General features: G+C 43.8%; 1 protein-coding gene across 1 annotated transcript; it reads right to left on the reverse strand.

The window, feature by feature from the left end:
• Positions 1-23,563: 23,563 nt before the first annotated feature.
• On the reverse strand, positions 23,564-48,167 carry LOC132824631 (nuclear transcription factor Y subunit beta-like). Its single transcript, XM_060839245.1, has 7 exons — positions 48,014-48,167; positions 37,423-37,516; positions 34,664-34,797; positions 29,705-29,902; positions 28,841-28,925; positions 26,346-26,425; positions 23,564-24,104 (listed from the first exon to the last, which is right to left on the reverse strand). The coding sequence occupies exons 2-7, from the start codon at positions 37,514-37,516 to the stop codon at positions 24,072-24,074; spliced, it is 624 nt and encodes a 207-aa protein (XP_060695228.1). The 5' UTR covers positions 48,014-48,167; the 3' UTR covers positions 23,564-24,071.
• Positions 48,168-60,948: the final 12,781 nt, after the last annotated feature.

Here is a 60,948-nt window from a genome sequence, read left to right on the forward strand (position 1 = left end):
CACAATACTAATGTTTCAATGTTTTACACAATTCCTGATATGATCAGTTTATTAGATTTAGAATGAAACGATCCATCAACCAAGGGTTTCTTCAGTATTCACCGCTGATTAAAGAAAAATAATCTCGTGAAGATTAATTTTGTCAGAAAAAAAATGACATTTTGGCCCATAGTAGTTAGTTCCTAAAGGAAAAAGAAGATGAAATATGGGATGTTCAAGATGGCCTTCAGTCGTCATCCTGATACGGATCGTCACTAAACTCAGACATTTGTCTCTGGCATCTTCAAATGCAGTTCATTTAATTGAGCTTAATTCCTTCAGTTGACTTTCAAGAGAACAGTTGACTCAGTGTTTCAGTTATCCCACTGGATACAACCAAGGGTTCATACAGAAAGGTAGAGGATGAGCTCAGTAGTCTTTGTCTCCCTTTGCAGGCTGTAGCTGAAAATGTGTTGCTGGAAAAGTGCAGCAGGTCAGGCAGCATCCAAAGAGCAGGAGAATCGACGTTTCAGGCATGAGCCCTTTGATTCTCCTGCTCTTTGGATGCTGCCTGACCTGCTGCGCTTTTCCAGCAACACATTTTCTGCTCTGATCTCCAGCATCTGCAGACCTCACTTTCTCTTTTGCAGGCTGTACCCTAACGGAACTCCGAACAATATCTAAAACAGCTATAGACCCAGACATGTGCTTTCCAGTAAACAAGGCTGAGGAATTAGCTTAAACCATGTGATTTTCAAGAAGTGTCCTTTTTATATAAAGTCCAAAAATCTTTTTTTTTTTGAAAAACAGGTTTGTGTATCCAAATGCACCACGGTCCACACTTTTTTTTAAGATTAATTCTCAGAAATTTTACGAATGAAGAACTTCATAACATTAGCTACTTTCAAAATGTAGCTGGGGAGACGTAAAGATCATAACGTATAACCACTGATCCTTGCATTTATATGGAACTTTTATTCTCCGTATTCTTTCATGGGATGGTGGGGGGGGGGTATTGCCCATCCTTAATTGCCCTTGAACTGAAGGCTTGCAAGAGAATTTCAGAGGGCAGTAAAGAATCGACCACATTGCTGTGGGTCTGTAGTCACTTGGAGGCCAAATTGGGTAAGGACGACAAATTTCCTAAAGGACATTAGTAAACCAGATGCTTTTTTAAATTCATGGTTACCATTTCTGAGACTAGCTTTGTAATTTTAGATTTATGAATTAAATTGAGCTGCTGAGGTGAGATTTGAACTGCTGTCCCAAGAGCCACCTGCTTTGGCTCCTAGATCCCCCAGTTTTAAAACACTCAAAATCATGTTCAAATCACACCATACCCTTGTTACTGCCATTCTCAGAACCTTATCCAGCCGTACCATTTTCCAAGGGTTCTACATTTCTCTGAATGTGGGCATCCTTCCATTCCGTTTACCCCGTCAATGGGGGGCTGGGTGGGGGTGTCCTTTCAACTGTATGGTTCCCAAGCTCTGAAGTTTCCTCCGCTAACCTCTCTTCCTCAATCTGCTTGTCTTTAAAGTTTATCTCTTTGACCCAGCTTTTAGCCACTTAGCTTTATTTTTATTATTCAACCACGGCATGAGAGTATCGCTGCCTCTCACTCATTCCAGAAGGTTCCTAAGGGCTAACCACATTGACCTGGGGTCTGGAGTCACATGTAGGCCAGACCAGGTAAGGATGGCAGTTTCCTTCTCTGAAGGACATGAGTGGATCAGATGGGTTTTTCCAACAGTCAACAATGGATTTATGGTCATCATTAGACTCTTAATTCGAGATTTTTCATTGAATTCAAATTCGAACCCAGTCCTCAAAACATTACAGTGTGGTGCTGGAAAAGCACAGCCGGTCAGGCAGCAGCTGAGGAGCACGAGAGTCGACATTTCACACATAAGCTCTTTATTAGGAATGTTGGGGAAGGGAGAGCCCAAGGGGGCTGAGAGATAAATGGGAGGGGGTGAGGCTGTGGGGGAGGTAGCTGGGAATGCAATAAGTGGATAAAGGTGGACACCACCCTCTTTATCTATCCTATCTGTCCATCTTCCTTCCCACCTATCCGCTCCACCCTCCGCTCTGACCTACCACCATCACCCCCAACCTTCATCTACCTATCACATTCCAAGCTACCTTTCCCCCAGCCCCCTCCCATTTATGTCTCAACCCTCTTTGCCCCACCCCTCCACCTCCACATTCCTGATGTATGGCTTATACGCAAAGCATTGATTCTCCTGCTCCTCAGATGTTGCCTGACCTGCTGTGCGTTTCCAGTGCCAAACGTTCTGACTCTGATCTCCAGTATCTGGAGTCCTCACTTTCTCTTCGGATTAACAGTCCAGCGATAATGCCGCCAAGCCATCCCCAATGGCCCCCAATGGCTCAGTATCAACTTACATCTGATTGGGCCTCTCTCAGTTGATTGGGAGGGGGAAGATGGAAGGGCACTCTTTCATGTCAATGCCATTCAGTAAAGACAAGTTATCGTTGTGATGCCTCTGCAAAATCTGCTAACCCTAAAATTTGCTGCTCATAGGCACACCTCTTGCAACTAGAGAAAGGAGGTAGTATTGAAGATACTTGTTAGACTCTACCTGGAGGATTGTGTACAGTTGTGGGCACCACATGATTGGAAAGATGTGAACGCATTGGAGAAGGGGCAGGAGTGATTTACAAGAATCTTTCTGGGAATGAGAAACTTTAGCGAGGAGGTCAGATTGAAGAAGTTGGGACTGTCGAGAATAAGGCTGAGTGGAGATCTGGATGAGGTTGTCAAAATCATGAGCAGGCTGCTCAGAGTAGAAAGGGAGAAGTTGTTTCTGCTTGTAAAAGAATGAAGAACAAGAGGGCAGAATTTCAAAATGATGTGAAAATGAAGCAAGATTGATGTAAGAAAAACACTTCTAAACAGTGAGTCATTCGGGTATGGTATGTGCTGCTTGGAAATGTAGTGAAGGCAGTTTCAGTTGAGGATTCAAGAGGGAATTAGATGATGTTCTGGATAGTAATGGTGGTTCAGGATACAGGAAGAAGGTAGGAAATTTGTACTAGGTAACAGAGCTGGACTGGATGATGATAATGATAATAATAATGGGACAGACAAAGTACGCTGAATGGCCCCTATCTGCACTGTAATAACGCAATGATTCTGTGAACTGTATTTCTCTCTCTTTCTGTAGTTGACAGCAGTGGCTGAGTCACAGGTTATTGGAAACTACCTCCGAAAACCAACACCAACAACCAGTTCCACCTTGCTACAAATCCCCACCTCCCCTAAAGCCAACGTCTTCTGCTATAATCCTTGCCACCTCCCCCAGATAACTTCCTGTTCTCGTGGAGACATGATGCTTGAGGTGTTATATTTTCAGTGGCACATTCAGTGGAAGGATATTGTTACTATCGAGAGCTTGAGGCAGCAGCACCAAGTGCATTCTCGAAGGCTGCTTGATTCACTGTTGAACAGCTATCTGTGCAGCTCAGTGTTTGAGCTCTTTAACTGCATTAAAATATGCATACATTCCAGTGATCCTGCTGTAGACACCATGCTATTCTGAAGCCTACATCTGAATGTTTCTTCCCCATGGTGAGGACATTTACATAAATGATTTGGATGGAAGCAGTTAGTAAGTCTGCAGATGACACCAAAATTAGAGGTGTACTGGACAGTGAAGAGGGTTACCTCGGATTACAATGGGATCTGGACCAGATCGGCCAATGGGCTAAGGAGTGGCAGGTGGAGTTTAATTCAGATAAATGTGAGGTGCTGCATTTTGGGAAAGCAAATCTTAGCAGGACTTATACACTTAATGGTAAGGTCCTTAGGAGTATTGCTGAACAAAGAGACCTTGGAGTGCAGGTTCAGCTCCTTGAAAGTGGAGTCGCAGGTAGATTCGATTATTTACAGTGTAGAAACAGGCCCTTCGGCCCAACAAGTCCACACCAACCCCCCGAAGCGCAACCCACCCATACCCCTACATTTACCCCTTTACCTAACACTATAGGCAATTTAGCATGGCCAATTCACCTGACCCGCACATCTTTGTGACTGTGGGAGGAAACCGGAGCACCCGGAGGAAACCCACACAGACACGGGGAGAATGTGCAAACTCCACACAGAGAGTCACCCGAGTCGGGAATTGAACCCAGGTCTCTGGCGCTGTGAGGCAGCAGTGCTAACCACTGTGCCACCGTGCCGCCCATAAATAGGTAGATAGGATAGTGAAGAAGGCGTTTGGTATGCTTTTCTTTATTGGTCAGAGTATTGAGTACAGGAGTTGGGAGGTCATGTTGGGGCTGTACAGGACATTGGTTAGGCCACTGTTGGAATATTGGGTGCAATTCTGGTCTCCTTCCTCATAAAAATTATGAGGGGCATAGATAGGATAAATAGACAAAGTCTTTTCCCTGGGATGGGGGAGTCCAGAACTAGAGGGCATAGGTTTAGGGTGAGAGGGGAAAGATATAAAAGAGATCGAAGGGGCAACTTTTTCACGCAGAGGGTGGTACGTGTATGGAATGAGCTGCCAGAGGATGTGGTGGAGGCTGGTACAATTGCAACATTTAAGAGGCATTTGGATGGGTATATGAATAGGAAGGGTTTGGAGGGATATGGGCCGGGTGCTGCCAGGTGGGACTAGATTGGGTTGGGATATCTGGTCAGCGTGGGTGGGTTGGATTGAAGGGGCTGTTTCCATGCTGTACATCTCTATGACAGGAAAATTCCCTTCACAAATCTCTCTTTCCCTCTTTAAAACCCGGCACTTCACCTGATCCAATTTTTATTAATTCATTCCTAGAAACATAGACATGAGGAGCAGGAGTAGGCCCTTTGAACCAGCTCTTCCATTTAATATGATCATGATGGTCATCCAACTCAGTCCCCTGTTCCTGCTTTCTCCCCATATCCTTTGGGCTCTTTAGCCCTAAGAACTATTATCTATCTCTTTCTGGGAAACACTCAATGTTTTGGCCTCAACTGCTTTCAGATGTGGGCGTTGTGACAATTCCAGTCTTTATTACCCTTCCCTAATTTTGCTTGAGTGCGTATTGCTGTCGGTCTGCAGTCACGTGTAGGCCAGGCCAAGTAATGAGGGCAAGATGTCCTCCCCTGAAGGATATTTGTGAATCAGATGGTTTTTTACAGCAATCAGTGATCGTTTCGTGATGACCGTGACCAACACTACATTTCACTTCCAGACTTCATTCATTGAACGTTAATTAATTGCTGTGGTGGAATTTGAACCTGCCCCCCCCCCCCCACCAGAAAGCGTTAATCTGAGCCTTACCAGAACCAATAACATTACCACTAATCCACAGTAAATAATTCCCTAACTGGCTGGGCACCAGTCTTCTTTAAAGATCAACCTCATGGGGATTACCAGTGACCAGAAACTCACCACATTAACAGTGGCTATGAAAGCAGGTCAGAGGCTGGGGATATTGTGGCGAGTAACTCACCTCCTGACTCCCCAGAGCCTATCCACCATCCACAAGGCACAGGTCACGAGTGTGATGGAATATTCCTCACTTGCCTGATGAGTGCAGTACCAACAACACTCAAGGAGGAAGTTGGCCTTCCTTCCATGGCAAAGCAGCCCAGTTGATTGGCATCACACCCACAAATATCCACTCCCTCCACCTTCAGCGTTCAGTAGCAGCACTGCAGAAATGTCCCAAACATCTTAAGACAGCACCTTCCAGACCCATGATCACTTCCATCTCGAAAAACAAGGGCAGCAGATACACGGGAACACCTCCTGCCAGTTCCCCTTCAAGGCACCTGATCTGGAAATATATCACGGTTCCTTAACTGTCGCTGGGTCAAAATCCGGGAATTCTCTCACTAGGGGCATTGTGGGTCTACCTACAGCATATGGACTGCAGCAGTTCAAGAAGGCAGCTCATCACCATCTTCTCAAGAGGAAACTAGGGACGGGCAATAAACGCTACCCAGTCAATGACGCCCATGTGCCACCGTGCCTCACAGTGCCAGAGACCCGGGTTCAATCCCCACCTCAGGTCCCAACACCAGGCAACTGACTGTGTGGAGTTTGCTCATTCTCCCTGTGTCTGCATGGATTTCCCCCGGGTGCTCAGGTTTCCTCCCACAGTCCAAAAATGTGCAGGTTAGGTGAATTGGCCATGCTAAATTGCCCATAGTGTTAGGTGAAGGGGTAAACGTAGGGGAATGGGTGTGGGTGGGTGCGCTTTGGTGGGTCGGTGTGGACTTGTTGGGCCAAAGGGCCTGTTTCCACACTGTACGTAATCTAATCTAATCTAAGTGAATGTAAAAAAAAGCCCTGTAATGTACCCTGAGATGTTCTCATTACTGCTGGGCGACCCTCCAGTTCTCACCCTGCAAGCCTGTGGTCTGTGTCCTCAACCATCCCATTCACCCATCACGCTGAGCTCACTCACTCACAGACTCCCATTCAAGCAAAGCATTCATATTCAAATTCTCAACCTCACTTATAAATGCCTTCATGGCCTTGCCCCTCCTGTATCTCCATAATGTTCTCCAACCCCCACAAAACTCTCCAAGTTATCTGCACTCACCCAATCCTGGGAATGTAACTATCCTCTATTTTAGTCACTCCATTATTGGAAACCATGCCTTTAACTGCACTTTTGCTGGATTCCTTAACTCAGAATTCTCTCCCGAAGTCTATCCAGCTCTCCTTTTTCCTTTAAAACCTCTTTGGCCAAGCTTTTGGCAGCACAGTGGCTCAGTGGTTAGCACTGCTGCCTTCACAGCGATAGGGACCCGGGTTCGATTCCAGCCTCGGGTGACTGTATGTGTGGAGTGTGTACATTCTCCCCGTGTCTGCGTGGGTTTCCTCCGGGTGCTCCCGTTTCCACCCACAGTCCAAAGATGTGCAGGGCAGGTGGATTGCCCTTGGGAAATTGCCCATTGTGTGCAGGGTAGGTGGATTAGCCATGGGAAAGGCAGGGTTAGAGGGAACCGATAGTGGGGTGGGTCTAGGTGCAATGTTCTTCGGAGGGTCAGTGCGGACTCAATGGGCCAAATGGCCTGCTTCCACACTGTGGGGATTCTATGATGCTTTTGTTGTTGACTTTCCCTATCCACTCATATATTCATGGCAAATCTTGTTTGTCAACTCTCCTGTGAACAGCTTTGAGATGGAAAGAGAGGGGGGGAGGGGAAGGAAGAAGCTAAGGGAATTTAAAGGCGTTGTGAATACAAGCTGATATTCAATATACAGCAAGTACACAATAGCATCAAAACCCAGGCAGGTTTTCTATTGTAGGCACTAATCTTTTGATAGATGACTTGCCAGCTTGCAAGCAACTGCTGAGAGTACACAGTCTCTTCCCTTTCTCAATATTGAGTGCATCCAAAGTTCAAATGTATTACACGCTACACCCTGGAGGTTTAGCCTGACTGCCAGACTCACGATGACAATGCAAAAAGCTACAACCATGTTCCAGCAAGCTAACACCATCAGTTCTGTGTAAGGGAGCACCGATACTATTCTGCTCTGAATCAACCCTGACGTTACAGCAGAAAATTTCACTCAGGCAGATGTCGGTCGTGGCTGAATTGGTTGAAGCCTTGACTCTTGAGTCTTAAGGTTCAGGACTTATGTCTTGCTCCAGGGCTTAAGTATATCATCAAGTCTGATACTCCAGTGTGGTATACAGACAATGCGACACTGTCAGAATTTAATGGGTGAGATCTCAATGGGGGTCCCAGCTGCCTTCGTGGGTGGAATACTCAGGGGCAGAATTTTGAAGAGGGGTTATTCATGGTGTTCTGGCCAACATCAATCCCTCAACCAACATCACATCAACAAATTATCTGGGAACTGCCTCATTGCTTGTGGGATCTTGCTGTGCGCAAAGCTGGCTACTGCTTTGCAACAGTAACCATACGCTGTGGCTGTAACATCCAGTGGCTATCAAAAGTGCAATATAAATGCAAGTTCTTTTTTTCTTTCAGCCCCACAATCAAATATTAGATTAGATTCCGTACAGGATGGAAACCGGCTCTGTGGCCCAGTTGTGGGATATAGGTAAAGTAGTGTTACTTCTGCAGTCATAATTACTTATGCAAGGTAAATTAGATTAGATTACTTACAGTGTGGAAACAGGCCCTTCGGTTCAACAAGTCCACACCGAAGCGCAACCCACCCAGACCCATTGCCCTACATTTACCCCTTCACCTAACACTACGAGCAATTTAGCATGGCCAAGTCACCTGACCTGCACATCTTTGGTATGTGGGAGGAAACCAGAGCACCCAGAGGAAACCCACACAGATACGGGGAGAATGTGCAAACTCCACACAGAGAGTTGCCTGAGGCTGGAATTGAACCCAGGCCTCTGGCACTGTGAGGCAGCAGTGCTAACCACAGTGCTACTGAACTCACATCAGTGCATAATTGTTTCAACCAAGAACTGAGTCAACAAGAATGAAAACTATGTGAAGGAAATATATAATTGTTTTTGTATTAGCTAAAATGTGCATACAAGAATGAAACGTGCCTGCAAACAATGGTAGATGTTACAGACAAATAGATAAGGTGCTGTGAGGGGAGGGGTTGTAGGTGAAGCTAGAAGCCAGGGTGGCACGGTGGCACAGTGGTTAGCACTGCTGCCTCACAGCGCCAGGGACCTGGGTTCAATTCCCGCCTCAGGCGACTGACTGTGTGGAGTTTGCACGTTCTCCCCGTGTCTGCGTGGGTTTCCTCCGGGTGCTCCGGTTTCCTCCCACAATCCAAAGATGTGCGGGTCAGGTGAATTGGCCATGCTAAATTGCCCGTAGTGTTAGGTTAGGGGTATATGTAGGGGTATGGGTGGGTTGCGCTTTGGCGGGTCGGTGTGGACTTGTTGGGCCGAAGGGCCTGTTTCCACACTGTAAGTAATCTAATCTAATCTAATATGCCTGTACAAACAGTAGTTATAAATATCTGTTTCCTGCTTCTGCAAAAACAAAAACAAACCATAATTAAAAGGGCATAAGGCTTAGTATGGATGAAGAATGGGAGGAAATGTTACCAGCAAGGGAAACAGATAGTGGTGAAGGAGGATATACCTAACAATGGACCACAGCAAGATGTGGTGAAATGGCCAAGTAAAACTTATACTTTATGATGCACAAGGCCAGATAAGGCAAGAGATAAACAATAGTAATGGGCGCCGGGTTTAGAGTAGTGGGAGGAGGGAAAGAGAAACAAATCCTATATAAGATATGTACTTGCTAAACTCTGCGTGTCTATTTTAGGCACCACGCTTGCAAGCGTATAATAAACGATGCTGTCGCTTCAGATCTTGTCTCAGACTGAAATTATTGAAGTGAGTGGGTTCTATTTCCCACACCTACTCTCCGATGAGTAACCCACCCAGATCAATTCCCCTACATTTACCCTTGACTAACGCACCTAACAACACAAGCACTTTAGCATGGCCAATTCACCTAACCTGCACATCTTTGGATTGTGAGGGGAAACAGGAGCACCCGGAGGAAACCCACACAGACATGGGGAGAATGTGCAAACTCCACACAGACAGTCACCCAAGGTTGGAATCAAACCTGGGTCCCTGGGGCTGTGAGGCAGCAGTGCTAACCACTGAGCCACCCAAGGAAGAGCTCAGTGGGCTGAAAGGTCACTGAGAGGTCTTGTTGGCTCCTGACTGCTCCATGCACAAGGAAACTTTGCCACCTATGGGCAGCTCTGTGGTTAGCAGTGCTGCCTCACAACACGGGGATCTGTGTTCAACTCCAGCCTCGGGTGACTGTCTGTGTGGAGTTTGCACATTCCCCCCATGTCTGTGTGGGTTTCCTCCCACAGTCCAAAGATTTATCTTTCAGCTCCCTTGGGCCTCCCCCACAATCCTGATGAAGAGCTTATGCTCAAAACATTGTCTCTCCTGCTCCTTGGATGCTGCCTGACCTGCTGTGCTTTTCCAGCACTACACTTTTTGACTCCAATCTCCAGCATCTGCTGTCCCCACAGTCTCCTCCACAGTCCAAAGATGTACAGGTGAGGTGGCATGACCATGGGTAATTGCCCATAGTGTCCAGGGACGTGTAGGTTAAGTGGATCAGCTGGGGGGAAAGACAGGGTAACAGGGATAGGGTGTTTCTGGGTGGGATGCTCTTCAGAGGGTTGGTGGAGATTCAATGGGCTGAATGGCCTTTTTCCATGCTGTCGGGATTCTATACTTGCTCTGGTTCAGGTTGTTTCCAGGACCTCAGATAAAGCCTTGGTAAGGTCTGGATGCCCATCTCTTGATGTGCATGCCACATACCACTGGTACACCCTATCCAAGCTAGAAGCAGAAACAGAAATTTCCTGGCAAAATCCTCAAGGAGGAGATTCTTACAAAAACTGTGGAGCTCTGAAGTAAACAGCCAGCAGCATTTATAAGGCAGCTTCTGTTAGGCAGGGGAATCAAAGAACACTGGGGGAGAGGAAGGCATGTGAAATTTGGAACACAAATCAAAACAAAAATTCACTACTAAATCACATAAGGATACCGTAGCTGCCCAAAAAGATAGATTTTATGGAACATTTTATGTGAAAGAAAGAAGTGGGGACGCAAAGAGGTTTGTAGAGGGAGCTGCAGACCAAGACAACTGAAGGTATAACCTCCCAAAGCAAAGGCAATTAGGGGTGTACATGAGGCCAGGATAAAAGTGTGGACATTTCAGAGGGTCTGAATGAGGTTACAGAAATAAGGATTGATAAAGGTGGAGGGTGAGGATCTGGGAACATCTGAAGAAATGTTAAATCCCAGTGTTGCTATGCTGGGAGTCAAACAATAAGTGGGCTTCCCCCTATCACATCTCATTGGGCCTTCTGCTTTGGTTAGAATACACATTGAATTGCAATCTATTTTGCACATCACCATCAGGAAATGCATCTGGAGCATCTGTTCCAAATCGATCTCGTTTGTGAAGTGTTTAATTGATGCCAGCAAACAAATGCTTTTCCATTTGTATATGTTCAGGATGTCTTAACAAAAAAACACTTGGTGGCCAAAGAGGTGCTACATGAGGTGTGGTCACTGCCCGAAACGTGGGCGAGCAATGGGAGCCGATTTGTACATAGCAAGATCCCACAAAGAACGGTTACGTCAATGTCCAGAGATCCTGCTCCAAGGTTCTGCGCAGTGTGACAGCGGTACAGTTGCTCAATGGTGTGCACTGCTGTCTCACAGCGCCAGGGATCCGGGTACAATTCCAGCCCTGTGTCTGCATGGGTTTCCTCTGGGTGCTCCGGTTTCCTCTCACAGTCCAAGGATGTACAGGTCGGGTGAATTGGCTATGCTAAACTGCTGATAGTGTCCAGGGATGTGTAAGCTAGGTGCATTAATCAGGAGTAATAGGGTAGGGGAATGAATTTGGGTGGCTTACTCTTCAGACGGTTGGTGAAGACTTGTTGGGCTAAAGGTCCTGTTTCCACACTGTAGGGATGCTATGACTGGCATCAGCAATCCAATCAAGGTATGAACTTCCAGTTCCAGAAGTCGCAGTCAGAAAGGAATCTAGAGGGGATGCTGGTCACAGTACAGAAACTAAATTCACTCCAAATTGCCAAAAGCGATTGCAAATACAAATGGAATCTGTTGGACAAAGGAGCTTAATATAAACCGAAAAACACTGTGCACGCTGTAAATCAGAAACAAAAACAGATATTGCTGGAAAAGCTCAGCAGGTCTGGCAGCATCAGTGGAGAGAAATTGGATAGGCACAGTGGCACAGTGGTTCGCACTGTTGCCTCACAGTGCCAGAGACCCGGGTTCAATTCCCACCTCAGGCAACTGTCTGTGTGGAGTTTTCACATTCTCCCTGTGTCTGCATGGGTTTCCTCCAGGTGTTCCGGTTTCCTCCCACAGCCCAAAAATAATGTACAGATCAGGTGAATTGGCCATGTTAAATTGCCCGTAGTGTTAGGTGTAGAGGGAATGGGTCTGGGTGGGTTGCTCTTTGTAGGGTTGGTGTGGACTTATTGGGCTGAAGGGCCTGTTTCCACACTGTAAGTAATCTAAAAAATCAGAGTCAACGTCTCAGGTCTGGGGATCCTCCTTCTGAGTAAGGGTCACTTGACCCGAAACCTTAACTCTGGTCTCTCTCCACAGATGCTGGATGAAGGAGCTTTTATTTTGGTTTTCTAAATTCTTACCCAGCTCAAAAAAGGCCACGGCCCTTGACTGGAATGGACGCTATGACCATGAACAGCCTTCTCAGTGTGTTAACCATGTATCTGTTCCTCATGATCCTGTTACCACAGGACTGAGGAACGGTACAGTTGAACCTGCTCATTTTAGCTGGATCGGCCAGACAGCCTCTTGCCTTTCAACTGGACCCACTTGATCTGTACCTCAACCCATCGTTGTTCCATATTCCCTACAATCTTCACTGTCGCTGGATCGGAATCCTGAAACGCCCTCCCTCCCATCACTGTGGGTGTACCTGCACTCCCAAGGGCTGCAGTAGTTTGGGAAGGCCACCCCCACCACTTCAACTGTAGCAGTTAGGGATGGCCAATAAGCAATGACCAAGGCAGTAACACCCACATCCCATGGACAAATGAAAAAAAAAGTATCAGTCTCAAATCTCCAGTTGCTCTGTGACATCCATCATCCTTTAGTGTGAGAGCTTCAGATTCCCACTCCACTTTAATGTGGAAAAACTCCTTCTTGCTCAAACATGGCCTGGGTTTAACTTTAAGCTTATGCCTCGAGGAAACAGTTCCTTCACCTCGATTCTCTCAAATCTCTTAATTATTTTGCATTTAGTGCTTTGCACGTATGCTATTCTAACAGGGATCGCAAGATGTAACTGCAAAGTGATAATTCTGATTAAGTTTCCTGTTCATAAACCAGAGACAGAAAGTAATTATTATCTATCCCATGACCTTCAGGTTGACCTGGTCCAATGTAAACACTGTGTCCTTCCAGATCTAAGTTGGCACTAGATATGTCACTGCTGGAGAGGTCAGAGGTTAAAGTTAGCTTTCCAGCTGACGTGTACCTGCACAAAAATGACTAAATCACAGATTTCCAGACGTGACAACATTTTCAGTGCAAGGGCACTATTCACTTACAGAAAAGTAACTGAACTGTATCGAAAGACACTCTGAAATCTACCAACTTGGTCCAGCTCTAAAGGAATAGAGAGAATGTGGAACAACTCCTTGATCGACATCAGGCTGAAAGGAGTGTTCCTGCAAAGCTTTCAGCAGATTTGGAAAGCTTACGAGTTTAACCACAAATGTAATGTGACGTCAGTGTACTCTGGTGCTAATATGTAATAAGGATATCAATCGTCAGAAGGACACCTAAAGGAGGCTTATTCACTTCAAATTGATTCAACTTGTGTGAGAATAATGTACACACCTCTTGTATATTTTGTGAATTAAAATGTAAAGCAAGCATTAAGTCACATCCATTGTGCCTCCTGCATGCAACTTGCCAATTTTTCTTCCAATGTGCTCCTCACACAAAGAAGACAACTTCCTGAGAACAAACATAAGGCAAAAAGGGGAGAAAATGAGTTAATGTGGGGTAGGGGGTGTGGTGGGAAACGTTTTATAGAAAAATAGAGACAGGAGAAAAGTCATGAGGTGGGGGCTTTCATCGGCGAAGAATAATTGATGTTGGAAGTTATAGATCATGGAATCCCTACAGTGGACACAATTCATAATTTTAAAATTAAATTGAATGGGCACCTGAGGGGCAAAAATGCAAGGCAGCTAGGATAGAGACAGGAATTGGTTTGACAGAATGGTTCCATGTCTCAAAGGGCTGAATGGCCTCCTTCTTTGTCATAAATGAGCCATGAGATGGATTAAGTGGACTTTGCCTTAAATTCTCTGTTTTCCCTTTATTACAAAAGGACTACTATTCTGAACTGAAAAAAAAGTTTTTCTAATTTATGACTATGATTTTGTACTTTTGAAAGTGTGTAATGCAGGATTTTTTATTTCGTTATGTTCTAATTTTTCTTTTCCCCCAAGAATTTGTACTCAAAAATCTGTAGATAGGTAGCTTTGCACTGAAGGTGGCGCCAAAAGTGATGACTTGTAAACTTTTCACCGTACTCATTTGAGTACACATGACAATAAACTAATTCAATTCATATCTCCCGGAACCTGATTATCAGGGAGAGTTTCTTTGGTTTCCATTGTACTCCTAAATGAGCTTTCTTTAGCCTCCTGTTGAAGATTTTGAAGAAGGATTGACAAATCCTCAGGATTTACCTGGAGTTTACAGCAATTAAAGATTAATCAGGAGGATACTGATGCAATCAAATCTAAAAGAGAAATCAAAACATTGAAAATTTTGTGTATTTTAAAAACTTGTCTTTGAATAATTCTGCTTGTAGTTCTAGCTGATGGTAATACAGGACAGGTCAGATCCCTGAGTCAAACTTGGCTTGATAGATCCTAAGTTCTAATTCACGCAGTTTGGTTTCCATGCTGAGCAGTCTCTGAGCACAGGACAAAGTGAGGACTGCAGACACTGGAGATCAGAGTCAAATAGTGGGGTGCTGGAAAAGCACAGCAGCATCCGAGGAACAGGAGACTCGACGTTTTGGGCATAAGCCCTTTATCAGGAATAATGAGCTTATGCTTGAAACATCAACTCTTCCGTTCCTCGGATGCTGCCTGACTGGCTGTGCTTTTAGTCTCTGAGCATATTCACATGAGACTTCCTATGTACTCTTTATCAAAGGGCACATGTTAATTACAGAACAGACAAAGAAATAACAAAGCTTTACATATATTTGGCAATTTGGAAAGAACTTATCATAAATAGCACAAAGAAAGATTCGACCCATTTTCCCAACAATATTCTTTACAGATACTTAGTCCCAGTGCACCATTACTACGATCATTTTAAAATTTCTCCTCAACTGACAAGGCCACATCTCTGTGAATTTCTGCACATTCACCGGATGTGATTTTCCCCATTCTGTCTCTCTCTGAGACATACAAACACGGGCTAGTTCCTGATGTTTCCTTCCTGAATTCTTAAAACAACTATGTCTACTTGAACTGCTAAAACAGATGAAGATTTCTGTCCAGCTCTGTTTGGCTGGGAAAGATGAAGTGAGAACACCAGGCCAGGCAGTCCGTATCACCTCAAGGAACAGGCAGGTTAAGACCCCAGGAAAGGTGACAAACCTGACACGTAGTCAGAAACAAAAACAGAAATTGTTGGAAAAGCTCAGCAGGTCTGGCAACATCTGTGAAGAGAAATCAGAGTTAACGGTTCTGGTGAGCCTGCGTCAGAACTGGACACGTGGTCAGGGAATGTTCTTTCTGAAGAAAGTGCTAACTCTGAGTTTGAAAAAAAGAGATAAAAGTTTTGCATGTTAAGGGTTTAGCATGCATGATGTCTAGGGATTTTTGTTAATTGAGCATTTTACTTGAAGTTACTTGGGGACAAAAGGTATTGGATCTGTGTGGGAGTCCTGTCCTGAGCTGAATGAAAGTGGGAGAGCGATATTATCAGAAAGCCATGAGTTGATTGCTTGTTTAGCAGCTGCTGTTAGGGATTGTGTTTCAACTCCAGTAATTTTGAAAAATATAAATTTTGAGCACAGAGAGAGAAAGAGAGAAGTTTTAGGCACAGGAGGGGGACCTGATCTGTCAGTAAAGGCAATGAATTTAAAGCCAAATAACTGCAGATGCTAGAAATCAGAAACTAAAACAGAAATTGCCGGAGAAACTCAATAGGTCTGGCAGCATCTGAGGAGAGAGAGAAACAGAGTGAACATTTCAATTCCGAAATGACTCTTTTCCTCTTAGACCTGGTGGGATTTGCTGTTTTTACTTCAGATTTCCATCATCTGCAGCATTTTGCTTTTATCCAGGGTGGGGTGCTTTGTGTTGGAATCCCACTTCAGGATTTTCTGGACCCAGAAGAACCCAGTCACTGGCCCACCCATCCAGATCCATTCCCCTACCCTATCATCCTATATTTACCCCTGACTAATGCACCTAAATGACACATCCCTGAGCACCATGGGCAATTTAGCATGGCCAACTCAACTAACCTGCACATCTTTTGATTTTGGGAGGAAACTGGGGCTCCCGGAGGAAACCCACACAGACACAGGGACAATGTGCAAACCCCACACAAACAATCGCCTGAGGTTGGGAATGAACCCGGGTCCCTGGCACTGTGAAGCAGCAGTGCACACTACTGAGCTACCGTGTCGCCATATTGGAGCTGGTTCCTCGTCTTTGTTATTGCCTGTAAATCCACAGATGATGGTTGTTAAGGGTATGTCATGACCCACTAGGATAGTGCAATGTAAATTGAGCTCTGCTACTCCCAAAGTTGTACCAACATTTAAAATGTTTTAAGGCAAGCGCAGTACACCGGTTCACTTGATTTTCAAATCCAGGTTGACAGAAAGCATAGACCCGGTTTCTATACTAGACAAAAATTGTTTCTGAGTAATTAGAGGTAAACTGATAGAAACTACTAACACTACTAATGAAAACTCTAATCCTCCTACATACATGTAATCAGATAGGGAAAATAGATTATTGGCTGAGGATAAATTGGAAAATGGGTCAGTGGTCTTTGCTTCCCAATTTCAATGTTGAGATGATCCTTCTTCAGCTAACCAGCTAGTCTTTGTCTATAAGCTTCAATCAGAAATGTCTCTGATTTATCAATTCAAAAGTCAAAACTCACAACAACTGCTGCAGAAGAAGTAACTGTTCATTGTTGTGGTTGTGTTCGCCGAGCTGGAAGTTTTTGCTGCAAACGTTTCGTTCCCTGGCTAGGGAACATCATCAGTGCTGTTGGAGCCTCGTGTGAAGCGCTGCTTTGATGTTTCTTCCGGTATTTATATTGGTTTGTTCTTGCCGCTTCCGGGTGTCAGTTTCAGCTGCAGTGATTTGTATGTGGGGTCCAGGTCGATGTGTCTGTTGATGGACGTTCTTGCCGTTTCCGGGTGTCAGTTTCAGCTGTAGTGGTTTGTATATGGTGTCCAGGTCAATGTGTCTGTTGATGGAGTTTGGGGATGAATGCCGCATTGACCTGGACACCATATACAAACCACTACAGCTGAAACTGACACCCGGAAACGGCAAGAACATCCATCAACAGACACATCGACCTGGACCCCACATACAAATCACTGCAGCTGAAACTGACACCCGGAAGCGGCAAGAACAAACCACTATAAATACCGGAAGAAACATCAAAGCAGCGCTTCACACGAGGCTCCAACAGCACTGATGATGTTCCCTAGCCAGGGAACGAAACGTTTGCAGCAAAAACTTCCAGCTCGGCGAGCAGAACCACAACAATGGATACCCGAGCTACAAATCTTCAATCAGATTTTAACTGTTCATTCCTCAAGTTCAATCTAAGTATTTTACTGCAGAGAACATGCAGTTTCTGCTGAAGAGAGCAAACCATCTGTCTGTGTTTTTGCTGTCTCTCTCTGTGCCTATGTAACTTGTTTCCAATTCCAACCTGCTCAGTTAACTCAGAACCAATCAGCTTCACTTGGGAATAACTCATTGGCTCCTGATCATCTGTAGGAACTTAGAGCCACAAAAACACAGTTCACAATAAGCATCAAAGTTTTAAAAAAAGTCCTTTCTCATTGCAGTCTACAGTTTTTAAAGTTACAAAACTAAAAAGACACAGTTCTTACAGGTGGAGATGGAAAGGGGTGATCAACCAACATTGTGATAACACCATGTGATATAGGAAATACCAAGACAGAGAACTGGTAACTCCATTGTTAACTTCAGTATGTATATTAATTATTTTGTGATATACTTGAATAAAATAACTTTTGTGTTTTTAATGAGGGCCATGTCTGGATTATTCTGGATGTAGGCTATGACTTTTCACTTTAAGTCATTCGTTGCCAGGATTGGAGGATTTGAGCCATAGGGAGAGGTTGAACAGGCTGGGGCTGTTTTCCCTGGAGCATTGGAGACGGAGGGGTGACCTTATAGAGGTTTATAAAATCATGAGGGGCATGGATAAGATAAATAGTCAAAGTCTCTTCCCTGGGGTGGGGGAGTCCAGAACTAGAGGGCATGGGTTTAGGGTGAGGGGGAAAAATATAAAAGAGACCTAAGGGGCAACTTTTTTCACACCGAGGGTAGTATGTATATGGAATGAGCTGCCTGTGGAAGGGGTGGAGGCTGGTACAATTGCAACATTTAAAAGGTGTCTGGATGGGTATATGAATAGGAAGGGTTTGGAGGAATATTGGCCAGGCGATGGCAGGTGGGACTAGATTGAGTTGGGATATCTGGTCCGCATGGACAAGTTGGGTCTGTTTCCATATTGTATGTCTCTATGACTGTCCTGGATGACTGCCTATGACTGTATGACTCTATCTCACTTCATCAAGCGTTTTGATCACTCTAAATTCTCTGTAAGGGGAGAATGTTATTGGCTGTAAAGCCAGTCACTAATCCACAGATGATGGTTGATAAGGGTGGCTGTGATTCTGGAGCTGATGCTGTATATTTTATACATTGCATCATGCGGAGATGTCCATGGTTTAAATATGTGGAGCAATTTTACTTAGAAATGTTCCGAATTGTCTTTTTAGACTGAATGCTTCAGTCTAAAAACAAAAGTATTATTTTAAATGCGATGTAAAGTTACTATCAGTAATGTTGACTGTTAAGGTATCAAATTGGCATTAAAACAAAAACTGCATCACTTATCCTCATAGAGAAGGAAACCAATTTATCTCATCTGGTCCATATGTGATAGCTGAACCATAGTGGTGCAATAATTCATAACTGCCCTATGAAATTATATCACATCAACTTCTACAATATAGTCACCATATGAGCTGTAGTCATGGAGTCACAGAGATGTACAGCACAGAAACAGATCCTATGGTCCAACTCATCCATGCCAACTAGCTATGCTAAATTAATCTAGTCCCATTTGCCAACATTTGGCTCATATTCCTCTAAACCCTTCCTATTCATATATCCATACAGATACCTTTTAAATGTTGTAATTGTACCAGCCTCCACCACTTCCTCTGGCAGCTCATTCCATATATGTACCACCCTCTGCGTGAAAAAGTTGCCCCTTATCCCTTTTAAATCTTTCCCCTCTCACCTTAAACCTACATCCTCTATTTTTGGACTCCCCGCCCCTGGGAAAAAGCCTATTCAACCTATCCATGGCCTTCATGACTTTATAAACTTTGATAAGATCACCCCTCAGCCTTTGACGCTCCAGGGAAAACAGCCCCAATCTATTCAACCTCTCCCTCTAGCTCGAACCCTCCAACCCTGGCAACATCCTTGTAAATCTTTCCTGCAATCTTTCAAGTTTAGCAACATCTTTCCGATAGTGGGGAGACCAGAACTGAAGTGTTCCAAGATTGCACTCACCAGCACCTTTTCAAGGGCTATGAACTATGGCCAATAAATACCAGCTGAAAATGTGTTGCTGGTCAAAGCACAGCAGGCCAGGCAGCATCTCAGGAATAGAGAATTTGACGTCTCGAGCATAAGCCCTTCATCAGGAATGAGAGAGAGTAGCCAAGCAGGCTAAGATAAAAGGTAGGGAGGAGGGACTTGGGGGAGGGGCGATGGAGGTGGGATAGGGGGGTATCCCACCTCCATCGCCCCTCCCCCAAGTCCCTCCTCCCTACCTTTTATCTTAGCCTGCTTGGCTACTCTCTCTCATTCCTGATGAAGGGCTTATGCTCGAGACGTCAAATTCTCTATTCCTGAGATGCTGCCTGGCCTGCTGTGCTTTGACCAGCAACACATTTTCAGCTGTGATCTCCAGCAGCTGCAGACCTCATTTTTTACCCCAATAAATACCAGCCTGACTATCAACACCAGTATCCCAAGGAGGGATTATTAAAAGTGATGATTCAGAACAAGCTTCCTATGAATAAACAAGAGATGAATGCTACAAATATTCATTCTTAAGTATAGATCTGCATGTCATGGGGAAAGGTTGAAACTGCATGCAAGGGACAGTAGAGGGTGCTAAAATTGAACATAAAGAATACTAGAGCCCAGAAGTGCCTGAAGGCTGAAGGTTATCTGTTGGTGGCAACTTAGCAAATGCATTTCTGTCCATCCTATTGCACTATTGAACTTCAAATTTCAAAGCTTCACAAAAGCATCCAGAAATGTCATTACCGAGGATCAGATGCCTGAAAACTTCCGGTCTTCAGCGAAGGTTATTTCGATCTGAAACATTAACTCACAGTTCCTCCACACAGAGTTGCTAACTTTTCTGTTGAGTATTTGCAGCTTTGGTGTTTCGATTCCAATATCCATGTGTTTTGTGTTAACAAGCTGTTAACTTCCACAGAATGCTATACTCACACCTGCTTGGTAATGCAAAAAATTGCCCAATGTGTCCTGGATGCAAACAGCGCGACAAATGGGCGGCACAGTGGTTAGCACTGCTGCCTCACAGCGCCAGAAACCTGGGTTCTATTCCCACCTCAGGCGACTGACTGTGCTGAGTTTGCATGTTCTCCCCGTGTCTGCGTGGGTTTCCTCCGGGTGCTCCGGTTTCCTCCCACTGTCCAAAGATGTGCAGGTTAGGTGAATTGGCTATGCTAAATTGCCCATAGTGTTAAGTAAGGGGTAAATGTAGGGGTATGGGTGGGTTGCGCTTCGGTGGGTTGGTGTGGACTTGTTGGGCCGAAGGGCCTGTTTCCACACTGTAAGTAATCTAGTCTAAATTTAACTCGACCAGTTACTGTCCCATCAATCAGCTCTCAAAAACCAATAAAATGATACAAAGGGTCATCAACAGTTCTATCAGGTAGCACTTGCTGAGCAATAACCTTGATGATGCACCTCAACCAAAACCTAAACATGACCCAGATCTTGTTGTATGGAGAGACTGCTTCAGTGTGAAAAATTACAAATGGTCAACATTGAACAATTGCCCAATTTATCCTGAAGAAGGGCTTATGCCTGAAACATCAATTCTCCTGCTCCTTTGATGCTGCCTGACCTGCTGTGCTTTTCCAGCAACACATTTTTCAACATTGAACAATCACCAGGTCAGATATGAGGGTGTTAATTGATGAAAAGTTTTTTTAGATTACCTATAGTGTGGAACAGGCCCTTCAGCCCAACCAGTCCACACCAATCCTCTGAAGAGTAACCCACCCAGACCCATTTCTCTCTGACTAATGCACCTAACACTATGGGCAATTTACCATGCCCAATTCAGCTGACCTGCACACCTTTGGAGGAAACTGGAGCACCCGGAGGAAATCCACACAGACGCTGGGAGAATGTGCAAACTCCACACAGTCACCTGAGGTTGGAATCAAACCTGGTACCCTGGTGCTGTCAGGCAGTGGTGCTAACCACTGAGCCACCGCATGATCCAGAAAAAAGTCCATTGAACAATCATCAATTAACATCCTCATGTCTGACCTGATGAAAATAGTTCAGAACAAACAGTCCAATCACTTTTATTTAACACTACCCACCACCTCCACAAGATGGTCACATCTCATCCTTCCCTGCAGATTCTTTGATTAAGCCCCAAGCATGTGAGAACCGATGCTCATTCCAATCTTACATTAGAGTGGGGTGATCAATATGGAATACAGCTGTGTCACAAAACCTTTTTTTCCCCAAAGCTTGTTTTGTCTAAGTTACCTGGACTGCTTAATGGGAATTGGGAGATGTAGAAATCAGCATTGGTCCGACCTGTGTCAGGTTGCATTAGTTTCTTTTAAGGCCAAAGTGGAGAAGGAAATTTTAAGAAATATATACTCAACTGTTTTACAAGAGTTACTCAACAAGTGTAACTGTTAATTCCAGTTTTATGTTCTAGTCACTCACTTCAAAACCAAATCAAAGTCATGGATGGTTTATAACATAAGAACAGAAGTAAGCCATTTGGCCCATTGAGTCTGCTGTGCCATTCAATAATACCACGGTTGACCTGATCATTCTCAATTCCATTTTTCTGCTTTATCCTAAAACCCTTGGTTCCCTGATTAAAAATCCACTGTCTACTTCAGGCTTGATAGGTAAGGAATTGTCACATTCACAATCCTCATAGGAAAAACATACCCTCCACTCTGTATTAAATAGACTACTCCTTACTCAGACAATCGCACAACGGAAAACAACCTCTTGTATCCACTTTGTCAAATGCCCTATCCTATTTGCTTCAATTAGATCTTCTCTCATTTTTCTAAACTCTAGGCCCAACCCTCTCAATTTCTGCAATCAATCTGATGAATGTCCTCTGGACTGCATCCAAGGCCAGTATATCCTTCCTTGAATAAGGGGACCAGACTGTTCACGTATTCCAAGTGTGGTCTGATTAGTGCCTTGTGTGGTTTTGCAAAATCTTATTTTAATACTTCATCTCCTTTGAAATAAAGGCCAACAGTACATTTGCCTTCCCTATTATCCACAATGTGGATGCTGGTTTTAAGTGATTCACTTCAGGATGTTCAAACTCTTTTCTGTTGTAGCTTTCTGGAGAATTGCTCCATCTAAATAACACTCAGCTCCTCTATGCTTTCTGCCAAAGGTATAACCTAATTTTTCAAAATTACTTTCCACCTGTCAAGTGTTTGCCCACTCACTTAAACCTGTTTAGGGCCCTGAGAGTTTTTGCATTCCCACATTAGTGTGTCATCTTCAGACTTGGCGATGGTACGTTCATTTCCAGGTCACTAAAATAAATCAGTCCCAGCACCAATCCCTATGGCATTCCACTAGTTACATCCTGAATATGTCCCATTATCCCAACTCTCTTAGTTAGACAATCCCCTGTCCATGTGAACATACAACCCCAACACCATGGCTCTTATCTGGCCTTGTGTGCAGTACCTTTTGGAAATCCAAATCTTCTAGCTCTCTTTTATCAATGCTGCCTGTTACCTCTTCAAGAACTGTATTAGATTTGTTCAGCATGATTCAGTCTTCATAAATCATCTACTGACACTGCTTGATATTATACATCTGAAAGTTCAATTATATCCCTCACATTCAATTTTTGAATAAGAACATAAGTACAGGCCAGACTGTCACTGTCACTGAATACAATCATGGCTGATCAGACACTTCCTATTACCCACAATTTTCCCATAACCCTTTACATTACACACACATTTTAGCAATCTCAAAAATCCTCCACAGTCCTCTGGGTTACAGAACTCATCGTAGCCAAATATTTCTTTTTTAAACATTGAAACATTTTACCTTTCTTTTTGCCTGCAGAAGCTTTTACAGTCCATGTTTTGCTAAATTGCATTCATATTCTAGTCTTGCTCAACAGTTTCTTGCTCCTTTGTCGTAGTCTAAAAGCTTCTCAATCCTGAGATTTATTACCATTTCCGTCTACTTTATAAACCAATTTAATCTTACACATCCATAACTTTATCAGCTACAATTGACTGTTTTTGAATGTTTGCACTCAGAGCAAATCTTCAAATGCAGCATTATAAATCACCATGAGAGAGCCACTTTTAGTTGGAAGGGGAGGCGTGAGAAATTCGCTTCGAATAGTGCTGAACAAACCAATTACACAGAGCGAGCTCCAACCTGTGAATTGTGTGGGAGAGAAACACCAGCTTCCGTACTCTCAAAAACAATTTATTATACACCTGTTTTATTAAAAGGGTACATCTAGTGAAATTACTTATCTGATTTACAAAAGGAGCAACATGATTCAATATGAAAATAAGATACTGCCCAGTAAGTTCTGACAGTAATAAATCAGACACACAGCGGCCAATGACATCAGCTTCCTGCATGTATCCACACAAAACCCAACAACTCTTGTACAAAACAAAAGTACTTTGTAACTGTGATACATTATAAAGATTCAGTTTTTTAAAACTGGTAAATAAGAAATGATCCTTCAGGTGGGGTCAGAAACTGGATTTCTTGGTCACACCCCAGGAACCTGTCAAAGCATCTACAACTATTCAGAAGAATATAATACAAGAGCAGCGAGAGATCATCCTCTTCGGTCAGCCAGCCATTCAACTGCTCTCATCTTTTCCAATTCTTTTTTCCTTTCTTTCAGCCAGTTATCTTGTTATCACGGAGATTGATATGTTTCTAAGTCATCAGTGGTTGCCATCAGGAGAACTGTATGGGCTGGACGCCCGAAATCTGCCAGAACCAAAGGAGAGTCAGTCAGTTCCACTAAGAACAGAGCTTCAAACAGTCGGCTCATTTTAAAAATGAAAGCTCACAAACAGGCAATTGTAAAACTGAACTGAATTCAAACAGAGTAAACAGTGCTAGAAAGCCTGAAGCAAAATCAAAAACACAGTGGAGAAACACAGTGGGTCAGACAACAGCAACTTGTACTTTTACAGTGCCTTTAATCACCCCAATGTGCTTCAACAACATTTGACAATGAGTCGTATTATGAGTAACCCGAGCAAATATCTAAATGCTTGGTCAAAGATGTAGGTTTGAAGAGATGCAGAAATTAGGTGGTGTCCAGGGGGATGGGGTTTAAAGACTTTATGAAGTATTATAGGCTTATACAGTGGATAGAAATGGTAACAAGTCTGATTGGGAAGCTTTTAGACTATGATAAAGGCTCTCAATGCTCAAGAGGTCAAAATTCGGGGGTGGGCAAAGGTATCTCAGAGAATTGTGGGACTGAAGGAAATTCGAGAAGAGGGGTAAGGTCCTGGATGGATTTGAAAATAAGGCTGAGGAATTTAAAATTGCTTCACTGTAAGTCACAGATCAGCACACACAGGATTGATGTGTAAAAGTGAAACATTCCTTTAGTTTCCTCCACAGAAAAGACATTAATCTATCTTTTTTCTTTACACTCCATATTCTTACCTTTTCAAACACTAATATCTGCAGTGGAAGAGATAAAGATTTCTAACAACAATGATGGTCATGAAAATTTGATTAAAAGAAAATTAAACTGTGTTCTAAATTTCTTCAAAAGTCATGATGAGAACAATGGGAGAAATTTAATTTTAACTAGGAGTTAAAAATTGCTGGCTATCATCCAATATTCAATTAGATCACAGCTTGTCTGTACCTCTGTTTCATTAATCTGCCCCAGCACTATATCCCTCAATACCCTTCCCTTACAAAATCTCTTTCAATTAATCCCCAGCCTCTTTTAACATCTTTTAATTATAGGGTGGGAGAATGACAGTTCTAAATTTTTACTGCATTTCGCAAAGACCTCATGCCTCCAGACACACCCCTGGAGGTTCAGACTCTCCCTTATTCAGGGATATTAAAATAAAGCAACTCACTGAAACTCCACCCACTGCAATGAGTGACAGTAGGGCACACACCAGACCAGACCCTGCACCTACAACTTTCATAGAGAACTACATAAACTGCATTTACTGCCTGCCTTACCAATTAGCTGGTGGGTGTTTACAAATCACAAACTATTTTAAAAATTATAGTCACATCAACAACTCTGCAGATTTAGAGAGAAAATAGAAGAAAGAGTAAGCCATTCAGCACTACCAACCTTCTCTGTCATTCAATATAACCTTGACTCATCATCTAACTCAATCCCCTGCCCCTGCTCTCTCCTACCCTTTGATCCTTCAGCCCTAAAAACTACATCTATTTCCTTCTTGAAGACATTCAACATTTTGGCCTCAACCACTTTCTGTTGTAAAGAATTCCTCAGGTTCACCTCTCTCTGGATGAAGAAATTTCTCCTCATTTCAGTTCTAAATGGCATACCTTGCATCCTTAAGTATGACCCCTTGTTCTGCAATTTCAACCTTGATAGGCTTCGGTAGTTTGTCATCAAGCCACAAACTGCATTTACTTTAAAACATACATTTATATACTTAAAGAACATAATGGTTCAATGAGAGCATTTTCACATCAGAAGATAGTTGGTTTCTGCACATTATCTAGGCTGACACGCCGATTGCTGTACTGTCAGATAAGATTCTTTCAAAGGACATGTTAGCATGAAGATGTCACACTAAATCAATGAGCAGTAGACCGCTCTCCAGTGTCCTGGCAAAAGCGTCAACTGGTCATTATCATCTTGCTGTGTGTAAACTGGCTGCTGCATTTTCTACTATTGTGACTTTATTTCAAGGGTATACCAGTGGCCATAAATCCCTTTGCAATTTCATGAACTGGTGAAGGGCACAAGAGAAATTCAAGAGAAGTGTTTGCTGGGGACAGGGAAGGGGGCGGCGGTGGGACTGGCTGGTCAATTCTTTCAGAGAGCCTGTACACACACAATGGGCCGAATGGCTGCCTTTTGTACTGGATGACTCTACGATTTAAAGAGAATAAGTCAGACCAAGGAAATGAGGAACAATGTTGTAAACTACAAATAACCATTACTGCTGCATTAAAATAAGTTTGAGTACTGAAGAGAGGAGCACTCACCTGTTGATAAGATGTAGTATAAACCATAACGTTTTGTGGTGGACCATCTGTAGTGATTAATCCTGTTGTCAACTGATTAGCTGTTGATAGCAATAAGAAGTGTATGAAAAATTCTGAAAAGTGCAGTTGTTTTTTTAGCAGCCAAACTGAAATTAATATTGTGTATTAAACAAAAGCACACACTAGATCGAGCAATTCTCTCCCAGAATTTAATATTCGGAACCTGCAATCTACAGGAGACCCTTCAAGCAGAGGCTACACCACAAACTCAGGAAGTACTTTACGATATTTAGAAACTTTTAGAAAACAAAAATTTCAATAAACTTTTCTAATAAACTAAAACATAGATTTAAGATAAAATATTCTAAGAAACTATGAAACAAAGATTTCAGATAAAATTTTCTAAAAAACTATAGCTGCATAACAGACACCTTGGAATTTTTAAAAAATGTTCAGTGGAACATGTTCTTCTGGTCAAGATCATTATATAACATTAGATTAGATTACTTACAGTGTGGAAACAGGCGCTTCGGCCCAACATCTCCACACCGACCCGCCGAAGCGCACCCCACCCTGACCTATTCACCTAACACTACGGGCAATTTAGCATGGCCAATTCACTTAACCTGCACATTTTTGGACTATGGGAAGAAACCGGAGCACCCGGAGGAAACCCACACAGACATGGGGTGAATGTGCAAACTCCACACAGACAGTCGCCTGAGGCAGGAATTGAACCTGAATCTCTGGTGCTATGAGGCAGCAGTGCTAACCATTGTGCCACTGTGCTGCCCAAAACATGAAGCTTACAGCACAGAAACTGGTAATTTGCCCCGAGACCTCTATGCAAACCACTTAGCTTATGTATGACCCACATCTCACCATATTTTACAACCATCTCATGCTTAAAATCAACTCAAGTTTGGAAATCAGGAACCGAAAACAAAGTATTTTCGGTAGCATGGTTGATTAACAGTACTTTACTGTTTTTATTAATTTCACCCCCCCCCCCCCCCCCCCCCCCCCCACCCTTGATTTAAAATTTAAAGGATGAGGGATGTATGACAATTGAATGCAGTTTTCATCCTTCAGGGAGAGGAGACCGAGGGGCAATTTGAAGGACCAGTTTAAAATGAATGATCTGGATAGTAGAGCAACTGTTGCTGGAAGGGTCAAACACCAGAGACTGCAGATTTAAGGCGACTGGCAAAAAAGGAAACATGCTTTATAAGCAGCTTGTGGTTAGATCTGGGAATGCACTGCCTGAGACTGCAGTTGCAGTGGATTCAACCGTGGCTTTGAAAAGGGCATGGCGATAACTACCTGATGGGGGAGAAAAATGAAGGTGATGGGGCAAAGTGAAACACTGGGATCAACTGAGCTGCTCTTGCAAAATGCCAGTCATGATGGACTGAAGGGCCACTTTCTATGCTGAAGTCATTTAACAATTAGGTAAAACTAGAGATAGCGCTGTAAAGGGCAAAAATAAGTCTCAGAATCACTTTATGTCCCAATTTTCCAACAGCTTTAAAGACAAATCACTATTCTCACTACTGTCCATTAGTAGTGGAAGCAGTCCCTGGTAAATCCAGTTGTCATTACTTCAAGAAAGGTTAGGAGTCCAGATCCTTTGACATCCAACAACCTGGTCTGCACCTGCAGAAAATCTCCATGAAGCAGAATATAGCTTCCAAGGACAAGTTCGGAGAAATAATCATCTCCTTCACCTGATGAATGCACATTCTTGTCAAACCTGCCCTTATGCTCCAGGACTATCACTTGTCCCTTCATCTATCTAGGTCCCACTCTTTGCAAACCTCACAAACTCTCCAACATCACTTTTTAAAACCTGCATCATTTAGAACATAAAACATAGAAAAGTACAGCACAGAACAGGCCCTTTGGCCCACGATGTTATGCCGAGACTTAATCCTAATGTAAAATATAGTAACTTAACCTACATACCCCTCAACTCACTGCTATCCATGTGCATGTCCAGCAGTTGCTTAAATGTCCCCAATGACTTCGCTTCCACCACCACAGCTGGCAACGCATTCCATGCATTCACAACTCTCTGTGTAAAGGACCTACCTCTGATGTCTCCTTTATACCTTCCTCCTAATATCTTCAAACTATGACTCCTCGTACCAGTCAATCCTGCCCTGGGGAAAAGTCTCTGGCTATCGACTCTATCTATTCCACTCATTATACTGTACACCTCGAGCAGGTCTCCTCTCCTCCTCCTTCTCTCCAATTACTTTCCAAATGCATTTTCTGTTAAAGTTACTGTATAATGCAAGTTGAATAATAGCAACACATTGTAGACAGATGGGTTAGACAGCAAGATTGTAGGTATTTTGTCATTAAGGTGACCTTCTGAAGTGACCAATCTTTGTTTGAAATAATTTATTCCAGTTCCTCCTTGTTCCAATAGCTAGTGTAGAATAAAAGTTTGTTTTAATAAGAAGAACTCAATGGTCAAATGCAGCACTTACAGAAAGTTTCTTCTGTGAGTTCCTCGCCCAGGCCATCTGTGCCTCCACCTGTTGATGTGTTTAATCCTTTCTCCCCCTTCATTGCCTGCACAATTCAATTCAGTTTTAATTTTTATTTTAATGAAAAATGCAATTGGTAAAAAAAAAGGTTTACTTTCTAAAAATGTGCTAGCAAGGGTTCGGTACTCTCTTCACAACAACTTGCATTTATATAGCACTTTAATGTGGTTAAAACATCCCAAGGTGCTTCACAGTAGTGCTACGGAACAACATTTAACACTGATCCAGGTAGAGAGAGATTAGACACGTGATCCCAAAACTTAATCAAAAAGTTCAGTTTTCAGGACTTCGCTGAAGGAGAAGAGAGAGCCAGAGGTTTAGGAGGAGAAATCTAGAACACCAGGACCCAGACAGCTGACAGCATGGGTACCAATAATGGAACGATTATAACCAGGCGATGCACAAGGGGCCCAGACTGGAGGACAGCCGAGATCGGAGAGGAGTGAGGCCACAAGAGAAAATAAAAACGAGAATAGGAGAATTTTTAGACACGTTCAATCAGTGAGGTGCCACAGCGATGGACTGAAGGACCATGGGCCTGTGTTTACGCTTCCTACACAGCTCATTTCAGATGGGTTGATCATGACAGTTTAGAGCAGGCAGCTCACTACCGGGTTGCTAAAATCAGAAGGAACCATATTTTTCTTTTGTAGGCTGACAGCACAAACACTCCAAGAGGAGTGTGGTAGCCCGCTTTCTCGGAAATCAAATGCAGAGAAGCTAATTATTTACCAGCAAACCAACAATGGACACTACTACTTGATAGTCCCTTTCTATGTAATGCAAAAGTGAAAGCAGTATTACCTCTCTGAACTTTTGCAGGTAGAGTTTTAGAGGTTCCACGTAACTATCGAAGCCTAGTGTAGACATGGCAAAAAGGATATCTTCGCCGTTGATGGTTTTGCGTTTCTCTTGATGACATCGCTCACTAGCCTCAGACGTTATAAAGCTGATAAACTCACTCACGCACTCTTGAACGCATTCTTTTGCATCTTTAGCGATCTAGTCAAAGACAACTTCGTTAGGAATACTGAGAGACAGTGACACTGCAACTTCACATCAATGCTGTTTATAAAATGTCTGTAATGTATAGTTCAGTTAAGCACAGGGAGTCATGATCTCTAGAATAACTTAATAGGATTTTATTGGCTTTGAAGTGCTTTGAACTGGACTGCACTTCAACAATGCTTGATTGCATTTGGATCACTCTGGTGTCATATAAATGCAAAGATACAATCCCAGTCAGGGAAGGTACCCAATGTCAGTAGAGGTGTCAGCAAGGGAGAATTGTCACTCCAATTCATCAACAAACTAACCCCAAGTTGAAATGCACTTACTAACTTCTAGTATTGCTGCAGACAGAGAGTGCACATCAATCTAACTAGCACAATTAATTCTTGCATAGTTCATATTTCTCTTCGAAGATGGTTATTTTTGAATGTAAAAAACAGAGTCCACGGATCTTCCAAAAATAACAATGTCATTAGTTTTATTTATGCTATATTTTATTTTGCAACAGCTTGGATTGATGTTATGCTTTAAACATCGAGATCCTGTGAATAGGGTAAGTAGGCAAAGTCTTCCCTGGGGTGGGAGAGTCCAGAACTAGAGGGCATAGGTTTAGGGTGAGAGGGGAAAGATATAAGAGATCTAAGGGGCAACCCTTTCACGCAGAGGGTGGTGTGTATATGGAACGAGCTGCCAGAGGAAGTGGTGGAGGCTAGCACAAATTGCAACATTTAAGAGGCATTTGGATGGGTATATGAATAGGAAGGGTTTGGAGGAATATGGGCCAGGTGCTGGCAGGTGGGACTAAATTGGGTTGGGATATCTGGTCGGCATGGACAAGTTGGACCGAAGGGTCTGTTCCCATACTGTACGTCTCTATGAATCTAATGACCCACTGTACTTCAAAAATCAGAAGGAAATCAAACGCCAAATCAGGAAGGGAGGGGTTAGGAAGGACGATGGGAAACTTGTCGAAAGTTTTTTTAAAAAGGTGATGTTCAAGGAAAGAACACCAGAGAATGCATTCTGACCACTAAAGGAACTGCTAAAGGGACAAAGGCAGGTGAAGAAATCCATTTGCAGGCTAGAATGAAAGGAATGGACTGTTTTAAGAAAGACTTACGCATGGGACTGCAGAAGTAGGAGACAGCAAAGCATAATCCAACCATGAAAACAAGGAGTATTTGAAAGAAGTTAGGTGGGTAGCAATGAATGTAGTGTAGCGAAGTGTTTGTAAGAGATTCCTGTTGAAATTAACGTGAATTGAAGGAAAAATAAAAGGGCAAATTACTATTTAAATTGGAAGCAAAAAAATGGACACATGGGAGCAGCATGTAATGAGAAAGGCAAATATAATCCTAGCATGTATTGCAAAAGGACTGGATTATAAAAGTAAAGAAGTGTTGCTACAATTATATAAAGGTGTTGGTGAGATGACATCTGGAATACTGTGACTAGTTTTGGTCTTTCTGCTTGAAGGAGCTGATGGCACTGCAGGCAGCTCAGAGGTGGTTCATCAGGTTGATTCCAGGGATAAAAGGGCTGCCATACAAAGAGCAGTTGAAGATCCCGGGCTTGTATTCGCTAGAGTTCAGAAGAATGAGGGGAATCTGATTGAGGAATTTAAACTGCTAAAGGTAGACATTGAACAGATGGTTCGTCGCGTGAGACAGTCTTGAACAAGACATCATTGATATACAGCGAGAGGGGCTAGGTTCAAATCTGAGGTGAGGAGGAACTACTTCTCTCAGTGGGTTGTGAATCTGTGGAAGTCACTGTACCGACAGAATCAATCAACAGATTCAAGAAAGATAGAGTCAGATTTCTGATGAAAAGCAGAATAAAGAGTAGTCGGGATAAGATGGGAATGTGGAATTAAGACCAGGATAAAATCAATGGTGATCATGCTAAATGATGGAATGGGTTCGAAGGGCTGAATTGCCTACTCCCACTCCTAATTCTTATGTTCCTCCATAATGTGAAACAAACAATGTAAGGAAGCTCTATTGTGGTGACAGTCCGTGGTCTGAAGAGATTCCCAAGGATGAGTGGGATATCACAGTTACAATGTCTGAGACAGTCACTGGGAATGGGAGTTATGATTTGGAGATGCCGGTGTTGGACTGGGGTGTACAAAGTTAAAAATCACACAACACCAGGTTATAGTCCAACAGGTTTAATTGGAAGCACTAGCTTTTGGAGCGCTGCTCCTTCATCAGGTGGTAAATTTTTTGCTATAAATTCTGTGTCTGAGAATTGTGTACTCCACAACCACCTGATGAAGGAGCAGCGCTCCAAAAGCTAGTGACTCCCAATTAAACCTGGTGTTGTGTGATTTTTAACTGAGAATGGGGAAAGGGAAGGAATCTCTATCACAGCATTTGGAATGAATGACAAAGACTTTAGTCTTTAGGACATTGAGCTTCAAGAAGTTGTGATCTTCCCAAGACATCAAATGAATGTAACATCACAAGGACAATTCAGGAACAGGGTGAGGGGGCAGAAACAGGCCAAGAGCTGAAGGTCATCCACATGTGAAAATTGGCTTTTCAATAATGTCAGTGAGCAGGAGATGGATGACCATAAACCTGTAGATATAGGAGCAGAATTTGGCCATTTGGCCCACTGAGTCTGCTTTGCCACATCTGATATTTATCACAAACCCATTCTCCTGTCTTCTCCCTGTAACCATTAATCCCCTTACTAATCAACAACGTATCTATCTCTGTCTGAAATACACTCAATGATTTGCTCTCCACTGCCTTCAGTGGCAATGAATTCCATAGATTAACCGCCCTCTGGCTGAAGAAATTCTTCCTCATCTCAGTTCGAAAGGGTCATCCCTTCATGGTGGTAGTGCCCTTGGGTTCTAGTCTCTCCTATACATGGAAACATCATGTCCAGTCCATCCAGGCCCCTCAGTGTTGTGCAAACTTCACTCAGATCCCCCCCTCATCCTTCTAAACTCCACTGGGTATGGCCCCCAAGTTCTCAAATGTTCCTCATGATAATCCCTTATCTTCAGGATTATTCTTGTAAACTTGCTTCAGACCCCTCCAAGATCAGCATGCATTCCTTGGATTCAGAACCCAAAACAACACTCAATGTTCCAAATGCATCTGACCATAACCTTATGCAGCCTCAGAAATACATCTCTGCTCTTGTATTGTCGCCCTCTCAAAATGAATGCTAACTTTGTACTTACCCTGCTAACTGAAACCTCCAAGTTAGCCTTAAGAGAATCCTGACTAGGGCTCCAACCTCTTCGTGCTTCACAGTTTTGAAACTTTTCCCCAAAGTGTATCATCCTCCCCTTTGAGAAAGCCATGCTGATTCAGCCCTATTTTGCCATGCACTGCCAAAGTATTCCACAATTTCATCCTTAATTGTGGACTCTCAAATCTTACCAATGGCTAAGGTCAGGCTAACTGGCTTATAGTTTCCCATCTTCTGCCTCCCTCAAGAGGGCTGTTTACTTTAGCCATTTGCCAGTCCTCTGGCACCCTTTCTGACTCACGATTCCTGAAAAATGATCACCAATACCTCGGCAATCTCAGTTATCTCTTTCAGAAACTTAGGGTGTAATCCATCTGGTCAATATGATTTATGCACCTTCAGACCTTTCAGGTTGCTAATCGCTACCTTAGTGGTGGCCATTATGATCACCTCTCCCCTGACTTTCTTGTGCTGGTGCCTTCCACCATCAAGAACAATGCAAGGTACCTATTTAGTTCCTTTGCTACTTCTTTGCTCCTCATTACTACTTCTCCAGCCTTACTTTCCAGCAGTGTAGTATCCACTCTTGCCTCTCTCTCTCTCTCACAGACGTTTATATATTTTTTATAAAACAGTGAAATCTTTTTACATAAGCTAGCTTACTGTCATTTCATCAACTCCTTCTGCTGGCTTTTAAAAGGCTTCCCAACCATCTGGCTTCTCACTCATTTTCACCATATTGTATGTTTTTTTTCTGATGTGATGTTGTCCCTGACTCATGGCAAATAAGAAAGGAAGGAATGTGCCTGAGACAGATCCATGGAAACCGGAAAGTAACTACTGCTTTTATCTGCTGTAAGAAAATTGTTTCTGAACAATTTGCATTCAACAGTTGCTTTTACTCTCAGAATATTTTAAATGCTACGAGAAAGTGAGGACTACAGATGCTCGAGATCAGAGTCAAGAGTGTGATGCTGGAAAAGCACAGCTGGTCAGGCAGCATCTGAGGAGCAAGAGAATCGACATTTCAGTCAGGAGCCCTTCATCAGAAATGAGGCTCCTTAAATGCTGTCTGGTGGGATTTACAAGCAAAAGACAATGGGTATGAATTTAATTTGAAAATTATCATTGAAACAAAAATTAACTTGTTGGTTGTGTCAGGCACGTCACAAACAGTGAATTACTCTGAAGTACAATCTGCTCGGCTGGAAATATTCTGGTTGAAATCTCACTGATCAAAACTTTAATCATCAGCATTTCCAGTTATCTCAAGATGATCAGGTGACATGCAAGTTATGACCTTCAGGATGTTGTTCAGAAGAAGATTGAGGATACAATGTTTTACTCTAACAGAAGTATTCTGCTACACAATACGATGCATTAACTGAACCATTCTTGCTATTTCCATTGCAGTTTGTTAACTTTAAACTTCAGCTGTTTTGCTTTAAACCAAACAAGAGCAACAGGAAATAAGTAGGATGTTTACAGGAAGGGCTTACTCAAGAGTTTTAGCATCAAGCAATAAAGTTTATGCACTACCTTCCCTGTTGCAGGTACGGCTGATTTCATTATCCGGGCAACATTGGCAATCGGAAGATAGATGTCTTGTTCCCTGTAGGACTCTTTGGAGCCATTTGTGTCATCATGGTCACCAAGCCCCTCATCAGCATCTCCTGCAACAAAACAGATTATTACAGAATTCCGCAAAAAAAGAAGCAAAACAAGCTTCACAGAAAAAAGGTGCACTGGAAACTGAGTCAGACATCTCATCGAATCCTTAAATGAGCTATCCAATTAGCTCTGCTCCACTCCACTGCTGTTTCCCAGTATTCTGAAATATTATCCTTTTCATGTACACACGCTGCTCCATTTTGAAAGATTCTGTTGAATCTCCCTCCGTTACCTTTACAGCTGCGATGAAGTATTACCGCCTATAACGGCACCTATTTTATTTGCGGATTCAAAGGCTGTATATGGTTCCCCTCAAACTGGTGGGGATCATATTATATTGGCTATGTGGTTCCCCTTAATCGTGTTTTAGACAGGTTGCCTTCACCTCCGAAGACCAAGAGGTACCTCCCTGCTCTTCTCACGTTTATTGGGATGGTTTTCCCCATTGGCTTTAATTAAAGGGCACCAAATTAGGTGGATTAAGAACAATACCGGAAATTGTCGCCAATGAAACTGCAAATGCCCTGACGAATACCATGCTGAAGTGGTCGCGATCAGGACAGTAGCCCTTCAGAATCATTTGGCCTTGGACTTTCTACGAGCTAAGGAGGGCGGCTTTGTGCCTTTGTAGGAAAGGAATGTTGTACCTTTATTCCTGATAGATCCGCCAGTGTCGCTGATTTCTCCAGACATTACCCAAGAGGTTCACAAATTCAGAGATATAGATTTTGAAGAATTCAAGAGTATTGCAGGATGGTGGCTATCTAAGGACCTCTTTGGGAATATTGGGGGCATTTTTAACATTTTGGTACTACGTTACTTACTGTAAATCACCTGCATTCTTGCATTCAAATGTTGCATTTGGTTGCATTTGTCGTAAACTTTAGAAGTGGCCCAGTTGATCATGAAATGATCAAGAGGAGGGAATGATAAAGTATTGGAGAAATAACAGCTAAAGTCCTCCATTTTGTAAGTCTCCTTTTTGCAATAACAACTTGCCTTTTAAAATGGCTAAACATAGTGACTATTAGAATGGAATAAGGAACACATGAATCTTGGCATAATCAAGTATCTGTCTGTTTCCCAGTCACTATAACATAATATTGATTATAATCTAGGTATTATCTCAGTGATGCAAATAACACCATATTAACAGCATTGTTTATTTTATATGTGAAACAACACTAAGTATTAATTACCTCATGAGAACCTAATTAAGACTAGAAACATTATATGGCGGGAATTGGAGAAAAACAATATGATTACACAGAGTAAGGGCATAAATTATGCTGCCTCTTCACTAAGAATTAGAGATCATTTAATAGCATATTCTAGGACATATATGATTGATAACCTAGTCTTTTTCTATTGATCTCTCAGCCGGCTTGATAACAATAAAAGAGTGCTATTTTACAACCTACAAGTGGTCCAAGAATTTCTAAGTTCTCAGCTGGATCACACGCTACTGCATCAAAGATTGTCATCTCCCCTCTGGTTTTCTCGTCAATTATGTTCAATCCAATGTCAGTAGCCTGACTCTGGTCAATAGACAGTTTTACCCCAGCTACTCCAACAACATCATTAAATGTGATCGCCCCAATGTAAATCTCTCCTGCACCTTCTCTGTTCATAGGGGTCAACCCCAGTTTCTTCAATTACTGTACAAAACCAATGTTCCCTCATCCCTGGCATCACTCTGATGTGAATCCCTGCTGCAACCTCTCTCGGGCCTCAATTTACTTCTACACATTTGATCTGTGTACAAGCCTTCATTCATCTCACTGTATACAAGGCGGTTAATATTTAAGCTCGAGCTTGATGTCATTAAACTGAAAAGGCATCTACTCCAAGCCAACCATTCCTTTGAAAACACATTCTCTCACAGATTAGTATGTCATTTTTTCCCCCCATTACTCTTCAGGACCAGTTTACTACAGTTCCACAGGCTTCACTGGGATAATTTGTGAATTTTGGACTTATGACTATTGATGACAGGACAAAGTCTTCCAGCACTAATGCTAGTTCAAACCCACGACATTCACTGGAGAGGGAACTTCTATCACTATTGCTGGGTCATAAATCACTTTAAAATCACCTTAACCACCTGTGATTAAATCACTGGGCAAATTATTAGTTCCTCTTCAAAATGTTCAGTGGATCTGCAGTATAACAGGCAGCTCCCAAATATTTGGTCTCACATCGTTATATGAACAATACACCTCTGCGGTAAACTGATCTCGACTTTATATTCTGTATGACTTTAAACAGAAGCAATTTTCTGGGCACTGGCTGTCACTGCATTGGCATCTGTATAACAGCAACAGATCATGGATTTTCACCGAATCCAAGCACTCTTGCCTTGGAGTCACGTCTCATTGCAGAGACACAAGCATCAGGGCTAACACGGAGGAGGAAGGTGGTGAAAGGACACACGTTATAACTTCTGAGATGGCATGGGAAGTTGCCGTGCGGGAGGGTGGAGAGAGGGGATAAGGAAATGATAGATGTGATGGAGGAGTGAACCAAGATGGTCCCTGCAGAATGCTGACAATGAAGGAGAAGGTAAGGTGGTATCATGCAAGTGTTTTTGACACATCTTTATGCAGTAGCAAAACACTAACCCATACCTTCATGAGACTGTAACACGTAGTGACTTCCACTAATGTAGTCACCTGCAATTCCTAACTGTGAAGCATCTGTCGTGGAACTGTCACCATCCATCTGAAATATTGAGAATTGCTGAGTCAGAAACAGTTACACCAAAATGTTTTTACGGTCGATTCATAAAATAAATTCAGGCAACTGAATATTGATCTGATTTATTTGTGGAATCTTATTTATACAACACAACTCACCATTATAATATTGAACAACACAAAATACAGGCTGTTAATGACTGGGAGAGTCAAGCAATGGAGTAAATTTATTAAATAGAAAGACTTTATTTTATTTATATAGCACCTTTCATAATACCTGTACAGCCAACTTGGAAGTGTAGTCACTGTCATAAAGTAGTTACCATGATTATCAATTTGCACAAACAGTAACGTGATCACTGCCAGACCATCCTTTTCTGTGATCTTGGTGAGAGACAAGGTCAGTCAGCTCGTGCTTCTTCAAACATGTAAATATCCTTAACATATCCTTATGGTTGCAAATCTAAGCATAAGATACAAATCTAAGCATAACATACAAATCAGGAAACAAACTGGAGAGTTGTCACATCATTCCGCCATGCGTTTAACTTTATGATTTCACTGTATGATTTGCAGGGCTCAACTGGTTTTCAAAATTAGTGTGTTTAAAAAATGACTTAAAAGTACAGATATTTTATAAAAGCAATATATTCTCCAGATCTGTTGCGTTTCTGTAGCGTTTTGTGTTTGTTGTAGATATTTTATAGTTGAGTTTATAATAAGTTTACTGAATGAAGAGCATCAAACTTGTTTTAACTGACTACATGCTTTAAGTGGGAGGGACAGAGGTTATTGCACAGCAGGAGGCAGGTACACAAAGTAGGACAGGAAGCAGTAACTATCCAGGAAAACTGATTAAACAAATGGTGATAAAAACAGAAAAGATTTGGAAACAAGCTGTTACATACAAGGCTGTAAACACTAACAGTTTAGGCAATGAACAGATTTGGAGATTGTCATGAAGAGCGAGTTTTGAGAAGATGTATTGCTCAGCTTGGGGTTCTGGATGTAGGTTTGCTCGCTGAGCTGGAAGGTTCATTTCATCACCATACGAGGTAACATCTTCAGTGGGACTGCGGGCCAAGCACTGCTGATAATTCCTACTTTCTATTCATATGTTTGGGTTTCTTTGGGTTGGTGATGCCATTTCCTGTTCTTTTTCTCAGGGTGTGGTAGATGGGGTCTAGCTTGATGTGCTTGTTGATAGTATCCTTATATATGGATAAGGACGGACACCACTTCGACTGGGACAACACACCCATCCTAGGACAAGCCAAACAGAGGCACGCACGAGAATTCCTAGAAGCATGGTATTCCAACCGAACTCCATCAACAAACTCCATACAGACAGTCGCCCGAGGCTGGGATTGAACCCTGATGCTGTGAGGCAGCAGTGCTAACCACTGAACCACTGTTCTTGGTGGGGAAGGTGACCATTGACCACAACACCTGCGTTTCACATAGTTATATGGGATTGAGTACATTCCTTACATAAATGTAAATGTGGCCTTGGTTTAATGTTTCACCTCAAACATGCCACCTTCAATAATGCAACCCTCCCCCCGCCAGGTCTATGATGAAATATCAGACCTAAGTTATTAAAAAAGACAAAAGAAAATGAATGGACATCTCATATGTTAAACATGGAATCTAATATATTTTAAATACTTTTTTAAAAAACACAAATGTTAATTGCGCCCCTGCACTGGTCAGAACAGCTTCAGAACAAAGTCAGAAAATTAAGACGATTCATACAAGTTGAATAACATGCATGTTAAAGCATCAACATCAACACCAACTAAGCTGCAATGTTGGGATTTCCTTGTCTGTATTTGTTGTCAGATATATCAATTCACTTGCTTGGAAATTGCTTGTGAAGCTTTGTTTGGATCCAGCACAAACTATCCCTATTAACCCGATTAGAAACTAAGTATAAAAATCTACTCTTAAAAGTCAAGTGATTACACAATTTGTAGCCATTCACAGAGATCACCATAGTTGTTGATAAGCAAGAACATTCAGCCCTGAGCCTGCTCTGCCATTTAATATCATTTTATGTTGCCATCTCAGCTTCAACTCCACTTTCCTGCACACTCCCCATAACCCTTTAACCGGTTACTCATTAGAAGCTACATATCAAGCATTTGCGAATGACTGATTGCTATGAAACTGTTTCCAACCTACAAAGACTTCACGGGGCTCCTGTGGTGTAGTCATGGTGTTCCTAAATCTGGACCAGAAAGCACAGGTTGAAGACCCCACACGCCCTGGAAGAGCTTCATAATGCCTGAATAAACAGGTTTTAAAAAACCTATTCAAATGATGAATTCTTTAGGAAGAATGATGGCTACATCATCCGCATTCACTATTATTAGTCAAAATTAGTGTGGTGCTGGAAAAGCACAGCAGGTCAGGCAGCATCTGAGGAGCAGGAAAATCAACGTTTCGGGCAAAAGCCCTTCATCAGGAAAGAGCTGCTCCTTCATTAGGAGATTGTCCTGATTAAAATAGATGGGAATGTGTGTGGTAAGGATGACACAAAGAATCTACAAAGGAATGTAGACAAGTTAAGCAGCCACCTGATGAAGGAGCAGCGCTCCGAAAGCTAGTGCCTCCAAATAAACCTATTGGACTATAACCTAGTGTTGGGAGATTTTTAAACTTTAATTGTTCCCACATTGGAGGCTGTGCCTTCAGCTGTCAAGGTCCTCATATCTGAAGTCTGTCCAATTTCAATCCATAAAACAACTCTAACAGGGATAAGGGCTTTCTACAAAGATCATTCTGGTGGTTGCATGCAGGAGTGCATATGGCGTTTGAAAAGGATCGTAGTTTAATTACAGATTCTGAAGGAGGAAAACGTAAAGGAGTAAAAATAGCAACAAATGATCCCCAGTGACATTACAGTTAAGAAAATTGTGCATACATTGATAGTAAAGTAAACTCAACCTTGTTAATGAACATCTGGTTAAGATGAATGTCATTTTATCAGATTCACATTAATCAAATTAATCTTTAATTCAGAAAATTTGTAACTCTTGAACAACATAAGGCATTGTTTGTAGTAAAAAATGAGGTCTGCAGATGCTGGAGATCACAGCTGCAAATGTGTTGCTGGTCAAAGCACAGCAGGTTAGGCAGCATCTCAGGAATAGAGAATTCGACGTTTCGAGCATAAGCCCTTCATCAGGAATGGGGCACGCTATGATAAACAGTGGAATCTTCAGAAGTGCTTCTTTGGCAGGAGTGTCTCTAACAACACGAATGCAAGACCCCAGCAACTTCCTGTGCTCTTCTAAAACAGAGAGAAGCTGCCACAACATTCAGGCACTCCTCCAGCTGGGTTCGCATTGCCAGTCATCTGCAACTAGCAAAAGAAAGCAGGTGCATCCGATACATTTCCCTGGATTAGTGGGGCTGGAAGAGCACAGCAGTTCAGGCAGCATCCGAGATGCAGTAAAATCAACGTTTCGGGCAAAAGCCCTTCATCAGGGATCCATTTCTCTGCCAATTTACAAGACAGAAACAGACCACTCTGCCCAAGTTACTCATACCGCCCACCCCTCTTCACCTCCCTCACACCCTGGTGTGTACCCTTCCATTTCTTCATCCTTTATGTGCATCTATGCTGGTTGCCTCCACTACTCTACATTTTCTCCACTGTCTGGATAAACAGTAAATTTCCTGTTTGATTTATATGTCAGACAATCACAAACCATAAATTAATTCTAACTCAGTTTGAAGTATCACAGAAACCTTATGGCGGAGGAAGTCATTTAGCCATTGTGTCTGCGCCAGCTCTTCAAATCGTTACCTAGTGCCAATCTCCTGTTTTTTTTCCCCATATGCTTGCACATCACTTTTATCCAAATAATCATCCAATTCCCTCTTGAATGCCTCAATTGAACCTGCCTCTGCCATACTTCCAGCAGTGCATTCCTGAATGTGTGAAAAAGGCTTTTTTTTGTTTAAAATCACTCATCTCCCAGAATTGGACTTAATACTGAGGATTCAGAAGGGTTTGATGAGGAACTGCACATTAGGTTAAGTAATAAGATGAGTCTCCATTGTGTTGGAGTGTAATGTTAAAAGATTAAATTGTGCTATCTCTCTGGACATTAATGTAATGTTAAAGGGTTAAACTGTACAATCTTTCTCCGAGAAGCTGAACAGTCTGGAAGTGGATGGGGGCGACATTCTGTCTCACAGACAGCATGCAGGAATGTGGCTGACTATCTATTGTAATCCATACTTCACCTGGGCAGCCATTAACTACTATTCTACTGCTATTATCAAATTTAACTCTCATTCAGTCCCTTCTACTCAGAAATGCTTTCATAGCCATCCACTAGCCAATCAAATTTCTTCGCGTGATAATCCCCTGATACTGAAGTATATCACGCCTACATTGTCCAGGGAGGTCACGGAGCCAGAACCCGTTTGCAAGGCTGTCCCGAAGCTAGGGCATATCACACCTACATTGTCTTGGGGAATCATGGAGTCAGGAAATTGTCTACATAACATGATTTGGGCATTTACTTTTACATTATCTCTGAGGATGATCTCATCCTACCATTGTACCTTGGGCAACATGTGGTTATAGGCAGGTGGGGGTTGGCCAGAATGCCTGTGAGCATTACCAACTGACCTGTATAAAGGGGATGTGGTTTCTTAGTTCAAGGCCTCTTTGACTCGACCTCGCATGCCTGCGAAGAGGGTCAAAGGAAGTCACCTAGCTTGTACTGGCTTTAATAAACTTTAACTGTTTGCAGAAGTTAGTGTGTGCAAATTGCATCTCATGTGTAAAAGCTCAGGAAAAGAACCTAACAGGAGGTGGTATATTAACATGGATAGAGGATTGACTAACTGAAGGCAGAATAACCGGGGCATTTTCAGGATAGCAACCTGTAAGTAACAGAGTCCCACAGGGATCAGTGTTATATATTGACAACTTGGATGAGTAAAAAGTGAATGCACTATCACCAAGTTTGCAGAAGACAAAAATAGATGGGAAGGCATGTGGTGAGGATGACACAAAGAATCTACAGAGGGATGCAGATAAGTTAAGCAAGCAGCAAAAAGCTTGACAGAGTGTGGGAAAATGAGAGGTTATGCACTTTGATGGCATGGTGGCTCAGTGGTTAGCCCTGCTGCCTCACAGCACCAGGACCTGGGTTTGATTCCACCCTCAGGATACTGTCTGTGTGGAATTTGCACGTTCTCCCTATGTCTGCATGGGTTTCCTCCAGGTGGTCCAGTTTCCTCCCACAGTCCCACTGAAGTGGGGTTGCAGGGATTTGGTGGGGGGGGGGGGGGGAAGGGTGCTGGTGGGTAGGTGCGGATTTGATGGACCAAATGTCTGCTTCCACATTGTAGGGATTCTATGAAGAATACAGAAATTGAATATTATTTAAATAGAGAAAGAAACTAAAAGCTATAGCAGCGGGATTTGGGCGTCCTCATACATAAATCACAAAGTTCTAGCAACTTCAGTAAGTAATAAGGAAGACAAACAGGCTATCGACCTTTATTTCAAAGGGAATGGACTATAAAAATAAGGAGGTCTTGCTAAAACTAGTTTTAACTTGTCAAGAAGGAAACCCATAAGTTCATTGGTTAGTAACAGCTGCTGACTGGACTACTGCTTTCAGATTGCAGATAAATAAGAAAAATTATTTACAGATTACACACTAAAAGAACAGTAGGACAAATAAATTAATAACCAAATAAATAAAATCAAATACAATGCCAGGTGATGTGTTGTCCCCGCATGATGTGGGAGCTGGTGGATCCCAGTGAGGTTCAGAGTGACCAGATTTGGATCAAGTGTTGGTTGCGGGTCAGAGTTGGTGAGCTGGAATCTGAGCTTCAAACACTGACACATCAGGGAGGGGTGAAGGGTTACCTGGATACTGTGTTTCAGGAGGCAGTCCCAAAGGCCGTGCTGCCTGCCTGGTGTTCAGGATCTCTCAGCTGGGCTGCGGAGTTCCCCGGGGAGAGAGGGGAAGATCCAGTTGTTGTGGTCCGCATGGGTACCAATGATTTAGGTTGGAGGAGGAAAGAAGCTCTGCTGAGGGAATACCAGCAGCTAGGGGCTAAATTAGACAAAGCAGAACCAAAAAAGTAATGATCTCCAGATGACTATCCGAGCCATGAACTAATTGGCACAGGGTTAATAGATTAAAGAGGTAAACACTTGGCTCAAAGATTGGTGCAAGAGGAATGGATTTAAATTCATGGGATATTGGCACCGGTACTAGAGAAGATGTGAACTCTTCTGATGGGACAGGCTCCACCTGCATCATGTTGGGATCAGAGTCCTGGTGAATTGCATAACTAGGGCTTTGAACTTAATAGTAAGGAGGTTTGGTTCAGCGGCATAGAAAAATGGGGTTGATTGTCACCAGAAGATAAAAGGCTCAGAATGTGAGAATGTCATATTGTACCAAGGAACTTTAAAAGTGTAAGGAAACTCGATAACAGAACAACCTTGTCTATCTTACTAGACAATCTAATGGGGTTAAAGGCAGATAAGTCCCCTGGCCTAGAGGGCTTACACCCTCGAATCCTAAAAGAGACAGCTACTGAGATGGTGGAGGCATTGGTTGCAATTTTCCAAAATAATTCTTGAATCCTGAAGTAGTACCAGAGGATTGGAAAATTAAGATTAAGTCATAAGATAAAAGCCCAAAGTGTTGGCGGTAGTATATCGGCATGTAAAGAAAATTGACTCATAGGCAGGAAACAGTGAATGGAGATCAGGAGTTCTTTTTCACGTTGGTGACCTGTAACCAGTGGGGTTCCACAGGGATCAGACCTCAACTGTTTCCAACATATATTAATGACTTGGAGCAAGTGAAAGTACTGTAGCCAAATTTGCAGAAGACAAAAATGGGTGGAAAGGCCAGGGGACACAAACAGTTTAGAGCGATATTGATAGTTTAAGTGGGTGAAAAAATTGCGAATGGAGTATAATATGAGAAAAGGCGAAGTTGTTCATTTTAGAAAGGAAAACAAAGAATTATTTAAATGGAGACAAGCTGCAGAAAGCAGCAAAGGAATTGGGGAGGGGGTCGGAGAAAACTAGCACACAGCTGCAGCAACTAAGGAACGATAATGGAATGTTGGCCCATATCTCAAGGGGGAGGGGGGTAGAGTACAAGAGCAGGGAAGTCTTACTGCAACTGTACAAGGTGCTGGTGAGACCACATCTGGAGCACTGAGAGCAGTTGTGGTCCCTCTGTTTAAGGGAAGGTATCATTTCATTGGAGGCAGTTCAGAGAAGGTTCACTCAGACGATCCCTGGTGCGGAGATGTTTTTCCTGAGCAAAGATTAAACAGGTTGGGACACTACTCACTGGAATTCAGAAGGATGAGAGGTGATCTCATTAAAACAAATAGGATTCAGAAGGGGCTTGAGAGGCTAAGTGCGGAGAAGATGCTTCCCCTCATGAGTGTCGATGGCTCGAGGGCATAGTCTCCGAATAAATGGACACAAATTTAACACGGAAATGAGGAGAACTTTCTTCACTCAGAGGGTTGAGTGTCTTTGCCAAGGAGAGCTGTGGGATACAGCCCATGTGTTTATTTAAGGCTAAGGTACAGAATCGGGGAATCAAGGACTACAGGGAAACACCAGAAAAGTCGTTGTGAGGAATATTGCATCAGCCATGATCCCTTTGGAGAGCAGAGCAGACCTACTCCTGTTCCTTTTTCCATATCTTAAACTGACTGGTCTGTAATTGCTAGGTTATCCTTATAGCCTAGCTTGAACAAAGCTATAATGTTTCCAATGCTCCAAACTTCTAGCACCTTCCTGCAGTCCCTAAGATTTCTACACACTTCCTTCAAAATTCTTGCAGTTGTTTCATTGGTCATAGTACCTTGTCAGCTTTATTTACCAACATTGAACATTTCTACCTTGTGAATTTTGAACACTTCTAGTGCAAGGGCTTCCTACTCTATATTATGGCCTGGGCAGCATCCAGATGCAAAGTATGCATTCAATACCTCAGCCATGCCCTTGCCTCCAGATGTAAACACCTTGTTCATCCCTTATCCTCTAAGCCCATCGTTTTGCTATTTATATGAATACTAAAGACTTGTGACATCCCTTTATGTCGGCTGTCAGTCTTTTCTCTTAATTCCTCGTGACTTCTCTTTGCTTTTTTATCTCCCCACTGAATCTTTGGTGTTCCTCTTGGCACTCAATTTCATAGGGAACTGCTGTTGTTGAAGCTGTCCTAGATGAGCTATGAAAGATGCTAAAAGCTCCTATGGAAGAGGCACGGGGGTGGGGAAGCACAAGAGATCGATCGCCCACATCCCAATGAACATTTCCTTCTCAACCATCTTTTCATCTTTTCCATAAACAATTAGCCACCCTATTCACATTATTGCCAGTTGTAGGACATTGTGTGAGTGAGCACAGAGACCAGTTTACAATGTTAATAGTAATTCATACTCTTTGGAACACTGGGAGGTTGTAAAATCTACTAATAAAATTTAAGTTCCTACTTGTGCCCCATCATGTAGCCTGTAACAAAATGTTTGCAAATGAAAATTCACAAAAGACCATCAGAACAGTTTCTCCATCTCTACCCTCGATACACCTGCAGCCAAACTTTAGTTGAGTTTTCTGACACATGAACCACAAATGCAGCAATTCCATCAAAACACAGTGCCTTCTGTTCTACTGAAGGTGTTCAGCGATACCACTCCCACCTGTCAAACAGCAGCAGAGTCTTTAGCACTTTATCTAAGCTGGCACCCAGGTGTCATACTGCAGGACAGTTTGAGATTACTTGTTTCAGAAGTGACATTAAATTAAGATCCCAGCTACTCTTCGAGTACACTGAAAAGATCCCATCGCGACTTTGAGGAACAATTCTTGCTGACAACCCAACAAATATTTGCCTTTAAACCAGCAGAGAAAAGAATTTGGTACCCTGGGTGCAAATTGGTTTCTGTATGTGTTTTTATTCCCCTGTATTTCTTGTTACATCAGTGACTGTACTTCAAAAATGACTCCCAGCCTGTAAGGCACTTCATTTGCTGGCAATCAGCAAATAGATGATATTTTTGACACATGAATTAAATTAATTATTCCTGTTATGGTGAGTTATTTCATTTAAATAAAAACATCTAGGAATTTCTAAGCACAAATACATAACGTCTGGCAGCACAACAGGTTAAATAATCCAATCGAGAAAATGTAGCACAAAAATATTAATAGTTAATACGTCTTCACACATATTAATTTCCATTAACTTAGTTAAAAGCAAAATACTCTGGATGCTGAAAGCTTGAAGCAAAAACATTAGGTGCTGGAGAGATCAATAGATACGGCAGCATTGTTGGACAAGAATTAATGTTGAGACAACTATAACCTTCAGAATAGTTGCAAAGTGGTCATTCGTATGACGTTAACTTTATTGCTCTGCAGATGCTGCCAGACCTAGGTTTCTCCAGCACTTTGAACATTAAGTAATTGCTCAATACCTCCTTCCACCAGCCACACAGCTTGAAATTTAAGTCACTTCTAAACACTCTTTCCCGGTCAGAAGTAACATTATAACCACTATGCTACAGATAACAAATAGTATGCAAAATATTGGCAAGAAAAGCAGACATTGGTGAACAGGTGAGTATCGGGGAAGAATACGGTGGCAGGGGAAGGAGTGGGGTAGAAGGGAGAGCCTGGGGAGTAGGGTAGAGGAGTGTGGGGTCGAATGGGGGAAGGGAAGCATGGGGTCGAACGGGGGAAGGGGAGCGTGGGGTCGAATGGGGAAGGGGAGTGTGGGGGTAAATGGGGGGAGCGTGAGGTCAAATGCAGAGGGGAGTATGGGGTCAAATGGGGGAGGGGAGCGTGGGGTCAAATGGAGAGGGGAGCGTGGGGTCAGGAATATTGTGGGAGTGTCGTAGGGTTGGGGGGGTGAGGAAGAGCGTATGGGGGGGTGAGGAAGAGTGTATGGGGGGGTGAGGAAGAGTGTATGGAAGGGTGGGGAAGAGTGTATGGGAGGGTGGGGAAGAGTGTATGGAGGGGGTGGGGAAGAGTGTATGGAGGGGGTGGGGAAGAGTGTATGGGGGGGTGGGGAAGAGTGTATGGGGGGGTGGGGAAGAGTGTATGGGGGGGTGGGGAATGTGTATGGGGGGGGGGTCTGTACCACCGACCATCCTCGGTGTCCCACATCAGCCCCCCGGGTGGGGGGGAAGGTGATGATTCACAAACAAAGGCCCCGCCGCCGGGAGCCCCCTCCCCATTGCCCGTGTCCATGAGGGGGCTGGGGGGGGGGGGGGGGGGTGAGACACGGTGCTGGGGGATGCAGCCCCGCGGCAGGGCGGGCTGGGCGGATAGGCCGAGGCCTCGGGCTCGGAGTGCGGCTCCAGGCCGAGAGGCTGCAGGCGGGTCGGCCCTGGGAGCGGGGTTGGTTGGTGAGCGGGCGGGCGGTCGCGCGGTCTGGCGGGCGGGCGGGAAGCTGCAGCGATCGGTAGCGAATCATTGGCCGAGCCGGGGACAAACCTTATTGAAGCGCTGCCGGAGCCCTGGTTGGTTAGTTGCAGAGGCGGCTGTGGTTGGACAAAATGGCTGCGAAGGAGCCAGTCCCAGCGCGGAGCTGCACTTCCAGGAGCCACCGCTCCTCCCGCCGCCTCCGCCAGCCCGGCCATTCCGGCTCCTCCCCATCTCCCTGCGGGACCGCCCTCCCGTCCCCATCCCCCACACCCAGCCCGGAGAGCCGCCTCCAGGCCGGCCGCCCGCCCACCGCATCCTCACCGCGGAGCTCCGTCTCGGGGCTCCTGCCTCGCCTCCACAGCCCCTTCGCTTTGCCCCAGCTCAGAGCTCCACCTCCACATCCTCTGGCCTCGGACCTCAGCTCGAAGCTGCAGTTTATCTTCTCCTCATTCTCCCCCTCCACCCTCAGCGCGGAGCTGTGGAGTCCAGGCGTCATTTTGGACCCCCTCTTGGACCCCCTCTGTGTCTCCAGCTCGGAGCTTCAGCCTTGGCTCACCCTCCGTATCCCCAGCTCGGAGCTTCAGCATGGGCTCGCCCTCCGTGTCCCCAGCTCGGAGCTTCAGTCCGGGATCACCCCTCTGTGTCCCCAGCTCGGAGCTTCAGTCCGGGATCACCCCTCTGTGTCCCCAGCTCGGAGCTTCAGTCCGGGATCACCCTCTGTGTCCCCAGCTCGGAGCTTCAGTCCGGGATCACCCTCTGTGTCCCCGGCTCGGAGCTTCAGTCCGGGATCACCCTCTGTGTCTCCAACTCGGAGCTTCAGCCTTGGCTCACCCTCCGTGTCCCCAGCTCGGAGCTTCAGCATGGGCTCGCCCTCCGTGTCCCCAGCTCGGAGCTTCAGTCCGGGATCACCCCTCTGTGTCCCCAGCTCGGAGCTTCAGTCCGGGATCACCCCTCTGTGTCCCCAGCTCGGAGCTTCAGTCCGGGATCACCCTCTGTGTCCCCAGCTCGGAGCTTCAGTCCGGGATCACCCTCTGTGTCCCCGGCTCGGAGCTTCAGTCCGGGATCACCCTCTGTGTCCCCGGCTCGGAGCTTCAGTCCGGGATCACCCTCTGTGTCCCCAGCTCGGAGCTTCAGGCTTTGCTCACCCTCTGTGTCCCCAGTTCGGAGCTTCAGTCCGGGATCACCCTCTGTGTCCCCAGCTCGGAGCTTCAGTCCGGGATCACCCCTCTGTGTCCCCGGCTCGGAGCTTCAGTCCGGGATCACCCCTCTGTGTCCCCGGCTCGGAGCTTCAGTCCGGGATCACCCTCTGTGTCCCCGGCTCGGAGCTTCAGTCCGGGATCACCCTCTGTGTCCCCGGCTCGGAGCTTCAGTCCGGGATCACCCTCTGTGTCCCCAGCTCGGAGCTTCAGTCCGGGATCACCCTCTGTGTCCCCAGCTCGGAGCTTCAGTCTGGGATCACCCTCTGTGTCCCCAGCTCGGAGCTTCAGTCTGGGATCACCCTCTGTGTCCCCAGCTCGGAGCTTCAGTCCGGGATCACCCTCTGTGTCCCCAGCTCGGAGCTTCAGGCTTTGCTCACCCTCAGTGTCCCCAGTTCGGAGCTTCAGTCCGGGATCACCCTCTGTGTCCCCAGCTCGGAGCTTCAGTCCGGGATCACCCTCTGTGTCCCCGGCTCGGAGCTTCAGTCCGGGATCACCCTCTGTGTCCCCAGCTCGGAGCTTCAGTCTGGGATCACCCTCTGTGTCCCCAGCTCGGAGCTTCAGTCCGGGATCACCCTCTGTGTCCCCAGCTCGGAGCTTAAGTCTGGGATCATCCTCTATGTCAAAAATGAGGGCTGCAGATGCTGGAAACCAAAGTCTAGATTAGAGTGGTGTTGGAAAAGCACAGCAGGTCAGGCAGCATCCGAGGAGCACGAAAATCGATGTTTCGGGCAAAAGCCCTTCATCAGGAATAGAGGCAGGGTGCCTGCAGAGTGGAGAGATAAATGGGGGGGGGGGGGGGGAGGTGCTGTGAATAAGGTAGCATAGAGTAGAGTACAGTAGGTGAATGAAGGTGATAGGTCAATGGGGAGGGTGGAGTGGATAGGTGGAAAGGGAGATTTTGGCAGGTGGGACAGGTCATGAGGGCAGTGCTGAGCTGGAAGTTAGGAACTGGGGTAAGGTGGGGGGAGGGGAAATGAGGAAACCGATGAAGTCTACATTGATGCCACGGGGTTGAAGTGTTCCAAGGGGGAAGATGAGGCATTCTTCCTCCAGGCGTTGGATGGTAAGGGAGTGGCGGTGGAGAAGGCCCAGGACCTGCATGTTCTTGGCAGAGTGGGAGGGGGAGTTGAAATGTTGGGCCACGGGGCGGTGGGGTTGATTGGTAGGGAAGAAAGGAAAAATTGGAATAACTTAAGTCTATTTGAAAACTTAACAGAATAGTACATACAGTAACTATTACTGATTAACTGTTCCAAAATAGTAACATCCCATAAACCACCCTTTGAAAAAGACAAATTCAGAAAAGAGACTGTTTCACATACAATCCCCCCCTCCCCCCGAGTATTTGGCTACAACTGAGAGATGGAAAATAAATAGCTTCCAATTCTTCAAGACCCCAACAGCAACTGCTGAGAGCTAAACTTTAAAATCCGTGGTTCTGTGGGAGCTTGACCCCACCCATTCAGGCTGCTTATATTGTTCCAACTTTTTAAAAAAACCAAGGCCTCACAAATTGCTTCCTGACTCTTAAAGCCACAGCATCATCACAGTTGAAGGGACTGATGATGGTAAGTTGGAAGAGATAGAAATGCTAGGTGGAAGTGTGCAGGGCTAGGAGACTATGAAGGTGGGAAACTGGGGAGGGGGAATCTCCAGAGGGGGTAAGCTCTGTGCCAGTCCTGGATAAAACTGCATGATGTTCGGTGGTGGGGTCATGATCAGGGAGACAGGAGGAAGATATAGAGGGTTGGCTCTCAGGCTCTGCCAGATAGAGCCCGGCATGTCAGACAGCAGCTGCAGTAACCTCATTAGTAGCTTTGATAATAAGCTGAGGGAACAGAGTGCAGCAAGTTCAGAAGGAGACAGGATACAGAGGGTGAGGGGAGTAGAGAAATTAGGGTGGCCGGTATCATGCCAGATTTCCAGCATCAGCAGGATTTTACTTTTGCACGTGACAAAAGAGTTCACAGAAATAATATATCTATGTTGATTAGAATAAGACTAATATACTTGAAAATGTTCAAACAGATCTTTAAAGTTTTTTTGTAAAATTATAAATGGCTGTCTTTCAGGGTCATTCCTGAACGCCATATGTGTGGAGAGTTTTGCCAATTTCAAATAAAAGCAATATACTACGAATGCTTTAAACCTGAAACAAACACAGACGATGCTGGGAAAACTCAGGTACCTGATGAAGGAACAGTGCTCTAAAAGTTGTACTTCCAAATAAACCTGTTGGACTATAACTTGGTGTTATGTGATTTTTTTTAACACTGGTCATGAACCAGAGCCAGCAGTCTATTGACCCGTGACAGCTAGAATGTGAGAAAGGACCTCGACTAAGTTGTGAAGTGGGCACAAGGAGGCTACAAAAGAATATTGGAGGGTTAGGTGAGTGGCAAAAGTCTGGCAAATTAAAGTACAGTTTGTCAATTACACCAGCGAATCGTGGATTTGCTCGTTGTATGAGTTTCAGTCGGGACAGTTTTGTCAGTAAGCAGATTTGCTGTTCTATCAGATAATTCTCCATAATTTTGTTTTGATTGAGATTGGCCTGTCCTTTGCACCTGAGGGACTTGGCCACATGATGGCTCACTCAGAGTTGGAACCTCATGATAGAATTGTGATGGCCACTGCCCTCCAGGTTAAACCTTGAACACACTTCATTTTATGGAGCAATGTTTCAAGCCAAAGTCTGAGATGCTTCATGCATGCTGCTCTTCAGGAGGATTCATGCTCATTCACTTTCAGAAGCTTCAGAGACAGAGCCGGTTTTGCGCGTGAAAATCTCAGTGAAACTGATTCATGCAATTGCAAGTTACTGTGTTCCTTTGGTCCAAAGTCTGTTCTCAGAAGTGTGCGCAATCAATTGCTTTGCCGGTAATTCAAGTCTCCATATTCCCAGAGGGCTGCTGTCTCATTAGAGAGAGACGACTTTTGGCAATTTTAGTCTGAGGGTCAATACACCTCTGGTGAGGTTGAGAAGGCAGAACTTTCATGGTGGCTTCTGGGAGGTGGTGACCTAGTGGTATTATCACTGGCCTGTTAATCCAGAAACCCAGGGAATGTTCTGGAGTCAAAAGGTGTGGTGCTGGAAAAGCACAGCCAGTAAGGCAGCAGCCAAGGAGCAGGAGAATCAACATTTCAAGCAAAAGCTCTTCATCAGGAATGTGGGAGAGGCCCAAGGGGGCTGAGGGATAAATGGGAGGGGGGGGGGGGCTGGCAGGAAGGTAGCTAGGAATGCAATGCGTAGATGAAGGTGAGGGTGATAGGTTGGAGCAGAAGGTGGACCAGATAGGTGGGAAGGAAGATGGACACATAGGAAACGTTAAGAGAGCGGTGCTGAGTTGAAGGGTTGGATCTAGGATGGGGTGGGGGGAGAGGAGATGAGGAAACTAGTGAAATCGACATTGACCCTATGTGGTAGGAGGGTCCCAAGTCAGAAGATGAGGCGTTCTTCCTCCAGGGTCGGGTGGTTAGAATCTGGCGATGGAGGAGGCCCAGGACTTGCATGTCCTCGGTGGAGTGGGAGGGGGAGTTGAAATGTTCAGCCACAAGGCAGTGGGGTTGTTGGGTGAGTGTGTCCCAGAGATGTTCTCTGAAATATTCTGCAAGTTGGTCCTGTCTCCCCAATGTAGAGGAGACCACATCGAGAGCAGCAGACACAGTAAATGACGTGAGGAAGTGCAGGAAAATCTCTGTCGGATGTGGAAGGCTCCTTTGGGGCTTTGGATGGAGGTGAGGGGGGAGGTGTGGGCACAGGTTTTACACCTCTTGTGGTGGCAAGGAAAAGTGCTGGAAGCAAGGGGTGGTTGGTAGGGGGGCATGGATCCAACAAGGGAGTTGTGGAGGAAATGGTCTCTGCAGAGTGCAGAAAGGGGAGGGGAGGGAAATATATCTCTGGTGGTGGGGTCTGTTTGTAGGTGGCAGAAATGGTGGAGGATGATGCGTTATATCCCGAGGTTGGTGGGTTGGGAGATGAGGATTGGGGGTTCTGTCCTTGTTGAGTTGGGAGGGCTGGGTTTCAAGGGTGGAGGTGCAGGAAGTGGAGGAGATACGCTGTAGGGCGTCATTGACCACGTGAGAGGGGAAATTGCGGCCCTTGAAAAAGGAGGCCATCTGCAATGTTCAGTAGTCCAAATAGCTGTAGGAGTCAGTGGGTTTGAAGTAGATGTCCTTGTAGAGTTGGTCACCGGAAATGGAGATGGAGCAGTCCAGGAAGGGGAGGGAGATGTCTAAGATGGTCCACGTGAACTTGGGGACAGGGTGGAAGGTGTTCATGAAGTTGATGAACTGTTCAACCTCCTTGTGGGAGCACAAGATGGTGCAGATACAGTCATTAACGTAGTAGAGGAATGGTGCCGGTGTAGCTGCGGAATGTTCTGGTGAGCCAGGTTTGAATCCCACCACAATAGATGGTGGTATTTATTTTCAATAAAAATCTGGAATTAAGAATCTAATGATGACCATGAATCCGTTGTTGATTGCCAGAAAAACCCTGGTTCACTAATGCTCTTGAGGGAAGGAAACTGTCATCCTTACCTGGTCTGGTCTACCTGTGAGTTCTGTCCCACAGCAATGTGGTTGACACTTAACTGCCCTCTGGGCAATTGGGGATGGACAATAAACGCTGACCTAGCAGCAATGCCCCCATCCCTGAATGAATAAAGGAAAGACAGTGTGGGAATTGAACCCATACCAGCCATCCAGCCAACTGAGCTAACCAACTCTTTTTTCCTTACAACAGCTGTAGGTAGAGGTTTCCTTTTGTGAATTTGCATTTGATGGACACGTTCTATTCTTGGTGAGTTATTTGTCCTTGTATTTATGGAAACCTGACTCATGTTTTGATTTTCGAAGTGGTAAGGGAAACATGGACACCTTTGCCAGTCTTTTGTTATTTGCCCTTGGATGTGGGCTGTGGTGGCTGGGCCAACATTAACTGTCCTTGAGAAGATGGTGGTGAGATGCTTTCTGAAACCGCTGCAGTCCATTTGGTGTAGATACATCAATAATGCTAGAAAGAGAGGGAACTCCAGGATTTGGACCCAGTGACACTGAAGGAGTGGTGATATATTTCCAAATCAGGATGGTGAGTGAGCTGGAAAGTGAAGTACAAGAAGTTTCCAAATGGCCTAGGGGGTCTTGGTAATTTAAGGACATATGATAATTGATTACCCCAACAGCATGGCCTAAGAACTGGAGGAGGAGAGGAAAAATGTATAGCTGTATGGTGCCTTTCACAGCCCCTCAGAACATTCAAAAAGTGCTTTCCAACCAATGAATCACTTGTGAAGTACAGCGACTATTGTAACAGGAGATGCAGCATACAAGTTGCACACAATACTGTCTCCCGTAAAAGCAGTGAAATAAGGATCAGATCATTTGTTTTAACATTGATGAGTCATTATTCACTAGGATACCAGGGCGAATTGCCCTGCTGCTCTTTAAATAGTGATCTTGGGACCATTTAATTCCAACTGAGAGGAGACCTCCGAAAGGAAGCATCTCCAACAGTTCAGGAACACACTGGAGCGTCCACTTAGACCATGCCCATAAATCTCTGCAGCATTTTTGACTCAGATGAGAATGCTCTTACTGAGATGTCATTCATTGGAGAGGGAAGCAAATAGAATAGAAATTTATTGTCATGTGAACGTTTACATGAAAAATACAGTGAAGGGTTTTATAAGTTTGCCCCACCATAATGCCTACATCAACGACAGAAGTCATATATGACTAAAATAAAAGTAAAATAAAAACAAAGCTCATCACAATTAAGTGATTTTAGATGAAAATATTGAACCTGCCTAAGGCTCAAATAACAACTGATTGCAGAAGGGGATTTTGTGATAGATTGGTAGTGTCGCTATCTCTGGACCAGTAAACCTTGGTTCAAGTCTCATTTATTCCACAGTTGTGTAATGGCCTCTTTGAACAGACTGATCGGGGAAAGATTCTCAAAAGTCTGGGTAATTTATGGATTTTAACTTGCAGTTGTATTTTGCTAAGGATATCTTAAGGGTTGCAAATTGGAACTTCCAAATATTATAATTACCTTCTCTCAATAATCTTAAATGTATTAACTATAATTGAAATGCCCCCTGACTGAGGAAAGAGAGACAGCAATTGACATTAGGTGCATCCAACTGAAGGGGGCATTTAAGGCCCGAGCAAGACAAGTGTCAATGCGAATGGAGGAGTTTCCCCGTTGGTTGGAATCATACCTGGTCTATAGGAAGATGGGTGTGGTTGTTGGAGGCCAGTCATCTCAGCTCTAGAACATCTCTGCCGGAGTTCCTCAGGGTAGTGTCCTAGGCCCAAACACCTTCAACTGCTTCACCAAGGACTTTCCCTCCGTCATAAGGTCAGAAGTGGGGATGTTTACTGATGTTTGTACAATGTTCCACACCATTCACAATTCCTCAGTTACTGAAGCAGTCCTTGTTCAAATGCAACAAGATTTGGACAATATCCAGAATTGGCTGAAAAGTGACAAGTGATGTTCGAGACACAGAAATGTCAGGCAATTACCACATAGAGCAAGAGAGAATCTAATCATCGTCCCTTGACATTCAATGGTATTACCATTAGTGAATCCCCCATTATTAGCATCCTGAGGATTTTGATTGACCTGCATTGGTCATTTCAATATATGATGTGGAGGTGGCAGTGTTGGACTCCCGGGGTGGTCACTCCGAAAGCTCGTACTTCAAAATGAACCTGTTGGACCAAAGCTTGGTGTTGTGTGATTTTTAACCATATCAATATATGATTATGAAATGAATAAATAAAATCTGGTCCGAGGTTGGATATATTGCAGCAGGTAACTCACACCCTGACTCCCCAAAGCCTGTCTGCCATCTACAAGCCACAAGTCAGGAGTGTGATGGAACAACCCCCACTTGCCTGGATTGATGCAGCATTCAAGAAGCTCGACATCATCCAGGGCAAAGCAGCCTGCTTGATTGTCATCACATCCACAAGTATCCACTCCCTCCACTATTGACACTTAGTAGCAGTATGTACTATCTACAAGATGCACTGCAGAAATTCACCAAAGATCATCAGACAGCATCTTCCAGACCCAGACCAACTACCATCCAGAAGGACAAAGACAGCAGAAACATGGGGAACACCACCAGCCACAGGTTTCTGTCAAAGTCACTCACCTTCCTGAACTGGAAATGTATCCTTTAGTTTCACTGTAATTCCTCCTTGATGACATTGTCACCTATACCAAATGGAGTGCAGTAGTTCTGGAAAGCATCTCACCACCACCTTCTCAAGGGGAGGTGATAAATGTGGGCAGAGGCAATAATGCCCAAATCCCATAAATGATTTTTTAAAAAATTGCTTTGATAAATACTGAGACCAGTCCAATAGCTGGGAATGATGTGAATAGCGCAGGTAATGAGTGTTTTACCAATATTGGTTGAAGGCATATTTTGATTGTTTTGCCAGGAAATCTCTTCCTCTGCCTTCTCATTGTCCAGCTCCGCAGGGGTTTTGGATCCCTCTTGGTTCATCTGAAAGGTGTCTCCAACAACTGTGCAGCTCCATTTTGGTACTGTGAGAAACAATGAGTCAGACGTGATCTAGGGCTTGTGATTCTGACACAGAAGTAAGGCAGGCTGAATCACACAGGAAATTCAGAGCAAACCTCATCACCCTGACATTGGGGAAAATGTGGAGTGATTGAGGCGACCAACATTTACTGGGGAAGCTGGATCAGAGTGAGGATGAAAGGGATAGAAGGAATCACAGACAGGACTAGCTGAAGAGAATGGGGTGGAGGGTCATATACAACATGAACTGGTGTGTGAATGCATTGAGCAGAGTGGTCTATTGTGTTGCAGATTCAGGATGAATTTCCACAAAAGAGAAATGAGTTGTTTTTACAGTTACAGATGACAGACAAGGAGAATACAGACCCTGAAAAGTACAGGAAGTTGCTGAGAGTTTTGTATTCATGCCATTTTAGGTGCTGTTCCAGCAGAAAAGCATTTCTGAAGACTCTGCTCTTTATCTGAACATTTAATGGCTGAGAGTTACGATTTCCAAATAAAAGATTTATTTGGGCAATATGACTGTCAAAGTGACATTCATCTTCGTGAGATGGTCATCAAGGCTGATACATTTTCTTCATATTATGCTTTGAACTGTGAAAAGCAAATTCTTGAGGAAACTATAAGGCTACAAGGGATCAATCGCCACTTCTGTTTTCCTTATTTTCAGAGAGTAACTGCCATCAAGAAAGACTGCCATTCAGAAACACTCTATCAGAGGTAGCTTTTCTCATGTGAAACATCTTCACAGTAAAATGACAGAAAACGACCCAAGGAGATCTTCTGTCAAAAGAATACAAACACCGACGACAACAGCCACTCTGTGGGTTTGAAATTAAGTTGTTGTAATTTTATTGGAACAATGCAGTGTGTATTGTTATAGAGTTGGAGGCAGATAACAAGCAGTTAAGAGAAAGGGGGGCTCAGAGTTGTAAGTAGTTGTTGTTTCATGTTCACTTTTAGAGTTGAAGAATAAAATGGTGTTATTTTCTTTAGTGGAATTTGAGAGTTCTCGGTCACTCATATTTTAACAGCTTACGAGGCTAGGTGAACTTTTCTGGGTGTTTGGTTTCATTAACAGAAAGTTTCACATGAGCATATGAAGACCTTGTAGTGATATCCAACTTCATGAGATGTTCATCAGCACTGTTATGTTTTCTTCATATTATATTCTGAACAGTGTAAAGCTTTTTCATGAGAAAACTATAGGGTCACTAGGGATCAATTGCCACTTCTGTTTTACTTATTTACATTTATAAACTACAATCTACTTTCAAATGGTGGAGAACTTCATGTGAGCAGATGAAGATCTCGTATTAACATTGTTGTGATGACTTCAATGTGGCCTTGTTGCTTTATTCAGAAACTAGTTGGAAAGAAATTGATTTCAACAATAATGAATTGCAATTATGTAGCACCTTTAACATCTCAAGACGTTTCACAGCGGTATAATTAAATAGTATACAACAGAGTTTCATGTAGGTTTGCTGGCTGAGCTGGAAGGTTCATTTCCAGACGTTTTATCACACTACTAGGTAGGATCTTCAGTGGGCCTCTGAGCAAAGCACTGTTGATAATTCCTGCTTCCTATTTATATGTTTGGGTTTCTTTGAGTTGGTGATGACATTTCCTGTGGTGACATCATTTCCTGTTTTGATGTCATTTCCTGTTCTTTTTCAGGGTCTAACTCGATGTGGTTTTTGATAGAGTTCCGGTTGGAATGTCATGCTTCTAGGAATTTTTGTGCATGTCTCTGTTTGGCTTGTCCTAGGATGGATGCGTTGTCCCAATTGAAGTGATGTCGTATCTCATCTGTATGTAAGGATACTACTGAGAGAGGGTCATGTCGTTTTGTAGAATCCTTACAGATGAGGAAGACACTACTTCGACTGGGACAATACATCCATCCTAGGACAAGCCAGAGACATGCACAAAAATTCCCAAAAGCATGGCATTCCAACTGGAATTCTATCAACAAACACATCGAGTTAGATCCCATCTACCACCCTCTGAGAAAAAGAACAGGAAATGACATCACCAACCCAAAGAAACCCAAATATATAAATAGACAGCAGGAATTATCAACAATACTTCATCCAGAGGCCCACTGAAGATCTTACCTAGTAAGGTGATGAAACATTTGAAAATGAACCTTCCAGCTCAGCGAGCAAACCTACATCCAGAACCTCAACCTGAGCTACAAATTTTCTCAAAATCACTGAGTTTCATGATAGATTGCAACAGACCCTTTTCAATTCTTTCATGAGATATCAATGTCACTGTCAACACCAGCATTTGCTGCCCATCTCTCATTGCTCTTGAACTGAGCGAATTGCTCTACCATTTCAGAGGGCAGTTAAGAGTCAACCACACTGCTGTGGTCTGGAGTCACATGTAGGTCAAACCAGGAAGGATGGCAGATTTCCTTCCAGAAAGGACATTAGTGAACCAGATGGGTTTTTAAGACAACTGATGATGGATTTTTTTGGTGACCTTGTTACTGAGATGAGCTTTCAGTTCCAGGTTTTAATGAATTTCATTTCAATTCCACCTCCTGCAATGCTGGGACTTTATCCCATATCCTCACAGCATTAGCTGCTGCATTACCAGTCCAGTAAAATTACCACGCTGCTGATTTCTCCCTCTAAGACGAACAAAGGCTTGGTTAAACAGGTGGATTCTAAGGAACACCACAAAGGTGGAAAGAGAAACAGAATAAAGTTTGTGCGAAGATTTGTAGCTCGGGTGCTTGTTGTAGTGGTTCTGTTCGCCGAGCTGGAAGTTTTTGTTGCACACGTTTCGTCCCCTGGCTAGGAGACATCATCAGTGCTATGGAGCCTCCTGCGAAGCGCTTCTTTGATGTTTCTTCCGGCATTTATAGTGGTCTGTCCTTGCCGCTTCCGGGTGTCAGTTTCAGCTGTCCGCTGTAGTGGTTGGTATATTGGGTCCAGGTCGATGTGTTTGTTGATGGAGTTTGTGGATGAATGCCATGCCTCTAGGAAACTCCAGAACATGATCTTTATTTTGACATGTTTGTTTTCAGAATCCTGAGCAGCACAGGACAATTTTCTCAAGACATATTTTAAAAAGATGTGTTAAATATTTAAAAGTTGTATTGCCCCTTTGATTTGTCAATTTTTTTAGTGACCTCAATTGTAGCTTTGATGAGGTTGCTGACATCTTCAAAAATTACCATATTACAGAGGAGGTGGTGCTGGATGCCTTGAAACACATAAGTGTTTCAAAATCAAAAATCCCCAGGACCTGATCAGATGTACCTGAGAAATCTGTGGGAAGCAAGGGAAGTGATTGCTGGGACGCTTACTGAGATACTTATATCATTGATAGTCGCAGGTGACATGCGGGAAGACTGGAGGTTGGCTAATATGGTGCCACTATTTAAGAAAAGTGGGAAGGAAATGCCAGGGAACTACAGACTAGTGAGCCTAACATCTGTGATGTTGTTGTTGGAGGGAATGCTGAGGGACATGATTTACATGTATTTGGAAAGACAAGGACTGGTTAGTGATAGTCAGCATGGCTGTGTGTGTGGGAAATCATGTCTCATGAACTTCATTTTGCGTTTTTTGAAGAAGTAACAAAGTGGATTGATGAGGGCAGAGCAAAGCACATGATCTTTATGGACTTCAGTAAGGCATTCAACAAGGTTCCTCATGGGAGACTGGTTACCAAGGTTAGATCTCACAGAATACAGGGAGAACTAGCCATTTGGATACAGAACTGGCTTGAAGGTATAAGCCAGAGTGGTGGTGCAAGGTTGCTTTTCAGACTGGAGGCCTGTGACCAGTGGTGTGCCACAAGGATCAGTCCATTGGTCCATTACTTTTCAACATTTATATAAATGATTTGGATGTGAACATTGGAGATCTAGTTAGTAAGTTTGCAGATGACACCAAAATTGGAGGTGCCGTGGACAACGAAGAAGGTTACCTCAGATTACAACGGAATTTTGATCAGATGGGCCAATTGCTCCTTGAAATAGCGTTGCAGGATAGTGAAGGCGGCATTTGGTATGCTTTCCTTTATTGGTCAGAGTATTGAGTACAAGGGTTGGGAGGTCATGTTGCGGTCTTACAGGATACTGGTTTGGCCACTTTTGGAATATTGCATGCAGTTCTGGTCTCCTTCTTATCGGAAGGATGTTGTGAAACTTGAAAGGGTTCAGAAAAGATTTACAAGGATGTTGTCAGGGTTGGAGGATTTAAGCTACAGGGAG

This window comes from Hemiscyllium ocellatum, chromosome 19 (genome assembly GCF_020745735.1).
Source record: "Hemiscyllium ocellatum isolate sHemOce1 chromosome 19, sHemOce1.pat.X.cur, whole genome shotgun sequence".
In the NCBI taxonomy this organism is placed as follows: domain Eukaryota; kingdom Metazoa; phylum Chordata; class Chondrichthyes; order Orectolobiformes; family Hemiscylliidae; genus Hemiscyllium; species Hemiscyllium ocellatum.

Excerpts from the sequence above, each read along its gene's own strand:
- LOC132824631 (XM_060839245.1), bottom strand. The coding sequence starts at position 37,516 with ATGGATGGTGACAGTTCCACGACAGATGCTTCACAGTTAGGAATTGCA. Across the intron at positions 34,798-37,422 it reads CGTGTTACAGTCTCATGAAG|GAGATGCTGATGAGGGGCTT; the intron begins GTATGGGTTAGT and ends GTTTTGTTGCAG. Across the intron at positions 24,105-26,345 it reads ATACTACATCTTATCAACAG|ATTTCGGGCGTCCAGCCCAT; the intron begins GTGAGTGCTCCT and ends TGGTTCTGGCAG.